Raw genomic sequence first — 65569 nt, forward strand, 5'->3', positions numbered from 1 at the left:
AATGTGGTGTATGGCTATAGAAGTTTAATTAGTGCAATTAATTATGAATTTTAACCCTAACTACGAGTCTGAAGTGAAATCTAGTTGCCCAGATTATGAAAAAGGGGAGAAAAGCTAAAGGAAGTAATTTTGTATCACACGCCATAGCATGTGGTTCATCCATATGAGTGTGAGAACCTGTAAGGGATTTGCCTATTTATGCCATGCGTCACAATGCATGATGCATCCGTTGTAATGTATGGTCAAAATCTTTTAGTATTATAGTTGTGAAACAGATTGAAACTAGAGGAGAGAAAAAAGAAAAAAAATAAAAGGCACAATACTTGCTCTATTAGGGCATGAACTTGAAGACCATTAGAGATATTTTGAAACTTCTTGACACCCAAAGTAACTACATTATGCTTCTCCCTCCCCCTTTCCTTCCATTTTCATAAAAGTTAAAGTTAGGGTTTGAGTTGGGAAAGTGATTTTTGATCTTTATGAGTTATGGGTCTAAACCCATTGGCTAAAATAGATACAATAGGAGTGGCTTAAGTATTTAGACCTCACATTAATGGTTTTATAAGTTGTTAATGGTTGATGACCATTAATACCAAAAATGGCAATAAATAAGGTTGTTAAGAATGTTAATGACCATTAATGGGGGTTTAATGGCTCATTGATGATAGTTGTTGAGACCTAGTAAACCCATTAGACATGATTAGGAGTAAGTTTATGATTTTGATGAAAGGAAGAATGTGAAGTGAAATGTTAGAAATTTCTCATAAAAGGATATTAATAAATGTTCTTCTGATATAATTGTAGATTAATCAATTGACACCATTCAAGTTTGAGAAGAAGCTTTAAAAGTTGGTATTTTAAGGGATAAACCTTTAACCTCTCAAACGTTGGAGATAATCGAGGGAAAATCTAATTTGTATAGTTATTAATTAATTATTTATTTATTGAACTTAATTATTTGAAATTTGTATAGCGTGTTGAAAACCATTAATGCAAATTGGCATTGTTTGAAGTAGCATTGAATTGTTAAAAGCAAAATGTATATTTATACATGTGTGATAAATGATGATAATTAAGAGTAATGTATATGTGATTTTTTGTATGTGGATTGGTAGGGAGAAAAAATTGTATAAGTTAACATGATGTGATAAATTATGTTAAAAATGATATACATGTATCAATATATACATAGCATGATCAATGGTGAAAGTTTTTCCTAAAAAGAAGAGTAGATTGGTAAATCCATATGATAATGGTAGCTTACCATTGGAATCAAAAGATTGCCTTGGCACTGACTATTAAAATTAAAAGGTTGTCATTGTCCTATAATTGATTCAGGACTGTCCCACTTATTCTTAGAGGGACTATAATTTAACTAGTTTTTATCAGTTTATAAGGAGGTTAGGTTAGGGGTACGACATTCCATGGTTGTTAGCATTAGGGAAAACTGTAATATACAAGTGAATGAGTTAACCTTAGCCCGATAACTGCTCACAAGTGGAAGGTTATGTTAGTTTGAGTTACAGACTTAGCCACTGATAGCCACTAGTTTCATGTCAGAGGTATCAAGAGAGTATAAGATTGGTATTGATCATGCATTTATAGTCTCTGCCATATAATTGTTATTATTATGGTCCGTCGTATCTTTTAGGGTGCATGATTGTTATTTTTGTGACCTCAAGATGTATAATTATGTTACATCCAATGATATGTGTTGCATACTCAGTCCTGTGGTTGTTATTATTGTGGTCGAGGCTATATTTGATACATGTACATGTGATATTTGAATTTATTGCCATTTACATCTATACTTAATTGATATGCAACTGTATAAATTAGGCTAACTTTGGTTACTGAGTGGTTATACTCATCCTTTTTTCTTCAATATTTTAGGGCCTAGCTTATCAGATTAGGATCAAGGAAAAATGATCTGAGGCCTAGGATTGTGTGTAAATACTAACAGTAGGCATCTAGATTTATCTTGATGTGTATTTAACATGTTAATTTGCCAACTAAGAGTTCAGATCATTCTTTTGGCTACTTGCATTATAGTTGAGACTATCTGGTGAGCTATTGATACATGGCTATAAAGCTTTAATAGGGCTGAAAATACTAGTGCAAGTAGGATAAAGTGCATTTATGTTGTTTTGGATGATAATGATTTTATACAAATTATTTCCCCCTTCTTGTTGTTGTTAATCAAGGGGTTGAGTAATAAGTTTGTGTAATGTGTGTTTTTGGAATGACTGTGGTGTGTTGCACGAGTTTAAAATGGTTCATTGAGTATGGTCTAAATGTTGTTTTATGCTTTTGGCAATTATGTTATGAGTTTTTATGGAAAAGAAGTAAATTTTAAAAGGATTTTCAACTTTTGATAGAAAAATGAGTTGATTGTGAGACTTATGTCATTAGCTAGAGTTAGGAAAAAGCTTTCTATAGATACTTAGATCACATCAATAGAACGTTAGATAGAAAAATAGGACGCATCGAAAGTTTGTCTCGGGTGTTGTCATATAGCAGTAAAATTTGTTATCAAATTTCATACAATATGCAGTAATGCATGGTGCCTTATACCTCGGCGTGTGGCATAAGGGCATACACATCTTAGAGTACCTACAATAATCTACGGCACATGAGCTGCTTTTTGCACAGTTCACTGTTTTAGTGTTTATAAGCAAATGTATTAAACCTTTCTTCAACTTTCATGCTTCCGCACATGTTTTAAACTCTAATTTGAATATATTGAAAGTGTATGGGAATATTTTGAATTGTGAAACTCAAGTTCCCTATTTTAATATTTTACAAACTTGGTAATTATTTTTGGGGTTAAGCCCTTAATTACCTTAATTTTAAGAGTTAATGGTGTTTTAGTAAGGGCAACCTTACATGCTTCGAGTCGTATAATCGTCTTTTATCCTATTAGAGTTGGAAGAGTTACAGTCTACTTTAATATATGTGCATCTACCATTCATGTCTATGTATAGGAGGCTCAGTTAATATGATCCCTAAACTAGTATTCCACTCAGATCTATATTTTTTGCCGTATCTGCTAATACATATAAGACATCACTATTCCTCCATATTTCTCCCAATTATTATAGACCCCTTTGTGCAAGCTTATTGTGTTTTATCACTTGATTGTCCGTATTATACTTTGTTTACATGCTAAGTATTGGCTTGCATGTTTAGCTCTAGAGCAAATCCTTGTTAAAACTTGTTTCCTTGCTCATCTAGTGCTACTTCATTGTTTAAGGCTATGAAATAACCCGACAGTCTAGTACAACCCAGTTTGACTCAACATGACCTGGTCTAACCCAATCTAAGAAAAATCATCCTAGTAATGTACTTAGATAGACTATGTATTTAATTCCCTAATTAATTAAAACTAATTAGGGTAATTAAGTAAGTTAAAGTGGTATGTAGCTAGAAAGGTCTAATAATCATATTTGGTGGTATTTCAACCCTAGTTATGGGTTCGGTATCAAGGCAGGCTACCTAAGCATCGAAAGGAGAAGAAAAGAGAGAGTTGAAGTTGCTGTGCTATACGCTGCAACGCGTAGATCATTCGCCAAAGCGCACAACCATTTTTGAGCAAGGGAGAACCTCTTTGTGCCATGCACCGCAACGCGTTGTGCGTCCGCCGCGGTGTATGGCCATTTTTTACAGTTTATCATACATGAAATGAGACAGAAATAGAGAGAAGAGGAAAGAAAGAAAGAAAGGACGCACTAATGCTCTATTAGGGTTTACTTGTGAACGACTTTGAGAGTATTTTGAAGGCGACAAATACCCAATATAAGTATCATACTCATTAATCTCCCCATTTTTTTTTTACATTTATGAGTTTATGGTTAGGGCTTGATAATGGAAGTGGGATTTCGGTCCATATAGGTTATGGGTCTAAATTTATTGACTCAAATGGAGTTAATAGGGATAAATTAGAGTATCTAAACTTAAGTATAATAAGTTTTAGTGTTTTGGGTTGTTGGGCACCATTATTATGGGTGGTTGGAAGTTTATGATGTCATTAATGAGAATTTAATGGCTCATTAATGCTATTAGGAGCTAAAGGTAATTATTAAACCCAATAGTTAGGCTCCACCTCTAGTAAAGTGAAGGTTGCCTAATTTAGAAGTAGAGATCGAGGGTTTAAATGTTTAAGTTTATTATGTTGATGGAATTCAACTTGGTTGATTATAGTTTTAGCTCTTGGTCACCTATTGGAGTGGAAATTCAAACTTGAAAGCTAGTTGATTGAGGAGTAAACTTTTGACCTCTCAAAGGTTTGAGGTAATCGAGGAAAAACTCTACTCTGGGTAGTTGTATATTAATTGATGGTTAATTGGTTGATAAATACTAATTGTGAATGTTACATGTACGAAATGGATTGTTAAAGTAAACACTATGTGTATTAGTTTCATTGAGTGCATGAAAAAGCTATTTTTAGCTTGAAAATGCAAAATGCAAAATCAAGAGGATTTTACTATGAAATTGCTTATACTTTTGAAAAAAATGAATGTGATAATGTGTAGAGGTATTTGTGTGTTAGTAATGAAATGAATTTGAGAAAATGATGAGAATACACACTTGGGTAGCGCAAGGTTGTGAGCCTAACATGGTTGTTGTAATGGTGAGTAAATGAAAGCGAAATGTAAACACAAGTGAGTATTGATTATGGCATAATCAGTGGAGAGAGTTCGCCTAAGGATTGAGAGTAGAGAAAAATCCATATAGTGTTTGGGCTGCCCTTCAGTGTACGGTGGCTATAGCCTTGTCTCACTGTGTATCGAGGGATTGTCTCATAATTTGTCGAAGGACTGGAACTATCTCCACTGGTTTAATGAGGAGAATAGTTTAGGATATAAGACACCCCAGGGGTTCGAGAATGGGAGAAGTCGCAGTCTAAGAGTGAGTCTTGTGATCTTTGACTGGGTCACACCTCACAATTGGTGAGCTTAGGTAGTCCAGTCACACGGACGAAGCCCTAATTAGTATTATCACTTATGATTTCAGTCAGAGAAAATAAGAAGGATATAAGGTTGGTTGATCATTGCCTTAATAAATACATGATGTGTTACACGTGCTAAGTAGTGGCAGGTCGTAAGAGTATGGGTTATGTCACATATATGAGAATATGGTGACAATGCACCTAGTTATGTGAGTAAAGAAGCTATAGAGTAATAAATGATAAATTGTGATATATGTGGACTTATTTTACATATTTGATCTCCTTATGCATGTATTTGTTTTGTAATTGTTATATAACTGCATAGGGTAGGTTTAACCTTGATTACTGAGTGGCTAGACTCACCCCTCTTATTTAATACTTTTCAAGCTCTAACTTTGGTGTTGAGAGGGAAAGGATTAAAGAGGTGAGAAATTAGCATATTCCTATTGTATGCATCTAGTTTAGCTTTAATTGTGTAATGGTATATGAATTGTCAATTCTAAGATGCATATTACCACACTTTTACTATTTTGGTTGTTGGAAACGTTAGAATTGTATTTTGAGCTCTTACCCTTTGTGTATGTTGGGGTATGTGTGTGTGTGTATGTGTCTGTGTTTATAGGGTTAAAATACTAGTGCAAGTGTAGAAATGGAGATTTGAGCATGTTTTGAATGATTTTAGTTAAATGCAATGGTAAATTACCTCCCCTTTTATTTTTGGTAAATTGGGGTTGAGGAGTGAATTTTAGTTATACTGATGTTTCGATGCTTGTGACGTGTTATACTAGTAGTCCTAGGTCCATTGGACATGGTTCAGGTGTTAGGAAAAGCTTTTGATATTTGTTGAGGGTTTTAGACACCCATTTTTGTGTAAAAGTGTTGAAAAATGGTTAAAATGTGTTTAAGTATCAAATTTCCTAGTGTGACTTGTTTTGAAAGTGAAACCTATGCCATTAGCTAGCTAATGTAAAGAGCTTTTTGTAGACACTTAAATCATGTCATTCGGACGTCGGATGGAGAATCAGGGCGAGTCAAAAGTTTTCCTAACTAGTGAAAATTTCGTGCAACACGCTGCGGCGCATGGCACCTGAGCCACTACGTGTGGCACAGAGAGCAGCAAGCGGCAGTGTAGCATGCACGAGCCATGGTGCATGGCTCTGAATCACAGCACATGTTTTGTTTTTCAACTGTTTTTGACTTCTTTTACTCCTTTGAGGTATCTCATACTTTTGAAACTTATTTTTACTCTGATATGAAAGATTTTGATTGATTTTAACTTGTTTCTATTTAGAAAACTTGAGATCCCTTACTTTTGGATTAAACTTTGATAATCACTTTCCGAGCTAATCCTCTGATTACTATGAATTTCATTTATTAATTGTGTTTATAGAGTGAGAATGTTTTAGACTAGATTGGTTTGGCTTATTGGGTCAAACCAGGTACGAAGCCAACCCTAAGAACCATTTAGTCTAGTTTAACCTGGTGTTTTATTTTATTTTATTTTTAAGATATGGATAATAGAGCTTTTATTTGTCCTTGAATTAGTAGCTTTATTTTATTTTTAAAAAACTATTTGACTTGTTTTAGGCATGTTTTGATCAAGCTAATGTGTAGGCAGGGTGGGCAATAGGCAAGGAATATTGTGTTGCTTGTTTAGCCCTGCCCAAGAATATATACTTTACATATTATTTTTAAAAAAAATTTTGCCAACTTATTGACTTGATTAAGGGAGGCCGTAAGGGTTAGGTTTTCTTTTATTCCCTATTCCCATTTTTGAATTCATTTCCCTTTCAACCCCACACCATCAGTTACTCTCTACTCTCTCGTCCCCTCTTCGACATGTGATTGTGCCTCATCCTCTCATTTAGAAACTTTGATCTTCCCCTTCCCTCCTATCTCTTAACCCTTATTATTAGCCAAGCAGAGCATGTGACTTCTATTTCTCTAGCCTTTACTCTCTCCCCTCTATTGTTTGCGAGTTTGACTGTATGTGAAGATCAAAGCATTAGCTAAGCTTGGCGAGTAGTGTTGTGCTCTGCAACTTTGACTTGCATCCCCCCTTCTCAATTTGACCTGTGATTGAGCCTATAATTCCATCTCTCTCTTTCTTTCAACTTCTCTTGTTAAAAAATGTTGTTGATAGTAGTTGAATTTGTTGTTTTAGCATGTCTTTAATAAACCTTGTAAGTTTAGGACAGGGCATATGTCTTGAGAAATTTCAAAAGGTTTTTGGTTAACTTGTGAATGAACTAGAAAATATACAATCGAGTTAAAGTCTTTTAATTTTGGGTTGGGCATAAGTCTCTAATAAATGAACTATAAAACATACAATCAAGTTAAAGCCTTTAAGTGAAATGAAATATGAAATACATGCTTTCATTACCAAAATTGTTAAGAAACTTCACTCATTTATTTTGTGTAATATTAATCTTATACGTATTAAATTCTTTAAAATGGGTAGCATCTTTTGTTAGTTATGTTATATAGAAAATAATTACAATAGGCTAGGATTAAACATCATAAGATGATTGGCTCATGGAAATAGTATCTTTCTTTAGATATCCATGTCTACGGAGTTTATAGCTATCTATAAGGTTGTGCAAGATAGCCAATAGCCCATTATGCCTGGCATGACTCGAGGAAAAAATATTTGGCTCGAGCTTAAAAAAAATTGCTCAAGATTGGTTAGACATGGTTGAGCTCAGCCCAATCTTCAAGATGGGTAGGGTTTAAGGTTAGGGCATCCAACCAATTAACCCTGCCCAACTCGAGATATAGTTAATTTTTTTAAAAAAATAATGTACAATGTCATTTTGTAGATTGATAGGGGCATAAATGAAAAATTAAAATATTAAAACCCTAAGAAGACCTACCTAACTCCTATTAAGTATTGATACTTTAAATTATCTCATGTATCTGTATTGATAGCATGTCCAATATCAATATTCATCGATACTTCTTTAATAGATATGTGTAGAGTATTGAATTTTTTTAATTTTCAATATGTATTCAATACCTTTAAATTGCAAGATTGTACTTTAAAGCTAATACTTCAAGACTTTTTTTAAGAGATTAAATTTTGTTAAATATTGTGATAATAATATTTTTTATTCTTAATAGATTTTTATGATTTGCTTTTAAAATCAAAGATTAGATTTTCCTAAAAAAATAAGTTTTAGATATAATAAAAAGATAAAAATTATATTTTTTAATTATAAAAACATAATAATATAATCTTTTGACATTTAAATTGCAATTATTAGTAGAAATTGTACAATAGACAATTAAATATAGATAGAATAAAAGTACAAGCAATAATTATATTTTGCTTGATATCATTTTATAGGGTCATATATGTATGCTATTTTGAATATTTGATAAATTAAAACTATATTTTAATATTTTTTATAAATATATATTCACATGTGAAAAATATATCACATCTTATATTTTTAAAAATAAAAATATTAAAGTATATGCATTGTAGCCTAAGGGTTTGTTTGGCTTGTTAACTTTTTACATTTTAAAAGTATTTTTTCACTTTTGAGATGTAGAAAGTTATTTATTTTTTAAATGTGCTTCCTAAAAGTGGATCAATATGGATTTTGACAATGTGACTTTTGGGAGTTTTTAAAACTTACATTTAAATTTGTATATTAAATAATAGAATTAAATGTATATTTAATTTTTTATTTTATCATACTATTCCTTTTCCTCTATATTTCTCTTCTTCCCTTTTCTTTTTTATTCATCTCTATTCAACCTTTTTTATTCTTCTTATGTCTACAAATAATACTTTTTTTTAAACAAAAATTATATTAATAAGTATTCACATAATTTTTTTGATTTCATGTTGGTCTAATTATATTATACTAGGTTAAAAAAATAAATATAATAAAATATTAAGAAACTCTTAAATTGGCTCTTGATATGTAGAAAATTTTACTGTATCAAATTTTATGTTATTTATCACGTTTTTAAAAACTTTTTAATTTATTACATTTATATAATAAAAATAATAACTCATCACAAATCAATATTTTTTTTATAATTGTATATTTAAAAACATATGTTATTATTATAATTTAAATAATTTTTTTAAAAAAATATATTTAAGTATAAATTTTATTATAATAATTAATTTTTACTTTTATTAAAAGAGTTTTGAGCAAATTATCTTTTGACAACCAAGCACACACTAGCTCGAATCTGAAATTGAAACACCAAAGGGTGACCACCAGACTTGCTCATTCGATCTGCGTCTCGAATCTTTTATTGCCTCAGCGAAAGTGCCTCCGGCGAACTAGCTCGTCGGGCTTGTCCTCCCTCTCTCTCGCTCGACCTCGTCTTGCCTCCAGTGTCTCGCTCTCTGTGATCTGTCGCTCCAGCTCGTCTCCGGTCGTCACTCTTTCCGACGAGGGTTGGTAGCCACTCCTTCTTCAAGCTTCCTCCATCTCCGGTCGCCACTCTCTTTTGCTCCAGTTCGTCTCCAGTCGCCTTAGCTCGTTGGCTCGTCTCTTCGAAGCTTAGGTACGTGGTCTCCATAGTTCATCTTTGCTTGTCGTTGGCTTGCTGCTGCCTGCTGGTTTGTTTCTTTTCTTTGTCAGATCTTTGTTTTTATTTTCTTTTGGTTAAAATCAAAATGATTTGTATTTTACTGCTGTTTTGTTTGAAATTATCCATGGCTATTGATGTTTAAGCCTGGACGGAGGAATGGCATTGGCAATTCACTATTTGTCTCATTTATGTTGGACTTTTTTTTTTTAGGATTAAGTTTCTGTTTGAATTATGGATGACTGGACCTCTGGACGTGTTATTGTTCTATGCCTATCTTGTGTGGGGACTGGGAATTTGCTATTATAGACTTTATAATTTATGTTTAAATTGTTTAGTGTTCATGGACGTATTGTGTTTCAGTTTATTCGCTTGATGGAGGAAATCTCTTTTTATTTTGGTGAATTAGATTTTATTTAGGTCTGTTCTGATGGAGCAATTCACTATTTGTCTCATTTATATTTCTTTTCCAGGTTACTTTGAGCCCATCATTTATTATTGGTTTTATTAGGGGCTACTATGAAGCCAATCTTAATATAGTTTGGTTCAACAAAAAACTTTCAAGTGCCCAAAAAACGGCAGCACCGGACATGCAGCCCAAGGTGCCCGACCCTGCCTGCCTGGCCCCTCCAATTGCATCTTTCGAGTAGAGTCGGGCTGTGGGCATGGCTTTTTTGCCTGAAGATATTTACGGCTTGGCATTGGGTTAGGGGGCTGCCCTACTCGATTCTACCTTTGCACAGCCCTAGCTATCTGCGCAATCTGTTTCTTTAGAAATGGGCTCTTTTAATATTCTGAATTTGAATCATGCTTACTGCCTAATGCCTATTAAAGTTTCTTTCATGGATGACTGATGTTCTTACTACCTTGTGTTGTTTTATTATCTAATTTGTGGTTCTATTATGCTATTATGGTCATTTAGATGCCAATTGATTCAGTCAGGGCAAAGAGAAAGTGTGCAGGATCAAGCTTCCATTTAAAGTTGGTTCTATTATTCTAATTTGTGGTTCTATTATGCTATTAAAGTTGTTGAATTATGGATATTGTTCTGTGCCAAGACTTATGGTAGTTTTTACATTTCGAGTTAGAGATTTGTAATTTTATGATGTGGATTTATGGAGTATGGGTGTTATTTTGGATTGAATTATTAAATATATTTGCTTTTTTAAAATGATGTCTAGTAGGATTGATTTAGTGAAATTTTCTTCACAAATGATAGGCAGGGCAGCTTGAAGGTGCCTAGCCTGGAATGTTAGGGTTTTTTGTGGGTAGGGCTGGGTAGTGGACTGCATTTTGCAGCCTGTTCAACCTTTGGGTTGGGCCCACCCATACCCAACCCTGCCCATATGCAGCCCTAAATTCTCTACATGCTCTTCTTAATCTTCTTGAATGTCACTTAGCATTCAACATCAACAACAATAACAACAAGCCTTTATCCCACTAGGTGGGGTCGGCTACATGGATTGCAAGACGCCATTGTGCTCTATCATTAATAATGTCACTTAGCATTCAGATTTAAAAAAATTATACTTTGGCAGACCAATCTTCAACTCGATAGACTAAGCCCCGTCCAGTCCACCATGGGGTTTATACTAGACTGGACTGCCAATTATAACCCGTGGTGATTTTAGACTGGACCTTAGGTTGAAGCTAAACCTGGACCAACCCTGTATTTGTGTAGCCCTAGCTGCTGCTCCTCATTTCTGATACCTAAAAAAGAATGTCTTCTTTCTCAAACAAACTAGGTTTTATATTATTCAATATGAAACTTAAAGATTCATTGTAGCAAATTCTGATTTTGATTTTGTATTAGGATATTGGACGTACGGTCTGTAAGTGCAACCAATTGTAGGTGTAACTGTGATAAATTTTACACTGATGGCTGGAGAAAAATGATTGACCAGTTCCATTAGGCTTGAGGTTTTTGCTCAAAGTATTCATGTTGGGATCAACTTTGGCGTCTGAAAGTCACTTCTTTGAAAGTGTCCTGGTGTTTCTATTCATCTTGTTGTGTATGAGAGTTTGTGAAAAAGTCTCATTTCTTATGTTACATTATCTTCTGATTGACATCTTTAATGACCTTTTCTTTTCTGTTATGAACTTTGCCCCCAGTGCTGCCATTCGATATTGCTTTCTTACATTTCAGGCAAGATTGGTGTTGGTGAGTCAATAAGTAAATATAATATGATATTTAATTGGGACAATAATCTTTAAATAAAGTCAGATGGGATTTGAACATGAAATTGCCCTTTTGAGCTGGTTCATGATTTTTGTTATATACCTGCTGTGGATACGCTTATAGTCAATCCTTCATCCGTGATGCTGAAGATATAATGTTTGCTCTATTTTATGCTCCCCTGGTACATAAGAATGATAGGAACGTGAACTGCAAATTAAATTATTTTACATGGATGAAGATTCTATATGTTGTTGTTGTTGAAGATTCTATATGTATATATAAACGCTTTTTGTTCTGTTATTATACTTTCTTCAAGTCCTTTTTGTCTAATGTATTGTCCATCTCTGAAGTTAGGGAAGAGAAAGTGACCATTATTGACATTTTCTGGCTGACAACCCTCTCTCCATCCGCTGCCAACATGGATCAGTTTGGATTTCAAGACACAGAAACAGCAGATTCAAAGCCTTCGGCAGTGGAGTCCCCAGTCACCCTTTTAATTAAGCACCTGCCTGAAGCTATACCTCATGAAACCCTTTCTCGACTGTTAGCCCATTTTGGTGCTTCGTCTGTTCGTCCTTGCTGTAGTGGGAGGTATTTAAGTGCTTGGAATTAGAATTTTCTCAAGTTTTTCTGCTTACAATTTAACTAAGATCATAAATGGCTACAGAGTTCCAAGACAGCTTCTTTGATGGTGCAATACCAACATCCAAGATGAAAATTCTATCTTCTAAAACTCTGCATCTTCCTTTTCTAGGCCATTCTTGTTGATATACATTAGTTCTTGTAACTCATGTTATTTTCTTGATGACAACTTCAAGTCACTTGTAAATGTTGTTTGTTGGATTGATAGCACGGGACAGTTAACTGCCCATTGTATAACTATATTTTTTGTCCCAATTTATTTTATGCATTTGTACTGTCGAATCATACATACATCATAGTAGTTGTTTCATTGCTTGGTCCAGTGCAGGTTGAGGAACTGTGCTTTTGTGGATTTTAAAAATGACCTGCTGGCTTCACAAGCACATCATCAACTTAATGGGTACTTTAAATCTTATGTTTTTTCCCTCTAAAGCACTGTCAATTGATAATACCGATGTCATATTTGAAAACGTGGGGTTGGTTTAAAATAAGCATTTAATTGCTATTCTTTTTTTCATTTGCTTCCTGATTTAGTCACACAAAAAGAAAATCTTTATCAGCAAATGGAAATAAGTTTAACTTTTTTATGAATATTTAAAACTAAACCTCTTCTATTAATTTAATGTGTTGTATTCTTGTTTTCTTGTTGGTTGTCAGGTTGAGATTTCTTGGTAAAGTCTTATCAGCAGAGAGAGCTAGTACCTCAATGGAGAACAGTGAAAAAAGCAGAGGATCTCAGCTGGGGAAGGATTCTAAATCATCAGTGGTGAAAAATGCTACTGTTTCCAAGCCTCTTAATGACAGTTATAAATCAGGAGTCCTTCCTTCTGAACCAATTGCTGCAAGACTGGGTGTTGACTACCCATTTCCTCCTCACCTTGAGTATGCTGCTTCTTGTCGCTGCATTCTTAACTTTTTTGTTGACATAGGGATACCCATCCACTGGCCGAGTGTGTAGGGCAATTTGACCATATGACCATATGATTTGTTATATGACTGCATGGAACTATGGCGAGTGAGGGACACAGGGGGGAGCACGAGGATTTGTACAATAAGTTGGTTAGGCTTGTAGAAATATATAGGGAATGAAGGTAGAGTAACATATGCATGGGAAATACACTGGAATTTTGGTGATCATGTGAGAGTTTCTTGGCTCTTGACACGAGGAACATTTTCTTGTTTTCTCCTCTGTTTTTCTTTAATTTTGGTCCTGCTTTAAATTGCAGTTCAAGGGAAATATTGGGCTCCTGACCTCTTTTTTCATGCAATTAATGCCCAATTTAGACGAAGCAAAATGTTGTTGCAGTCTGCATATACTGTCTGATATAGCATTTGTTCTTTTCTTGTATTTACCCACCCCCAGCCCACAAAAAGAAAAAGAAAGGGCAAAAGACTCAGATTTCTCGCAATTATTTTTTTCCCATGAAATGTTATGCCATGTTTGGCTTGTGCAAGAGAAACTGATTTCTTTCCTTTGCATGCAATTGAGTCAAGTAATATAAGTATGCTGTGTTATCATTATTTAACAGCAACTATCTCTTTCTATTACCTGTCATTTGTAACGTGCACAGGAAATATTTCTCATCAATGAAATCTCTTATATCGCTCTATTGTCTTTTCTGTTGAATTTAATTTTGCTTACTAAATGGGCCCCTAGATTTAGGGTGGAAATGTTGGATTAAGTATTTTTTTGCAGTGCACTACTAAGATAAATGAATGGGTTGAAGATGGTTTGATGTGCATGTTATGTAGCGGTGTTATTTATAATTGGAAATATCAATGGAAGTTAACGGGTCTTTGCTATTTGAATTTGAAATTTGAATTCATCATTAAAGATTAGAATATTTTTATCTCATTTCCATGCATTATAGCGTAATGAAATATGTTTCACAGGTATGCTTACCCACCACCTGATGGAAATATACTGACAAACATTGTAAATGCACTCATTGCTGTTCCCCGCTTTTATACTCAGGTTGTTTAAATACTAAATGAGGCTTCTAGAATTTATTGGTTTCTCTTTCTCTGCTTCTGTAGCATTTTTGTGCGCCTAAACTGTACTGATCTAACATTAATGAACTCATTTGTTGTACCTCTCTAATATAGGTGCTGCACCTAATGAACAAAATGAACATTCCAGCTCCATTTCGTATGGCACTGCCCACTCCACCTCTGCCTGCACAAGTACCAGCACCACCGCCACCGCCACCTTCACCTCCTCCTCCCCCCTCTATAATCATGAAACCTCAGACTGCAGATGTCTCTTGCAGTGAATCGGAGATGGATTCTTCAGATGATGTAAGACTACCGATTCTTTTTAAAACATTAGGCTGTGGGGCACATGTCTGTTATTTATTGATCACATGTATAATCGTGATAGTGTATATTGTTCATTATCCCTTTACAAATTGATGCAAAGTGTTAAATTTTTGTTCATTATCCCTTACAAATTTAATTAACATGCTTTTCTTTAATGTATATTGTTCTGACTACTGTGAGACCTTTCCGTCAATACAAATTATACTCAGACACCATGTTTTTGTTGTGCACAAATTGAGAAAATTATTAGCAAATCTTGAATTATTTGTAAATGGGTGTCAGATAACAAATATTTGAAGCTAGTTTGGTATGCTTTTTCATATAATTCTTTTATCATCAAGAAAACTGATATAAATTTTTTAGGAGGTTGATGGGAAACTGGGTTCTACAGCTGTGGCAAGAGTAGCAAAGTCTGGACAAAAACGTGCTAGACATGAAACCATTATTGGCCCTGGCGTTGATAAAGATGTAGCTCATGAAGCTGTTGGATTAAAACCAGCCACGTTGGTTCCTAAAGAAATTCCAATGATTAAAAAGAAGAACCCTGTCTTACAGGTATTTAATTTTCACGTGATAGGTTGCAGGATGAAGTTATCTTTTTGTTTATCTTAACTAGAATGTGGGGCCTATGCCTGCACAGAGTCTTTGGTGAGTCGCATTATTCATAGCTTATGAATAGTGTGATGTTACTTAGATTTGATATTGTACATTGATATTTTTTCTTCTTGATGTTTTCGAAGATTAGAATTGCTCCTAAAGCAATACAGAATGAACATAAAGATGTTGACACAACAGAGGAGCTAATGGAGGCAGAAAAAGAGATTTCAGATCCTAAAAAATTTTTGACTCTGGAAGAATTAGAGAGTGGAAAGTTACCTCCAGAGGAAATTTTGTCTCTTCCAATGTTTAAGGTATGGATTTAGAATATATCGGCTATTACATGAACACAATGGAAACAAGTGATTAATTAATTCAGTATCTGCTATTGGATCAAAAGTGTTTTATTACACTCATAATCATTGTTTGTTGCTATCAATTAATGGATGAGCCTGATACAACTTCTTTTCATGTTCTGCAGTGGTTTAAGATATTTGCCGCATATTTTTACATTTGGACACTGTCCTGAACTCCATTGTGTTCCTTAAATGTTGAAGTAATATTGGAGTAGCCTAGATTTACCATTGTCTTGTAGAGAGGCCCATAATAAGCTTTTCTGTGGCTTCGGTTTTAACTTGAAGTTGATTTCAAGTGAGACGGTCATATTAGGATTTCTGATGATTCAACAATGATATATTATAAAGGATTAGGTGGTGCAAAATGGATTCTTATGGGACTGATGGTTTTGAACTGATGGATTTTGCAGAACTATACAGCTGGGAATCCAGCTCCTGTGTTGTATATAAAAAATTTGGCCAAAGATGTGATTGCTGATGATTTCTATTTCATATTTGGTAAGCTTCCACACTTAATATTTGCTACAATGGATTCAGTTGCTGAAGTGCTAGTTAACGTTATAGTTCCTCTCTTGCAATTCAAAGGCTTGTAGAGCCTGAAGAAAAAATGTTGACAGATTTATTGTACTATCACACAAGATTTCATTTTTGTTTAGACTTTAAGTACATGGTTACCTAATGGGACCCAAGGTATGGTTACTTGATAGGATCCAAGATAGGTAGAGAGAAAAATGAAAGAAATTTTTTTATGCAAATATGAAATCAGAATCTAACTCCATAAATTAACAAAGATGAAGGAAAATCTTTAGTAGCAGATGACCAAGAATCTTAAACTCATACAACTAATAAAGCCAAAGGAGAATCTCCACTTATAAAAAATAATGATTTTATTTTCAGATGCCTTCTACATGATATTTGCTCCAATATTTATAGACAGAAAATAACTAATAATTTTAAAAATACTCCCATTAATCCATAACTAAGATAATGGGGAATAACTACCTAAAATATAAATAAATAAATAAAAATACTAATTTAATATCCAAGTACCATAACCCCCACTACTCCTAAACTTAAGAGCCACTCAAGAAAATAGAAAAATAATCTGAATAATATTATTAAACACAAAATATTTAAAATAATTTGGAATGATATTTGTGCCTAATACTTTTCTAACTTCCCAAATCATCCATTATCCCATAATGATCAAAACTCTTATCATTACCCTATCTTTCTTTTATTTCCTCAGGGTCTTTCTTTGGAAGTGTTGAGGCTGCAAGGTCTGTTCTTCAGGTCAAGCTTATGCAGGTAGGATCTTGGTTGGCTTTTTATCTATGGTGGAGGAAAATTAGTATTTTTCGATGTTAGTATTTTGCAGCTGATGTGCACCAATAGTATAATTCTGAGTCGCTTGAAAGAGAGTTGAATTCTTTTATTCATCCTAATTCTTTAATCTAATTAATGTAAAAATAATAAAAATAGAAATGCAATTCGTCATTAAATTGAACACGCAATCCCTACATCAAATATTCTTTTTTCCGAATAGAACATTACCTTCCTGTTAAATCCAGGAGATCTAATTTTGAGCCAAAATTCATTGATCTTTCTTAATTTCAGGAAGGAAGGATGAGAGGTCAAGCATTTTTAACATTTCCATCTATTGAATTGGCTCATCATGCTTTGGTAAGTACTGCTTAGGTTTGTTCAAACAGTTGTTTTGTAGGCTTTTGCCTTTGCACTTCTTTTGTTTCATTTCTTGTCACCAAATGGTTGCAAAGTTTACACAATGAGAAAATCAGGTTTAGGACTAGTTCTTGTAGATTGTTACAGTCATATTTGTAGTTCTTGTGCATTAGAAATCGTGTTTCTGTTTCAATGAGTCATGCTGATAAATTATAATTTCTTATTTGTTTTGTTCTGTCTTGTTTTGCTCAAGATTAATATTGCACCTTAAAATTGAGTGCAGAATTTAGTGAATGGGTATGTATTCAAAGGCAAGCCAATGATCATTCAGTTTGGTCGCAATACTGCTGCTGTGAAAGGAACATAAATCTGTGGTTTGAGATAATGTGCTTTGAGAGCCGCATGATGATCATCAGTTGCTTAACGCTTGGTTACATGATAGCAGATTGCTAATGCTCCTCAATGATTGGGAGGGGATCAATGTCTTGATCACAGCTGTTCCAACATTCAGGAAGGTAGTTGTGATATATGATTGTGAAGATTATTCTTGATGCTGGCTTCGAGCTTGCTGGAGTGAGATATTGGAAAGAATGACTATTTGCGTGCGTGATGAACCTAGGGATTGCAACCAGTAAGGAGATAGGTTGATGCCACACGGCAAGGCCACCCCTGCTAGTGCATGCAGGTGTGATTGATCAAATAAATTGTACAAAAAAGTCAACAGAGTTGATTATGTTAATCATTAAATGATAACACTATCATTTTCCCTTTTGATATCTTGTCATTTGTGGGTGTTGAGAATGAATGGAAAGTGCAAATTAAGGAGGCAGGGGATGCATTGTACAATTCTGTTTCTGTCGTCGTTACCTGAAAAATGTTAATTATTGAGAAATCTCATCAACAACTCAGTTTCGCGTGCGCGCGCTCGTATTCTGCTGAACATTCTCAACTTTTCTTGCACTTGCATTATGTAATGATAACTTATTTTATTTCCTCCTGGCTCGCAGCAATGCATTATCTTGGGCGGTAACCTTCTGATATTTTATCTACAGAAGTGACAAAAATACAATCCAGAAGATGATACTCTATATGTGAACTATGTAGACACTAAAACTAGTCATCGACAAGATGGACTGAATCTGGTTCTGCCTAATAGGAGTAACACGTAATAGTTAATGGGAGCAAATCAATCCTCATCCTTGATAGCAATAATCTATCTTGTTTTCTCATGCACGCCAAGATCTTAAACTTTAATCTTTTCAGCTTCCAGTACAAGGAGGCATGATAATAGCAAATGCACGATGAATGCCCTTACAGGTGAAGGCCCAGAGGTTAGCAATACATGTTGGAATAAAGCTAAAACTTCAGTCGTTTTATAATGTGGAGATGACATGTATTTCATTTAACTGCATCCTACTTCAATCAAACCTCCTCTGTTTATATACTTTAACAAGATTGTGGAAACAGACGGGGATTCATAAGATTCGGCTACAGACTAATTAAATTTGAAAAACACGTGAGTCCCAATGAGACCTTGAATTTCGGCCATATGACTTCCTTTCGTTGTTGCATTAATCAATGCTTTGGCCCCTTAATAAAGTTGTACCTAATGCCAAATTCCCAAAACGACGGCAATAATGAAAAGCAGAAGCAGGGTCCCATTTCCTCCTGGAAGTGCTGATGACCTGCTGCAAAATCGTAGAATTACTGTTAGTGCAAATGGTCCTGGTAATTTGTTTTTAAAATTGGCAAGCTCTGGCAAATAATAAACAAAATGAATGTTACCGTTTGTTAAACGAAGTTAGAATAATTTCAAAAGAAAAATGGAAGTTTCATGACAAAGACATGAGCTATCATCTGGTTTACTGTAAAGTTGTCAAACAGCCTGTTGGAACTAGAAACTGTTTGAGCTACGAAATATGGATTCAACCATCGGCATATATCCATAGCCCTAGGAAAAAAGAACTATCTGCATGTATCGAAGGTAGAGGGCGTTTCCTAAACAGCGCGATCTGTTTCTTTTAACTTGCACTGCAAATTGAAGTTACAGTAGGAAAATAAAGCTCAATTTGCTTGTTTTCCCTCCATTCAAACCTTAGTTTTATTATAAGGAACAGCCATTGTCTTTCTTTGAACTACTTAGCCATACCTGAGTTTCTTCTTAGATTGGTGTACGTGAGCCATCACAGGAGGAATAATACCGAACAGAAAGCAGTTGGCATAAACCCCAGCAAAATCGAGAGCTCTTGAAAATGTAGAGCGAAAGAACGAAGCTATGAGGATTGCAAAAGCAAGGACGAACACTGTTACAATCACTTTAAACGTCTCAAATGCTTGTTCGGTTGGTCTTGTGTTAGATTCTAACACGGTAAAATCGCCTGAACTTCTGAACGAAACCTTCCCTGGACAACCGATACCTGATCCTCTGGAGTAAAAGGCCAATCCAACTCTTCCGTAGCCATGCCCGTTAGAAGCGGTAGATTTTCCAGATATCAACTCCCACGTGTCAAGAAGTTGTTTAGGCAAGCTTACAGCATATCCTATCAAGCTAGTTGCCATAGCAGAGAAGGCAAAACATTGAACAGCAGATGAAGCAGATGGATTTACTGAAAGTAAAAGAGATATGGCGTCATTAGAGTTGCCCGAATTGGGTGTCGTGGAAACCCCTACAAGTCCCAAAACTATCAAATTCCATGACAAAACCATGAGTAAAGGAACAGTCCCACCAATCAGTATAGCTTTTCTAGCCTCATGTACAGTAGTCCCAACAATCTTACAGATGAATGGAGTGATGACATGAAATCCCAACGTAAGTACAGCCACAGGTATTATCGGAAGTATTGATGAAAGGCTCCAAGAGGCATAAGCAAAGGAGCTTATTATGTTAGTTCTTGCCACATGCATTCCTACACCAACCAATGCAGATATAGAGAAAAGCATGAGGAAGCATAGCATCCGGTTTGCAACATCAATAGCGTTAAATGGGAAAAAGACAATCAATATTCCAACAACTAGTGGAAACAAGGCATGAACAACCGAAGCATTGAGCCATGGGAACCAGGGAGAAAAAATGGTGCCAATGCCGGCAACACAAGCCACCAACAAGGAAAAACTCAAACTGGTGTAAACCAGAGCAACAAATGCACCAAAACGCCTTCCCAATGCCTTTGTTGCTAGGCCTGTAAAGCTCACCTCTTCGATCCCATCTTCTTCCATGGCAGCAAAGCTGAGCTCTGCTACAAGTATGATTGAGGAGATGACATAGACCCAAGAGAGAAGAATGACGATTGTTGAAGGAAATGGACCTGACTTCATAGTCAAAGCCGGCAAGCCCAGCATTCCTGGGCCCACGGCCGTGCCAATGATTAAACTAACCGCACCCCAGAAGCTCTTGCCCTGGGTATCCCCAATCCCATCATGAATTTCAGCTGTTCTCTGATTCTTGCCGGGATTGTCAGCAATTCTTTCATTATCCTCCGCTAAAGTGGTACCGGAAGAAAATGCTGTTCCATCACGAGAAGCAGAACTTGTGAAGAGGGGAAGATTGTGGCCTTTAGCAGCGAAGGAAGGAATTGCCGTGGTCTTGGAATTAAGAATTGGGGTGTGAAGTTGATTTCGATATCCACGAAAATATATAGCGCCATTGATTCCTGAACGTGTAAAGGAATTATTGGGGAAGGGAAGGGAGAGACCATGCTGCTGCATATTAAAGGAATATAGGTATGTAAATGGGAGCTTCCTTTGCTTTTCCACTTCCACAAGTGTTGGGAGAAGAGGACAAGAATGTTGCGCGCTCAATAATGCGTATACATGCTAGTACGTGAGATTAACGAAGTGCTGGAAACCATGAAAATATGGCGAGCGAAAGGAAGTTGAAAGAATGTAAGGAGTGGCAGAAAAAATAAAAAGGAACCAATAGCTTCCGCTCCATATGCGTCGGAGCAGTGAGGCAGGAATATCAAAAGAGCAGAGCAAGATGAATGATCGCTTTAGCACTAGAACTCTAGAAGGCTAAACCTAGGTCTCGTGCCTAATCGATTAGTCTCCAATGCCTTACATTACACCATACGCCATTTCACTTGTCGCTGCGCGCGTAGTTAAAAAAGGCCGCGCAAAATTTTATGATTGTTTATAACATGCTGATACTATGACCGATTTTTATATTTTAAAATTTAAATTGAATAAGTTACTGATAGTTACTTCCTTTGTTTAAAAAAAAATAAAATATTTTTAATTAAATTTTATCTCGTAATAAAGTAATTACTTATTTTTAAATTAATTTTATTTTTTTTTATCCTTATTAAACACCTTATAATAAATATAAAGTTATTATCAATAGGGATACTTTTAAAAAAAGTAATAATTATATTTTAAAAGATTAAAAATGTTTTACATTTTTTAGCATCCAACCTCTTAAAAAATTTCTTACATTTTTGAACGGAGAAAGTATTTTTTTACATTTTTAATATACACTCTTGTTTATTAAAATATTTTTTACTTTCTTTTTCCATACTTAAATTATTCTTGCTAAAGAGAAGATATCTATAATTTTTAATTAATATCTAAATGATCTCATCTTTGTTTAAAAGTAGTTTTATTCTAAGCCATCCAACTATAATTGGTTATGATAAGTTGTTTGGTTTTTCAACTCAGGTGTGATCAATTTTTTTTTTCTTTGCGATAAGGTTTGATAAATTGTTAAACAATTTTTTTTTAAATTGTTAAACAAGTATCTGAAATGGTCAAAAAGGGGCCCTTCACCGCATCATATTTTGGGCTGGTTCACCAAGTGATGGACATGGGCCTAATGGCCTAGGCAAATGATTAATCCAAGAAAAAAGTTGGAAGGACCCACAAAAGGTCAGTGAGGTGGCAAAGAGGCCGTGCTTTTATCCAAAAGCATATCCATTTACAGTTATTATGATGTTTCCTAAATTTAAAGTTAACTGAAAGTATCAAAGATAGGCCACGTATTAGAAACTGCGATGTTCACGTGGCCCCTCATTCACCATAGATGTGCTAGGCTTCTGCGTGACCCCAAGTTTTTTCTTATCCATATCCATATACACATACTTCAGCTCAACCTCTATTTACCTCGCGCCTATCTGATCCGCGCTTTCTCACCGTTTGATCATTTCGATCACAAAACTAATACAGGTCTGTTGTCCGCAACAGGTTGATAAGCGTTTTCGAATTCCTGCGATGCATTGAATTAATCACTGTGTCACCTCTCGCCGAAAGTTCAGCTCAGCCATTTCTTGTGGATAAAGCTACTTTCCCGAAGCTTTCGTTTGGGTTTTCTGCAATTTGCTTCCTCGGTTATCAGAGTCACAGATTAGATTGCTGTTGTATTTGACTGGAACAGAGGAAATTAAATGGCGGAAGTTTTAGGCAAGACCAGTCTGATCTCATCTTGGAATAGCCATAGGCACCATCATTGTCACAGAACCTCTGTAGCTCCGAAGAATTTAAACTGCAAATCTGGGGTTTCTTGTTCTTTGAGGAGGTCCCCTTCTCTGAAACTAAATTCTCAGGTTCTCAGATCCTCATCTTCACCGACGCAGAGTCAATTTTATGGCAGAAAGATTGTCTTTCAGGTCATGAAAAGCATACCTTACAGAGGGATTTCCCTATTTCGAGCTTCAACCGCAACTCAGGTTAGTAATCTTAACTCTAATTGTCGTCCTCAGGCGACGAGTTTTGGAACTTGCTATTTACAAATCCTTCAAATTTTCAGAATCTGTTCTTGAAAACGTAAAAAAAGAAAGAAAGGAAAATAAAAATAGCGAAGGAATTGTCTGGAACATTTCTTGGTAACTTCTTTACTGTTATGGAAAATTATAGATGGGTCGCGTATTCGGGAAAGCTCAAAAATGGTGGGAAAAGGGACTTCAACCCAACATGAGAGAGGTGACTTCGGCACAAGACCTTGTGGACTCCCTATTAAACGCAGGGGACAAGCTGGTCATTGTTGATTTCTACTCTCCTGGTTGTGGTGGTTGCAAAGCCCTCCATCCAAAGGTATTTTCGCTCTCAATCTGTTCTGTTTCAAAGATCTATCCCATGATTTTTCGAGATCTTGCGATTTCCCTTTCCACCCCAAATTCACGAATTTCCTTTTGTATTGTGGCAGATATGTCAATTTGCAGAGATGAACCCTGATGTGCTATTCCTTCAGGTGAATAATGAGGAGCACAGAGCTATGAGTTATAGCCTTGGCGTCCACGTTCTTCCCTTCTTCCGCTTCTACAGAGGCGCTCAAGGTCGTTTATGCAGCTTTAGCTGTACCAATGCGACGGTGCGTGTAGTTCACTCTTACTCCTCTTCATTCCATATTCTTGATTTTGTTCAGTTACCGGCTTCAGTTTTTATTGTTTCACATCATACATGCACCGAGTCTCAAAATCCAGCTATTTGTACCCATGGGTTGAGCTTAACGCAGGGGTTAGTTCCTCATAACCTGATAAATTAAGGTTCAAATTTGTGTCCACAATCATGTCTCAGTTAAAAAAAAAAAAAAAATCTGGCTCTTTGTACCCTCAGTGCCTATTAATTGATAGGCAGTGCTTTTAAATGGCCTTTTGCCAATTTTGGATTGTTTGATTGACGAGAGTTGTCAACCTAATTAGAAGATTCAACATATGCTACAAGATTTTAATCTTGGATGTTTACACGTTTTTCCATATTCTCAACGTAGATTATATATGATTCTTGGTGTCCTGTGCTATGAGCCCAGGGTTCATGTTATTTGTAGGATTTATTTGTTTTCCCTCTGTCCTACCGTTGAACTTAAAAATACTGATAATACTTGATTTTAATTACAGATCAAGAAGTTCAAGGAAGCAGTAGCCAAACACACCCCAGATAGATGCAGCTTAGGCCCGGCCAAAGGGTTGGAGGAGAAAGAGCTCTTAGCTTTGGCCGCCAACAAAGATCTTAACTTTACCTACACACCCAAACCAATTCAACCTGTTCATGAACCTGCTGCTCAAGAGTTCCCGGTGGAGGCCTCAAAACTTATGCATGTCCCCTACACTGGAGGAGTTGGGAGGTGATGATGCACAACCTCTGCATGCCCCTGCACAAGAAGGGTTGGCTGCTGAGGCCGAGGCCGATATGGTGCCGACTTCTTCCCATGTCTCCGAAAAGATAACCCTAACCACTGCTGGGAGATGATGTGGCCGTTTTGTGAGCCCATCTCCTAGGTCCTAACCATATCCCTTGTACAGTTTTTTGTTTTTGTTTTTGTTTTTTTTAATGGCAGAGCCATCTTCATTTAGCATCGGATGTGAGAATGAATATTTAAGGTTGGAGTCAAATAGTTTAGGCTTTGGTCCATTAGTCTGTATTCCCCAGATTGCTTCAGGCCATTGGATTTACTTTTTTTGGGATCCAACCCTGCTGTACTCTAAGAATTCAGAAGCGGTCAGCTGTATCATTCCTTGTTGGTCTTTTTGTGTCATGGCGGAATCCCTCCCAGTCCCTGATGCTGTAAAAATGCATATCTATTATTCAATGGAATATTTAGTTTCTGTTGGTTCTATTTTTGTGGAAATTATTTCTTCTGGTTCTATTTTCCTCCCAGTTCCATGAACAAACTTAGAAATCAAAAGAATTAGATAGATTTGTGGCTTGACAGCGGCCATGCGTCTTTTTGGTTTTTTTTTTTTTTTAACTGAAGCTTGGCCTGTTGCCAACAACACAAGGCCCTTGTCAGCTTTACTTAGCCTGGATGAAATTAGATAATATCTGCGGGAGGGCAAACAAGATTCACATATGAATTCAGTTAAGGAAAGCAGAAGGTTTGTGGATGCGCAGGATTGATGCCTTCTGAACGGATAGAAACAGCAACGTTATTGTTTCTTGCTATTGCATGGTTCTCCTGTACGAATGAAGTCACATCCGTGACACATAATTCGGCTGAGCAGGATGGAAGCTTCATGAAAATCGTGCTCGGCGTTTCCAAGTGTGTGGATTTTGGGAGATATTTGGACAAATGGGGAACAGAATCATGCTGTTGCGAGCACAGAGGAACTGCGGAGAAGACGGAACAAAAACGTGGCCTTTCTTTGCTTTGCAGTGGCACCGGGCGTGCCTCAATTCTACCCACAAAGTTACAAGACGTCAAAACATTTGATCCCTTCCAAGATTTCAAATCTCCGTGGGCGTTCACGGAAAATGTAGATCTCTAGTATTTGACTTCTTGCATTGTGCTCTCGTCCGTGATTTTCTTTTTCTTGTTTTCTAATGGGCTCGAAATCTGTGGTATCAATGCCTCGGAGTCTACAAGGAAGTTCTTCCCGATTTCCTTCGTTGTAATTAGGTGGAATGGTACGGTGACTTGTTTAGTGGAAAAGCCTCATTGGCTTCTTCAAGTTTGTATTTGTTTCAATATGGTGATTTTAATCTAATTGCCCTGAAGTTAACGGCAACGAAATCGTAGTGAAACGAGCTAAAAAATCTTATAGCCGTATTAGGTGACAATTGATTAAGTTCAGCTTGATATATATATATATATATTTTTTTTTAATTCTTGTAGGGTAAAAAGATCAACAAATTTCGCTCTAGATTTTCTTTGTTTGGAAAATAGGTACTTATTATTGGCCAAAAAAGGGAAAAGAAAAAGAGAAAAAGAAAAGAAAACAGGTTCTTATTCTGCATCATCAGATGTAAAAAAATCAAGTACTCAAATTAATACATAGGTAAAAATGTGGCCTCCGCAACAAGTATGGGCGAACCAAAAACTTAATTGAGAAAGACAAGAGAGGAGATTCGACGAGTAAGAAGAAACGGTATAAATTAAGGACAGAAATGAGAGGGGGAAATGAAGATCAGTAGAGAGGACTTCTGGGTTTACGTGAAATATAGAGCAAGGTTCATCCAAGAAAGGCTGGCATGAAGGGCAGAAAGAAGAACATAGCCCAAGATAACTTGCCCGATTCATCCATTGGTGATATAAGAATCCGGCAAGTCATCCTTGGCTGCACCTTTCTTTCTCACCCTTCATGCGAGCTTCTCTGATGATCAAAACTTGCTTCCGAATTATCACGGACACGCAAGCATACTCTGTATATATAGAAGTCTGTTGAACATAATGTCGGTTTGGCTTTTGGATTTGAATCTCTCCATATTTTCTTTCAATACATCTCCTCATACCTAATCTTATTCATTCATTTAATTATTATGTTGGTTTAATGTTATGAGATGGTTAATTATAACATTAAAAAAATATAATAACCGTTTGATAGTTATTTTTAATAAGTATTGTAATCTTATTTTCAAAAGTATTTAAATTATAATGGTGAATAGCAAGATATTTTTAGATAGACTCAATGTATCACGTCATTTATAATACATCAAAAAAAAATATGGCATTTAGACAACATTAATATAAATTGATTATGACATTAATGATAATAGAGGAAGAAAATGTAAAAATTAAATAAATATTTAATTATAAAAATAAAGTCATTAAAAATAATGATACACAAAATTTTTTTTCATTAGATTGTTGTAATTTTATTGAATAGACCATAAATAATATGATGCATTGTATCTATCTAAAAATTTATTAGAGTAAGCAATTTATTTAAGGTCATAATTAATAATATCATACCATTAAACCAAAATAACAAATAAATAAATAAATAAAATTGAATATGAAAAAATGTATCAAGAGAGAGTATGAAAATGACCCAAATCTTTCAGAGCCTTTGTGTATTAGAGAGAATAATTGAAAGAGGAAAATAATGGAAGAGAGAGAGAGAAGTCAGAGAACGGTCACCGCCAATGTTGAAATATCGTGTTGCTTTTTCATCCTTCACGTGACAAATGGTTAAGTTAGATGTGCACATGCATTGCTTTGTTGGGGAGGAAAAAAAGTTAAGTTGCAGTCTGATAGATTCGTGAATCCTTGCCTTTATCGCCTGGTCGTGTATTAATTACGAGAGCAACTAGTATTTCATATTATGAATATGCCAAATACAAAATGAACCTCTTTGTCCATCCAACGGAACGCACTACTGCTAGAAAGAAACAGTTGTTAAAATTTATACAAGCTTTATACAAGCTAAGTCAACGTATTAATAAAAATTACAGTTACAATCATTTCTCTTCTCATGTGTTACCGTTTGTGATCTCTTAATTAATTTATTTATCCTCTTCAAAGTTTTTTTTTAAAATATAATTTTAAATCACTATACTTTACTTAAGTTTTATTATAAATTTTTTATTTTTATACCTTTTTTTAATGTTTTAGATTAAAATATTAAAAAATAAAAATATAAAGACTTATATATAATATCAAAAAAAAAATATAAGGATGAGAAACATATAACAAAATTCAAATAAAGTATAGGAATCAACAGGAGATTATAAAGACACAAAAAACCTCACACAAAACATAGAAAAATTCTAGCAAAAGCAAGCCGCAAATTTATAAATTGAAAATGTAATGATCAATTTCTGTCGGTCATGATCAAATGGATGCCAACAGAAAGTGGTAGTTGGAAGATCCAATCCATCAAGTCGATCCAATCCCTTTAAATAACCGGCCGGACAGCGACATATAGTACGACAATGACATCGCGCACCCTTGTTAGTGATGAATTGGGTCGTGGGTGCCACTTTTTTCAGAGATATTCATATGCTTCCGATTAGGCATATGTAATTCAATTGTAATCATTTTTTTATGAATTCCCTTGTTACTAATCTGTAATACTGAAATTTGTTTATATTTCCGTAACTTTACAAGCTTTTTAACTTATAAAACATTATTCTCGGTTATACTTTCAGAAGATGGTATGATTTTAATTTTTGAAGTTCATATTTCCATGCACACTTCTAATTGAAGTATGGAAGGTTTTTATACCAAGAACCTCTTGGTTTAATGACATCCCACATTTTCTTGAAAGAGGGTAGCTGTAAATTCTATATCGTCAAGTGACCCCTTTTCAAAAATAAATAATAATATTATTAGTTGTGTAGTGTGGTTGTGGGTGTGTGGTTACATATGTGTGGACCCCTTTTCTCATGGGAAAGGGTTAACATTCACTCCTTGTAAGTAAATGAATTAATAAACATATTCATCTCACTATTTGTATATAATTTAAAAAAGAATGAATATACATGAATTATTTTAAAAATTATTTATTGCATAAAGCAATAAGTGAACGCTCTTTCATTAATATTTAAGGGACGTACAAAAATTAAAGATATAAATTGCGAGTACAGTGCAGAGATGAATATGGAGTAGTTTGAAGCATAAGAGAATTGATATGATTCATATATATATATATATATATAAAACCACAAGCTTATGTTCAATGATACCACGTGTTTTATTCTCATATTTTTTTATTTATTCCAAAAATAAATAAAAATGCCCCACTCTCGTATACCTCTTCATTACTCGACACAGTTCTCCGTCATCTTTTCAATTATTTTTAAAAATATTTTAAAAAGATAATAAATACAAGGTTTTTAAAACTAACTGAATCACTTACCTTATCTCTTATCTCTCTCTCCTTCATTTTCGTTATTTCTAATCTTCTCTCCCATTATCCCTCTCATTTTCATAACTTTCACATATCTCTCCATTATCTCTTCAATTATTTTTAAAGAATATTTTTCAAAAGGTCATAACTACAATGTTTTCAAAATTAACCGAAATCACCTTTAAACTTCCCCTCAGCTCTTATTTCTCTGTTCTTTATTTTCATTTATCTCTAATCATTATCATAACTTTCCCATTAACATTGGTTTTTTAAAAAATAATTTTTAAAATGTGTAAAAGTAGAATCATAAGCTTTAATCCGGTGATGCCATGAGTTATGCTTATATGTTTTAAAAGAAAAATTATGTACAAGTCATGTGGAGCAGACTTATTTACAAATAAGTCTCGTGAAATTTAAAAGTCACAGACAAGTCTTTTGGGGCCTTATTTAATTGAAATTAGATTGCAAAAATAATAATACCCATATTAAACATATATTACATCAATCAAATAATTAATTTTTAACTATTTCATTAGCAATTTATAAATATAATTTAACTTTTTATAACTATAATTTCACATATTCAATAGTTAAATAATCATGTATTACTAACAAAGTTTAACATTAATTATTTACAACTACTTTATTAGCAATTTATAATTATAATTTTAATTTTTTATAATTATAACTTCACATATTCAATAGTTAAGCTGATCAATTTAACTATTGAATATATGAAGAATATTTGTAAAAAATTAAAGTTATAGTTATAAATTATTGATAAAGTAATTGTAAATTTTTGACTAATATAATGCATATATGTTTAATAAGGGTATTATTATTTTTTTATTCTAATTTTAAATTATACTCAAGTCACAAAAGATTTAGTTGTAATTTTTAAATTTTATGAAATTTATTTATAAATAAGTTTGCTTCATGGGACTTGTTTATAATTTTTTTATTTTAATATAAAACTATTACGCCCTCAAATATCTCTGCTTTATCCTGACTTCCTACCCCATAAACTTATTCAAAATTTATAATTTCAAATTTAAAATATAAAAATTATAAAACAACCTTGCAAGTTAGGGCTTTTGTGAATGCTTTGAGCACATATCGTAAAGCATTTTCTTGCACAGTTTCCTCAACATTTTCCAAGTGTAGATTAATTGTTATTTTTGAAATCCAAATCCTTCCTTTGAATTTCTTAAGAGTGTATATCAATCTATCGATTGACCTGTAGCCTCATCACTTTCAATGTTTCTTCTTTATTGCATTCAAGCAGCTACAACATCGCCGTAACTCTATCAATAACCGTAGTTATGGTTAGTGTTCTTTGTTGGAGGCAATATTGACTTCAATATTCAGAATAGATCTCTAAAGGTTGGTGAAATTCTTCCGCCATTTTTTTTCTTTGATTTGAGAGGATTTGTCTTCATTTTATCTCTTCTCTTTCACAAATTCCTTTTACTACAAAAGTAAGAGGCCAAGCACAATCAGTGTATCATCAAGAATTAACCTTTTTTTGGTCAATCCTTTTTTCTCATATTTGATAAATTTGGGAGATGTAGATGATAGAAGTAGATCACTATTGCCGACTAAGATATATAGGGAGGAAAGGCATGAATTAGGTATGGGTAGCGAAATCTATAATTATGTATGTAGTTTGCTTCATTTTTTTATCCTTCGTAAGGGGATTTTTTTTCTTTTGGCTTAAAATTTTCTGGTATAGGCACATGGAGAAATCAATCCAAATAAGAAACATATAAGCTAAGCAAATCTCAGGAAAATGCACGCATTAATCCATTCATAAATATATTTAATTTTGTGATTTTATACCATCAGGCTAATTTGTTGTAAAAATTTATAACCTATTGCTTCTCTTGAAGGATTTGCTTAATTCATTGTTACCACTATTGAACCAGACCATGCATTGCTATCAAAATCACCCAAAATATTGGGAGACTTGTTAGAGTGATGCTTATAAGGTCTTGCATTACAAGAATTGAGTATTGTCTTTAAGAGAAATCTCTTGTTTTGGTGAAGCATTTTCTCTTAATGTGATCAAAACTTTGCATGCCTTTTAATTACCCATGTAATTCAAATAATCCTATCTAACCTTGGCTCATTTGATCTCCTTTGTCAGTACAGCGGTGGTGTTACACTTTCCTATGCAACGAAAGACCATTGTTCAAGACTTCTTCCGTTGATGCCTCTTCTGTTCTCAATTTTCGCTTATTAGTGTTCAGTTTTTAGTTCTATACAGAACTAATTTTCTTGATATGATTAATTACAAACTATGATCTTAAGCTATAATCAGAGTTTTTAATATTTAGGAAAGATTTTATTTTAGCTTTATTTCAATTTGCTCTTCTTCTCTCTATCTCTGAATTTTATATATGCTTTAATCATTATTGCTGATTAGAGTAACTTTATTACATAATTTTTGGATTATAAATTTTATTTGAGGTTTTGCTTATTATAATCGACTAATATAGCATCATAAAATTAATTTAACTTAGCTTGAGTGATTACTCATGCTTTATTTTTAGTGTGGCTAACATAAAATAATTATTAGATTGTGGGTTAGGAAAGATTTCAATTAATCTATAACTTAATTTCTTGTTTAATTTTCAAATGATAATTTGATAAATATATAATAAAACAAGAATAATAAATTTAAATAAAATTAATTTATTTTGTGAACGAGGAAGATTAAGTTTAAGTAATTAGGTTATGATTGATTGCGCTGCTTGTGCTTGATAATTTTCTCAATTAAACTTGTTTTGATTATTTAATTTTAATTTAGTTTTTTAAAATTAATTTCATCATAAAAAAGTAATTTTTTTCCATTACAGTCTTGAAAGCAATTTGATGTTAACCAAGCACCTCATGCACCTTCTTGTAACAACAAGGAAAGCATTGCTTTTATGATCCATGGATACTTCAAATTACTTCACATATATGTATCGGTATTGTGTCCGATACCAATAATCGCCGATACTTCTTCAATACATATCCATAAAGTATTAGAATATTATTTTTTTAATTTAAAAATTTTAGTTTCCGATACATAATCGATACTTTAAAAATGCGAGTTGATACTTCTTTTGACTCTATTAAAGATGGGTGAACATTAAATCCTACATCTTGGTGGGTGATGCATGATTCATCAACCTCTCTACTTTAAAAACTTGCTCTTAAGCTTCTTGTGTAGCCTTGCTCTTCATCATATTGTGAAAGAAATTGAAATACCTACTCATTCATTCATTTAATGAAAAGAAACAAGTTGAAGCCTACAAGGGCAGAAGATTTTGTTTATGTTCATACTAATTTGTAACTCTTAGCTAGGAAAAGTGATTAATACAAATAAGGCAAGGCTAAGATATGGGACATTAGTGGAGATGAATTGAATGGCTAATGAATCACATATTTTGCACACATTTCTTTTATATTTGTAATCATATTTTATTCGTTTAGACTTTTATATTCATGGCTTTGGTACTAAATTTGATTATTGGCTCATTTTTCTTTAAGTTTTGACATTAAGGACATTTTGGTCATTTTCTTCATTTTATTAGAATTAATTTTTTTCAATCTAGCATTTCAGTTTCTTGAAAAATTTTATTATTTGAGCAATTTTTATTCTTATTTTTAGGATCTTATTTGATTCAATTTTATTAGATTGATTTAATTTTGTTTGTTTTGCATTTTTACGTATTTAGAAGTTGATTTGGTAATTTTTTTCTTTTTTATTTTAAATCAATTTTTTTTTACTTTTCAGCAAAGAAGAAAACACAAAAATAGAAGCATGCATGTGCATGTGAGTTTTTGGGCTGAACGAGATCATCATCTTCTTCTTCCCTCAGTCGTACAGGTTTAGGTGGAGAATCTGCCACAGCTACTTGAGTTCATTTGCCTTATTTCCTCTTAGTCCGAGTTTGTTCATCGTCACACAAATCTCTCATCTCTCTCTCTCTCGATCATAGTCAGACTGAACACATGAGCCTTGAGTTTCCAAACATCGCACGTTTATCTCTCGCTAGTTCATCACACATCTTCCTCTAGGTTCAAAGGCTCACCACTTACACACAATCAATGAACGCTCATCTCCTTTTGAGTTCTCAGTTTCAATCATCGCACACCATCACTCATCTTCTTCTCAGTTACAGAGTCGGTCACATACTCATTGTACAGCTCAGACGCATGCTCATTCATTCACAGCTTCTTCCAACCTTCATCTATGGCAGCTCTCATGGCCATCTTCCTTAAATCAATCATTGAGAAAATCAAAATAGATAGCTAAATCTTCCCTAGAGTTCTTCAAGGGAGATGAGACTTAAACTTGAGTTTTCTTAGTTTAATTCATTTCGGTTCTGCTATAATTCGAGTATGAATTCTCTGCTTTTCTTATTGCTGTTAACTTGGTGATTTAATTCTAGTTAGATTGAATTCTTTAATTAATTTTATTCTTATAAAGAGACTCAAATGTTTTAATTTGACTCTTAAATTGGATGATGCAGACTATATATTTGAATTTATGCTTCAATGGTTATTATTGTGTAAATGCTATTTTGTCTAATTCTTGTAGTGATGTCTGAATCATTTAGCTTCTATTTAAGTATTAAATTGAAGTTAATTGCATAATTCTTAATTGGTCTAAGTGTTAGAACATGGTTAAGGCAAGTTCTAATTCTAAAGTCAGGTCATTGTTTGGCATAATTTTCAAAGGGATTGTGTCTTGATCTAAGCCATATTCACCTAATCCTAATGGTAATTAGGCATCTTACTTAATGTCAAATGAGTTGCAAGAATCAAATGAATTGAATTTAGAATTCTATAATAGTGAAAGTGAATTCAAACTTGAAAAACTCACTTGTTTGCTTAGTAAAGTTAATTTCACTCTATTTCACATTTTTCCTATAAAAAATCAAAAACCATAAACATCTTAAACCTCAAATTTTCTTTTCAAAATCAACATTGTTTTTACTTGTGAAAAAAATAGTTCATGAATTGTCTTTGGTTGTTTAAGCTTGCTTTCTTAGAATTTTAATGACATATGGTATACTCAACTACATTCTAGTTTCTTTCATGAGCTTAATATGATTTAGGGCTTTTCAATGACTTTGATGGTGCTGAAATTTTAGAAGTGGCAAACTTATCCTTTTATGAACCAGATATAGAAATTATCATTTTTATAGACGATGGTCGAAGGGAAGAAGATATTGATATTATACTTATTAATAAGGACTAGGTGGTAGGCAATTAGGTATAGATTGAATAAAAGTATAATTAATGATTATGTTTTTCTTGGTATCATTACAAAGGACTATATATGCATGCTAATTTGGATATTTTCTGAATTGAAATTATATTTTCAATATTTTTATAATTTTTTATAAATATATGTGCACATATTGGAAACGTATTGTATTTTATATTTTTAAAAACAAAAGTATTGACGTATTGGATACGTATCATATTCGATACCCATATCAACATTTGTGCATGTTAGCTTTTCTATTTTTACTCTTATATCATGAAGTCATTTTTTGGGATCACTGTGTGATGGTATGAGCTTAATTAATCAAATATCAAATGTAAAGCTTTTAAAGCTTATACCAAGTTGCATTATTCTTAAGCTATAAACAATGTGACTAGATGCAGAATTTTATTATATAATTTTTTAAAATATATTATTTCTTCAAATGACATGTTCTCTAACCAAATTGTTTATGTGAAGGAATAAAAATGTTTTATATATGAAAATTTGGTGCCATTTAAGTGTAACAAAAACCCATCAAGCTCCACCATCAGAATCCTACCTTTGTTATCATTGGGCATGACATGATTGATTTGAACAATTTTTTTTTTCATTTCTTTAGTGGGTTTTGCAATGTCTTAGAGTAGTAAATGTCGGATGCAGTATTATAATACATAGTTTGTTTTTATTGGCCACTTGATAGAAATAGTATGTGGTGAATTGGAATTATTCATAAGAAAATTGGATGACTCATAACATCTATTACACTTAGTTTGCCTCAGATTGTGGATGCGAGATTTGGTATGTATCCCACTACAATTGCATTGTAAATTGTTGCAATATGTTAGACCTTAAATTTTCTCATTGTGTAAATTGGCATTTTAATAGCCGCTGGCATTTATGAAAATGAAATTCTCAGAATTTATATGCCTAATGTATGATGATAAAAACTTTGTTCTATGGTATGTATTTTTTTACTATTAGTTCCATGGCATGTATTTAGTTTCTAAGTGCTTCATGAAAACAGCAGTATATTAATATGAGTTTATTGAATGTATAATAGGATTTTTGTTTTATTATTTACATTTGCTTTTGGTAAAATCATAGCCAAGAACTCTTGGAGAAACATATTCACAACTGAGGATCAATTAATTTTAACTTTACAACTAAGTCCTAACTATAATTAATTTTGATTGGAAAAATATGAAAATGCCCCTCTGATGGAAAGGAAATGAAGCATGGAACTCACCATTCAAAAAAAAAAAACAACTCCCCATTCTATTTTAACAAAAAATAATTACATGTGTCGAATTCTGACTCGAGAAAATTTTATGTGTTGAAAGCTGGTGAATAACTCACCATTTAACAAAAAAACAACTCCTTATTTCATTTTAATAAGAAATAATTTCATGTGCTAGAATTATTGATTTAAGAAAATGTCCAAGTGTTCAAAGCTGGTGGACATCTCACCATTAAAAAAAAAACCTCTCTATTCCATTTTAACAAGAAGTAATTCCTTGTGCCAGAATTCTTGATTTGAAATAATTTTCAAGCGTTTCAAAGTTGACGAATAACTCACCATTCGACAAAAAACAACTCCCTATTCCATTTTAACAAGAAATAATTTCATGTGCAAGAATTATTGATTTAAGAAAATGCCTAAGTGTTTAAAGCTAGTGAATAACTCCCATTCAAAAAAAAAACTCTTCATTTCATTTTAACAAGAAATAATTCTATGGGCCAAAATTCCTAACTTGAGAAAATTTTCAAATGTTCAAAGTTGGTGAACAACTCATCATTTGAAAAAAAAAACTCCACATTTCATTTTAACAAGAAATAATTCCATGTACCAAAATTACTGATTTAAAAAAACGTCTAGGTGTTTAAAGCCAGTGGACAACTCACCATTCAAAAAAAAATAACTCCCCATTCCACTTTTACAAGAAAAAATTCCATGTGCTAGAATATATGACTCAAGAAAATTTCTAAGTATTCAAAGCTAGTGACCAACTCACCATTAATTCAACAAAAAAGCTACTCCCATTCCATTTTAACAAGAAATAATTCTCTGTGTCAGAATTTTTTATTTAAGAAAATGTCCAGGTGTTCAAAGCTAGTGGATAACTCACCATTTGAAAAAGAAAAAACAATAAACTATTATATAAATAATAAGTCTCATTCACTAATACATAACTAACACTAATGCAAACAGCATCATCACACTTTAGAGTGTCATAGAATATCATTTCAGTAAACAACTTCCATTACATTAAGAACAAGTTAATATTAGTATATGTACAACATTAATTCCACCAATTTTATAATTTTATAATGGTACTTGTCATGTAGAAACAAATACCATCATAAAATTTTTCATCCATTTACATCATATTGCTACACAGGCATATATAAAAGACAATAACTCATTTAAAAAAAGCTATAATGGGTTATTTGTATATTAAAGCTGCACCCTTATCCACATACTTCACAATGACTTTGTCTCTATGATTCTTCCAGAATTTGTATGCAAACTTATTGGCAAGGTTATATTTGTGTAATGCTTATCTGAAAGTCGTTGCATCAGGGAATGCCTGTCTCATACCAATAAGTAAATTCCTCCATTTTGTTGCATTCAGCTCTGGTATTGAAGCTGGAATACTTTTCGTAGCTAGACTTTGCTCAACAGAGGATGTTGTCAAGGTTTGAAAGGGAGATGATAAGCTTAACATACCAAATTTTCATTCAGTTTCACTAGTAAAGGGTGCTTCATAAATTCCTTAGACATTATCTATGATGCATTCGAAAAATTAAAACTCAATATTAAATGTCAAGAGGTTTAAAACAGTGACGTTGATTTTCAAAATTGACTTTTATTACTTACTCTTGAGGGTAATCATTTAGTGATGAATGTGTAATATCATTTCCCCTTATACTAACATAAACATGACCATTGTTGCCATTGAACTCAATAAGTTGTGCAACTCCAGCATCATTTACAAGGTCCATTATTGTGATTTGGGAAGTTTCAATATTGACTATAAACTTTAGATCTATCTCTTTAATTTCAAGACACACTTCAGCTAATATCAATATTCTAAATTCATCATATGTCATATCTTCTATTATTATTCTAGCAATTACATTCCTTCCATCATATTTAACATTGCTTTCACTTATCCTCTCATAAACTCTCCCATAATGGATGAAATAAAATAATTTCTTTTCACTATTTCTTACCATCTATCATGTTACCCTGTAATCATTTCAAACAAGTTTTACTTTATTTTTAAGTTTATAATTGCAGTTGCAATATCAACAATATATTATTACTATTTTAACAATACAAAGTTCAATAGTTTTAGATTTCAACTAAATTTTATTCTATTTTCTAATACAACTACAATTCTAATATCAACATATATCATTACAATTTTACTAAAAAATAGTTTATTACATCTAGACTTTCCTTCCCAAGCTATCACAACATATTGAAAAGAAAAATATAATTAAATCATAAAATAATAAATACACTCTCCATTTTAACAACAATATATTGTTGTATTGAAGACACAACATTCCACATCAAAATAGAGTGTTGTTGTTACTGCCAAGACAGACCCACATTAAATGAGGCAGGTTAATGCTACTGAACCTATTATTATGCACCTATTATTACTAACTATATATGTCAAACCCCTAACTATTTTGTTCCCACATCAAACATGTTTCTTTAGTGGCATAAAAGTATATAATGCAATCAAGAATGTCAAAGCTAATATTGGTTAAGGCTAGATCATTTACCTTGATAACACCATAGATTTTGGATTTAGTTGCCTATCTCATGAAGTAATTTGATGACAAGCTTATGATACCCAAAAAATAGAACCAAATACAAGTTAGCTAGAAGAAAGAATGCAAAACCAGTTCACTAAGGAAGGTAGGGATGGAGGAAGGAATCTACAATTTTCAGCTTACTAACTCGCACTAGATAAACCTTCGAATGTTTTCGTGCAAACAGTAGCTTATTCTCTTGAGTTCCATGCTTCATTTCATTTCCATTAGAGAGGAATTGTCAAATTTTCCCACTCAAAATTAATTATAATTAGGACCTTGAGACTGCAGTGTAAATTCAAAATCAATTGATTCTCAATTGTGAATATGTTTCTTCAGGGGGTTCTTGGCTATGATTTTCCCATTACTTTTTCCTACCTTTTGTTTATTCTGATTATATTTCCATTTAATTTTTCTTTGACCTTGAAAAGAGGGAGATTTTTCAATTTGTCATATAATGATTTGTTCATGAATTTTATAGCTTCATAGGTATATTTAACTTTCTTGAATTTGCAAGATGAAGATTTTTTTTAGTCTCTTTATCTTACTCATATCAAAGTCAAGGGCTCAAGGCTTCTTCAAATCCATTGAATAATGCCCCCCAATTTGTACATCTAGAACATCTTTTTGTGAAGTTATTTTCAAAACCATTCTAAATTTGCTCTAATAATGATTTATTGTTAAATCTTTTATGACTATGGAGCAGGCAAGATTTGAAAATATTGATATTTCAGTTGGAAATCAAGTTTTCAATACTTAATGTATTAATATCTTTATTTTTTAATGTCATATTTAATAATAAATAAAATATATAATGCTTTGTAAATCCATCCACCCCAAACACGATTTCATAGAAAAAATGGCATCCAATTATAATTTTTATTTTACTGTGTAATGTTAATTTTTCATGGATCGAATGTTATAAAAAAATTATAAACTGTTCATTTATTACATCCCTAAGATGAAGAGAAGATACAAACTATTAATATTCATATATAGAAAGCATGGGATATTTGGATGAAGTGCAAGAAATCACTAAGGTACACCCTTTACACAAATATTAGCTGCGCAATAAAAATAATAAACTATGATTTCAAAGAAACTTCAATAACATTGATTATTAATAATCTTATTAGTTAATATTTCTATTTACTTTATGTAAATATTTTGTTATCCTTATTAGTTAATATTCCAATATTATATTACTTTAATGTACCAAAGTACCCCACCATGGGTACCATGCTAATTATCATATTTTCTCAACTTATTATTCATTACTGCAAATTTTAATATTGAATTTTTTAAAAAAATTACGAGCATCATAACTTTTTCACCATCAAATCCAGTTTATAAAATTAATTTTAATTAATATAATTTAATTGTGCAATGTGGATATATTATTTATAATTTAAATCTATTTTATAAAAATTGATTTAGTTTTTAAATCCACTCCATGGATAGGAAGTTACATGGGAACTTTTAAATCATTATTATATTTAACCTGTCAGTACTATTAAAAAACCAATTACTTTAATTTAGAAATGATTTTTTTAATAATAATGCAAGTTTGTAATTTAACTTATATCTTTAATAATAATGCTGAAATTGTCGAATTATTTTTGGCCCAAGAAACACGGGACACATGCTAGTTTCTATGATAGCCTCCTTGTAGAATTGCCTTTACTGGTTGCTTCTCAATTCTCATTCTGTTTTAATTATTCAATTAGATGGACTCTTTATATAATGTGCATGGAATCTGAACAATTCAATTTGTTATAAATTTTATATTTTAAATTAATGTGGGTTATTTTTAAAATTTTACGTCAAATATATTCCATTGATTTAAACAATTCTTGCTGATAAAAAATTTAAACAAATTATTTTAAAATTTAAATATCCTTAGAAATTTTTATGAATAATATTTTGATATAAGTTTTCAAAACTGAATTGAAATAGATTTGAAAATCATAAAAAATTATTCCCTTTGTTCAAATTTTTTTTAAGAGCTGGATGTTAAAAAATATAAGATATTTTTAATCTTTCCAGATGTAATTCATTACCTTTTTTAAAAAAGTGTCCCTACTGATGAATGACTTCATATTTATATAGGTATTTAATAGAGGTAAATATAAAAAGATAGGATTAGTTTGAAAGTAGGTAATTACTTTATTAGGGTGAGATTCGATTAAAAATGTCTTACATTTTTTTTTAATGGAGGGAGGAAGAATTTAAAACAAAGGTCTACTTTATTTTTTAAAAAACCTTATCCTGATTTGTGGGTGCCAGTGTGGATGTCCTTTTTTATGAAGCATTGATACTTTAAATTATATTAATGCCTATCAATATTTTAGGATATATATATATATATATATATGTATGTATGTATAGTATTGTTTTTAATTAAAAATATTTAATTTTTTAAATGCATCCTATCTAATACTTCTAAATTTTGAGTTCATATTTCAAAATGGTGAGAAATTTTTTTAAAAATAAAATTCTATTAATATTGTGATATTAATCTTTATATTCCTGATATATTTTTATCATTTTATTGACCAAAAAAGATATATTTTTATCATTTTTTTAAATAAAAGACTACATTTTCCTAGAAAGTAAGTTTCTTATTATGTTTCTAAAAGTGTGTCAAAAATAAATATTTTATTATTTATTTTTAGATATTTCATGGTTTTAGCCTTTTAGGTTGTAAACTAATCTGTAGCTTTTTCAATTTGTTTTAGAGCTGTTGATTCTTGGACGTGTAAACCAAACATTCTTCGTCTTTTTAGTGAAATGAGTAACAGGAAGTAGATAACTAGATATCCACATCATTAGATTTTTTAAATAATTTTTAGGTCATAGAAACAATTTTAAAAAGATGAAATCATGAAAATGCTCTTGGAGGTTATTCGAAAATAATTATAAAAAGATAAAACTCAAATTTATTTGAGTTGAATATACATAGTTTATATTTAGATTTATTAAACTTTTTTTTTTAACAACCAACCGGGTTGTTTTTATTGGGGAGAGGATGCCAAAATATTGATATGGCTGAAAAAAGGAATTTAGATTATAAAGAAAATTAAAAAAGACGACCATGAAAATGCTCTTTGGGGAGTAGGATTTGTTGGTTATATAAATATAGAAAAATTTGACCAGTATCCTGTAATAAAAGAAAGAATATGCTATGTTTAAATAATATTTTTGTTTGTTACATTTTATTAAATTATCTATCTTTATATCAAGATAAAGCTTGAGATATGTCACAGTAGTATTTCAAATTTTCAATATATATTTGAATTGAATTTAGATATTCAGAGAATGGTCCAATAAGATAATCCTATCATATCCTTATTAAACTTGGAGCAACAGAGTTATCAATCACTAAGCCGTGTCTATAAATATACCGCAGACTCAATGACAAATGCATAACGCGAATAATATAGTATTCGATCTTCCATCAATTTTGTTTTTCAACTGTGACATCGCTAAAAGAGCCCCTTCTCTGCATCGTAAGTAATTCATCTTTAGATGACACATAGTCATATGCTGATTCTGTATTGTGCTGGCTGAATGCTCTCAGACTTGTAAATTACACGATTCCTTTGTCTGTGGCCCAACGCATTCGCATCGTTCTTTTAGTTAAAGTAAAAGACATTGGTTAGCATTAGCAATACTAGCCAGTAATGTGAGACGCATTGTGCCTTATTCCTGCGCGCGTACCCTTCTTGCTTGGGTCCTAAGCTAATACAAGTCTGAACCCTTTTCTGAACTTATTTATCTATATATTGCTTCAGGGTCCGAAGATCATTATGAGAAAAGACACATATCACATCGAGGGGATGGAGATAGCACTCAAAAGAGGTATGGCGGGAACCACTGTGAGGCCTAAGACCAAGATAGTTTGCACGTTGGGACCATCAAGTCGATCCGTGGACATGTTGGAGAAGCTTCTAAAGGCAGGCATGAACGTGGCTCGCTTCAACTTCTCTCATGGCTCTCACTCTTACCACCAAGAGACCCTTGATCATCTCAGAACAGCCATGAACAACACAGGCATCCTCTGTGCCGTTATGTTGGATACCAAGGTTAATCCTACTTTACACTAGCCGTGTTTTCTTCTTTCGGCTTCTTGTATTGCTTTCTGTTTATCTTATATAGTGGAATTCGATCCATTACAGGGTCCGGAGATTCGAACCGGGTTTCTGAAGGATGGAAAGCCCGTACAGCTGCAAGGAGGGCAAGAGATCACTGTCACGACCGATTATAGCATAAAAGGGGACGAGAATATGATCAGCATGAGCTACAAAAAGTTGGCTCATGATTTGGAACCGGGAAGTACTGTTTTGTGTGCTGACGGGACTATTAGTTTCACCGTGTTGGAATGTGAAATTGAGAATGGTACGATTCGGTGTCGGTGCGAAAACTCTGCAGTCCTGGGTGAGAGGAAGAACGTTAATCTTCCTGGCGTGGTTGTTGATCTTCCAACCTTAACAGACAAGGACAAGGAGGACATTTTGAAGTGGGGGATTCCTAACAACATTGACATTATCGCTCTCTCTTTTGTTCGCAAAGGTTCGGACCTTCTGGAGGTCAGAAATCTACTCGGGGAACATGCTAAAAGAATCCTTCTCATGTCCAAGGTATCATCAGAGTTGTCAAACTTCATCTTTGAGAAAAGTCACCATCCTTTTTGTACTGATTATGTTTTAATTTTCTGCGCTGTGACAGGTTGAAAATCAAGAAGGGATTGTCAATTTCGACGAAATACTTGGGAATTCAGATGCATTCATGGTGGCAAGGGGAGACCTGGGGATGGAAATTCCAACAGAGAAGATATTTCTTGCTCAGAAAGCAATGATCCACAAGGCAAACTTACAAGGAAAGCCAGTAGTGACAGCCACTCAGATGCTAGAGTCCATGGTCAAGTCTCCCAGGCCTACACGCGCTGAAGCAACTGATGTTGCCAATGCAGTTCTAGACGGTACTGACTGCGTGATGCTCAGTGGCGAAACAGCCGCAGGAGCATACCCAGAAATCGCCGTCCAAACCATGGCTAAAATCTGTGTAGAAGCAGAGAATTTCATCAACTATGGAGAACTGTTCAAGAGAAAAATGGAAACCGCCCCAACTCCAATGAGCCCTCTGGAGAGTATGGCTTCTGCTGCGGTAAGAACTGCAAATTGCATAAACGCAGCTCTGATATTAGTTCTGACCAGAGGAGGAACCACAGCTAAGCTAGTATCCAAGTACAGACCAGGCATGCCAATTCTGTCTGCAGTGGTCCCTGAGATAATAGCTACAGATTCTTTTGAATGGTCTTGCAGTGATGAAGCACCGGCAAGACATAGCCTTATTTACCGTGGGTTGGTGCCTGTTTTGAGTACAGGATCTGCAGGAGCTTCACAAACTGAATCAACAGAAGAAACCATTGAATTTGCTCTCGAATATGCCAAGAGACATCATCTGTGCAAGCCTGGAGACTCCGTTGTGGCATTGCATCGAGTTGAATCTGGTACTGTCATTAAGATAGTGGATGTTAACTGAGGGCTTTTCCCTGCGGGAAGTCAGAGATGGGATGCCCTTTTTTGTATGAAAACTGTTTATTTTCATTTTTGAATTAATCAGGTAAAGCCCTGATTTTCTTAGTCTTTTACTTAAAAGCATAAGTTCTAATATTTGTTTATATGATAATCCTGTCATCCAGGAAACTTAAAAAGAAAAAAGAAAAGAAAAAGAAAAATTCCATTAAAAAATAGGTCCTTTTATTGTGGAGTAAGGTATAGACTAAACTTGTAACCAGCCTTCTCAATTTTTAGGATTCAAATTCTCAATTATACATCTTAATAGAATACAAATTTAATTTCAAAAGCTCATACTTAGTTTCAATACTTCAAAATTTCGTTTATATTCTAATAATAAAAAATGAAAAAGTAGAAAAAAAATCAGGTCGTATCCAAATTTTTATTTAATCAACTGCAAAACCTAAAAATTTGAATTCTCCGAAATAAAAAAAAATACAAACATCTAAATGAATTTTGAGTAATACTAGTATTAGATATTAACTACTTTTCATTAGATATATATAATATTTAATATTTTAGGGTCATTCACTTCCTAAATCACAAGCATGTTATAAATAAACCTTTTTCTCCTTTGTAATTTGCGTCGTATTGGCACTGTAGCAATCTGACCCAATTTATTTTTTATTTTCTATCAATTAATTTTTTTAAAAAATAATTTCTAATAACATAAATTATAATTATAATTATATTTTGTGTTTTATCTTTTTATAATTTAAAATATACTTCCCATTTAAAAATATAAGATATTTTTTTAGGGGTTGAATATTGAATGTTTAAAAATGTTAGGTTTTTTTAGTATTTTAATATGTAATTAATGTGTTTTTTTTAAGTTCTTGTAATAAATAAATATTTTATTAAATAAAAATAAATATAAAAAATAATATTATTTTAAAAATAATTTATATTTTTAAAATAAAATTTTAATAATTTTTTTAGTATAAATATTTTCTCTGTTTAAAAATGTAAGATATTTTTAATTAATTGTCACCCTCTAATAAAATAATTATCTATTTTTTAACTAATTCTATTTTTTTATATTTATTTTTATTAAATACTTTATAATAAATATAAAAGTATTATTAATAAAAATAAATAATTATATTTTAAAAATTTTTAAACAGAGAAATATTCACTGTATAATTTAAACTTTAACAAATGGCACGCGCGAGCGCGCGATGCTAGGTGTTAAAAGAAAAACAAGAAACGGTTATATTTCCACGTCACCGGCTTCGCACTTCGTCCTCCCAATTCCCATGATCGTGCCTGCCTCCGTCCCAAAATCTGACTTGAAGGACGAAATGACTGTCCAGAGTCAGTGAAATCTTGCCGAAGTAGTGAAACCCTAGAGCATCAATTATCATCGAGCACTCAGGAATCTTTTTGGCCACCAGAGCACCTTGGAATTGATAAGGCTACGGATAATTGATCCTTCGAATTGAATTAGGCAAATGGGTGCAAGTCGTAAACTTCAGGGTGAGATAGATCGTGTCCTGAAGAAGGTTCAAGAAGGCGTTGAAGTCTTCGATAGTATCTGGATTAAGGTTCTTCATTCTTTTTCTTTCGTTATTGTCTTTCGATTGTCTCGGACTAGAATGTGTAACCTCATTTTGGTTTGGTTTGGTTTTTGGATTTTTTGGTTAGGTTTACGATACTGACAACGCTAACCAGAAGGAGAAATTTGAGGCAGACCTGAAGAAGGAGATTAAGAAGCTTCAGAGGTACAGAGACCAGATTAAGACCTGGATTCAGTCTAGTGAGATCAAGGATAAGAAGGTCAATCAATTTCTTCTCACATAAGCTTATTCTGCATATCAACCAGAGAGCCATTATGTGGAAGGCATAATAGATGAGAAATTCTAGATATCTACCTGCATTAATATATCCTCATCAACGTTTATTCACCATGCACATCGTTGCATTTATAATATTATCAGTCGACACTGTTAAGTTTCCCAGCGATGACTCAGCAATGGACCTAATGTATTTCGCTAAATTTGTAAGTTGAGCTGTAAATTTAGTGGAGTTGGAAATTGGCCTTGGGAATAATAACCAAAAAAAAAAAAAAAGTCATTCTAGGAACGTTGAATTTTAAATCTCTATAATCTGCCAATGTTGAGAATATTGTCTATTGATCTCTTTGGCCTAATGGCACGGAGTTTTTCCACTTGCATGTTTTAAGTTAGCATATATGGATCTGACAGGATAATTATTAACCCCTTTGATTAGGTGATGCCATTTATTGTTTAGCTTTTTGCATCTCTCCCAGTTCCTTTCTTTCTTTCTTTGTTTTTTTTTTGGTACTTTGGAAATGTCATTCTAGAATGCCTCTCAGGCTGACTAGTGTGATGGAGTGGTTTGATATGCTTTTATATTAAACGTTGAATTTTATCTCCTTGATTGTGAATTGACTTTTTCTCTTTGTTTCTTTTGACATTACTTGACATAGGTCAGTGCCTCTTATGAGCAGGCCCTGGTGGATGCTCGCAAACACATTGAGCATGAAATGGAAAGATTTAAGATCTGTGAGAAGGAGACTAAGACCAAAGCTTTCTCCAAAGAAGGCTTGGGCCAACAGCCCAAAACTGTGAGTCTTTGACCTCTGGAAGTACTTCTCCTACCTCCTATTTGGTATACAACTCTTATTTTGTGGCTTTGGGCTGAAAATTGCGTTTCACAATGTTTTCTAACAGGATCCTAAGGAGAAGGCTAAATCGGAGACAAGGGATTGGTTGAACAATGTGGTAAGAATAATCTCAATTATGCCTATTATTTGTTGCATTAGTAGCTTGTATGCTTTAACACACACTAAACAGAGCTCTTTCCAGCAAACAGTCAGCTTTATTTGCCATATATTTTATGGTTATTGCAGTATGAAAAATCATACAGATGGTTGACTGCTGAAACCCTTCAACTAATAGAAAACTGACAGGGGCACAAGGGATTGGCCCAAATATCAAAAGGTTTATTTTAGGAGGGATACTTAACTTCTCATGTGTTTCAGCTGGCTGGGACAGAGCAAGGGCATTGTGGTATTTAAGCTCTGTGTGGGGTCTGACTTTAGGAGGCAAGATTGCATTGTGCGAGGAGAGAGACTTGGTCTCTCAAATGCTAGAGGAGTTTTCTTTATTCTTTATCCTTTGTTTTTTATTGCAATGAACTGGTTTTTTCCTTCTTGTTCTGCAATCTGTTTGAGGAAGAAGTACTAGTACTTATATATAAATAATACCAGTGTTGATGGTTTCATCACAGGCTAACATTGGTTCTTAAGGCTTGCTTCTGTACCAATTCTGTTTATTCAGGTCTAGTGCCTGTTTCCATGGTGATTGATTAGGGTTTCTCTGTAACCATATGTTATTTAAATTAAATGATGTTATATAATATTTATATAAATCATGTAGACATATTCTTATACTTATACCATCCTCTGGAAAACATTTTTTCTATTTTTTTTTTCATATTATCCTTATTATATTTTAATACTTGAGTAGGTTGGGGAATTGGAATCTCAGATTGATAACTTTGAAGCTGAGGTTGAAGGGATTTCTGTCAAAAAAGGGAAGAATAGGCCACCCAGACTGGTATGGAGTAAAGCACATGTTATAGCAGTGATGATTTACCTTCCCTATGGCTATCCACTTATTTTTTGTGTTTACAGACACATCTAGAGACATCAATTACTCGGCACAAGGCTCACATAAAGAAATGTGAATTGCTTTTGAGGCTACTTGATAATGATGAGCTAAGTGCTGAGCAGGTTAATGATGTCAAAGATTTCTTGGAAGACTATGTAGAGCGTAACCAGGTCTGTCTTTTGAACACTAGTTAGACGATGATATCCTCCTCTTATATAATCTTGAGATGGAGAGTTGTTTATGGTTGATAGTATACAAACTTTTTGACGGTTATCGATTCTTTTGTTGCTTGACTCTTTTTTCCCCCTACAGGAGGACTTTGATGAATTCAGTGATGTTGATCAGCTATACAGTTCATTACCTCTGGATAAGGTGGAGTCTCTTGAAGATCTTGTTACAATTGGCCCCCCTGGTATTGCTAAGGTATTTGCTCATGCTTTGATTTGTTGAATATCAAATGTGGGAAATCTTGTGGACATGGAATGGTGTATATTTATATTATGGGATTGGGGTATATGAATATTGCATGTTGCATGCCTTTCTAGCAGCATGGTGAATGCAATGTTGAACTGGCTTTTTTTTTTTTTGGTGTTGATATCTTGGTATTGGTAGGGCACAACTGCTCTTAGCTTAAAGAATTCTGCGGTAGCATCAGCACCAGCGTCAACATCAGCATCTCAGACATCTGTATGTGTTTCTTGCTTTCTGGATCTGAAAATGTATGTTTTGGGGTGAGTTTTGTTGAATATCGAAACCAACATGAAACTTGTGTTTGGATTCACATTTTTAATTGAAGAGAGTCATAGAGGCTGTTTTGCTTTGTCTTGAAGAATGGCATGGACATATTTGAAGTCATAGCAAAACTAATTGAAGTTGAAATGGGAAGTTAATGGTCAGTATTTGTTAACACTCTAAAGGTTTGTTTTGTCTGTTATATGTATCAAGTTATTTTTTTGCTTTGAGATTGATGCTTAAAATGTTATTTTATCGAGGATGTTTAACAAACTTTGTTCACACGTGGGGAACTTCGTGTGTGTTTATGTAACTGATTTTCATATTCTTGACTCTTATTTTTTGAAGCATATAAAATGTTGTTCATGCATTTTACTTTTATTCAATTGGCTCTGAATTGACGCTTTCTACCTGTTATCCAATATGTTTTGATCCAATGTTGCCCTGTCAAGAATAATAGGGGGTGATGGGATCATAATTGTAGAACTGCTGAGTGCATGTGTCTGAATTATCAGGCAACCAGTCAAAAACAACAAAATCAAAGCCACATATTGTTAGATGATTCCTAAAAAGATGAAGATTATTGATGTTTCTTGTCTGAGATAACTTTGACTTCTAATAATCAAGATACTTCTGGTCAGGAGCAAGCTGATGATACAGCTTCCCAGGATAGCAATTCTGATATTGGTGCGAGAACTCCACCTTCTAAAAGTGTCGGAATTAATTCTGCTACTTCAACACCAGCTGGGAACCAAACAGCTCTTATTTCTATGAATATTTCGACTCATAACTTCTCCAGTGTACCACCCATTGCATCAGTTCTTCCTGGTTCAAATTCTGTTCGGAGTACCTTGGAGAATCCTACTGCTTTGAATTCTTCATCTTCTGTAAATCAGTCTAGCTCTGCAAAGGAAGAAGAAATTAGTAGCTTCCCTGGACGGAGACCATCTCCATCTCTTTCTGATGCTGTGCTTGTGAGGGACGTTAGCATAAACAGCCTGGCAAATCAAGCATCCTCCAGTATCCCTCTTGGTTCAGGCAACATTGTTTCCAGCATTGGGTCACTTGGTTCAGTCCCTTCAGCATCTGAAATAACAAAGAGAAACATATTGGGTGCTGATGATAGACTTGGAAGTGCTGCGATGGTGCAACCTCTTACATCTCCCCTTAGTAACAGAACAATCTTACCTCAGGCTGCAAAGGGTAATGATGGAAGTGCCTCATTCGACTCTGTAAATGTTAATGAGACTGTGGCTGTCCCTGGGAGAGTTTTTTCTTCTTCTGTGATGCCTGGCCTGCAATGGAGACCTGGAAGCCCCTTCCAGAACCAGAATGAGATGGTAAATTTTGTATTTTATCAACAGTTGGTAAACTGTGATGCATAATTGATTGAATTTTTTAATTATCCTGTGATACCTTTTCAATGGGGAAACGAGTGAAAAATTGCGTTGATAACCATGGAATAGAATCTGTTGACGTATATACTTACTCTAGAAGACTAGAAACAAGTATACAAATTTAATTTTTTTTTTAATATATGCAAGGATTTATTGGTTTATAATGGGAAGAATTGGAGCACTAACACTGTCATTTGACAATCGTCTTGGATTAAAAGACCATTTCAGAAGTTCTGTGGTGTAATCTTTAAATTTATGTCCTTTTTTATGGTCAATTAGTCAGCTTTGTGACATTTCACTCATAGGTGACCCTTGCTCTTGCTTTGTATACATTCATTTTTTGTATGTTCATAAGATTTTATGATCTGTGCTTGTATTCTCATAGAAAATTGATCCATAGGTGTGGGCATACTTACCTACACTTGTTGGTTATTAAACACATTTTATTATCAGTTGCTCATCCTATTTGAAAACACTTCAAACAATTTCCTCTCCTTTTTGAATTTGATGGGTTTAATGAGTTGTATCTTGCTGGGCATCATTCTGGCTTGTGTATTGGGAATTGAAGCAAGGTATTAGTGCATTCCAAGAAACACGTGACAGTACTGTTCAATATCCTCTGTGGTTGGTTATATTATTTTATTTTTTAATGTTGAACCTATACTACAAGGAGTTGATTGATATTTATTTTCAGGGGCAGCTTCGAGGAAGAACTGAAATAACTCCTGATCAAAGAGAGAAATTTTTGCAGAAGTTTCAGCAAGTTCAGCAACAAGGGCACAATACCCTTCTTGGGATGCCTTCTCTTGGTGGAGGGAATCAAAAGCAATTTCCTGTGCAGCAGCAAAACCCTCTATTGCAGCAGGTACTCATTGTACCTGAAATTTGGGTTGTACTTAATGTTCATTTACTTCTGAAAATTTCACTATAGGTCAGAATGCTTAACATAATATTCTCTTTCTTCCTTGCCGTTTTTCTTATATGTTGTGTTATTCATGATTGCTTACTAGTTTGATAATTGTGGTTTGAAAAATAAATTGTAATTCATGGCACTAATTTGTTGCCAAGTTTGTGCCTATTTTTTTTCAGATCTTGGAGATTTCAGAGTTGTTTGGACAGAGCTTGCTGTCATACTTATTGTTCCCTTGAGTATCTTTTGTAAAATACTTTTTCATATGCCTTTTCACTTGTTACTTTATGCCTTTTTGTTATCACAAGTAAAACTATTATTGAATTTTTTATTTTATTATCCATCTTTGATTCCATTGCAAACAAAACTGGAAGTTTTGGGGAAATGTGGAAAATGGTCCTGAATTTTTTTTAATTAATTTAATTTATATCTTGGTCATATGTTTCTGTGGTTGAATTATTGCATGTATCTAGGAATAGGAAAATATATTGAACTATGAAGGCAACTTCTGCTTAGATTATGATATTAATATCTGTGAGTAAAAGTTCTGTCTAGCCTTATATTACTATAGTAGGATCCATTGCAGCATGTACTATTTGTGGAGTTTTCTATTTGCCCCCTTCTTTGTGTACTCTTTTCTGCAACTTAACATATTCTGCTTAACTGTTAATTCTGTTAAACAGTATATGACATTCTACTACTTGTTCAGTTTAGCTCCCAGGGCTCTTCTATTTCCTCTCAATCTGGTCTTGGACTGGGAACCCAGGCACCAGGTTTCAGTAGCATTCCATCTACCACACTTCAGCTGACACCTAATTCGATAAATTCCCCATCTAACCCGCAGCAGTTGATTGCAGGTGTTTCTAAAGATGCTGGTAAGGTTCATGGTGCTCATAATTGCCATTAGTTTTTTTGTTGAATATTTCTGCCCCTTTCATTTGGATTAAATGATTAGTTGTTGCGCTTCTTCTCTAGTCTCAATATGTAATTCTTTTCTTGGGTGGGATGGTGGTGAGAGTATTATTTTTCTCCTCGGAGAGTTTATATTGGGTATATAATGATATTTGCTTCTGCAGACATTGGAAATTCTGTGGTTGAAGATCAACAGCAACAACTGAATTTTCCTGATGAGGGAGTAACTGAATCTACTGCTAATGCTGGGCTTGGCAAGAATCTTATAAATGAAGATGATTTGAAATCCACATATGCTGCTGATTCTCCGGTATGTTGACTAACTCCTACCCATTATATTCTTGAAGAAACATTCTCTTATCGTTTTCCATTATAAAATGCAGAAATATGCTTTTTTGTTCGTTTTGTTCTCTTAGTGTGTGTTCTAAAAAAATGCCTTTTGCTTGCCTTATTCTTCTATTGCATCAGAGCTTGTATTGACCGGTTCTGGATGTTTTACCCAAGAATGACTAAGGTCATGTTTGCTTACTAAAATAAAATGGAATAGAATGGATTGAAAAACTAAAGGTAAAAATGAGATGACCAAAAGGGATAGGTGAATACATTCATAAGGGGAAGGGACAATTTAGTTTATGAAGTTGGAAATCATAATTTATGAGATTTTTAAAGGATGTGATGATTCCCACATTTATAGTATATGTTAATGAGTTTTATTATGTTTATTATGAGGGGAAGTGTGATTTAGTTCATTTTTATCTTAATTTTTTTCAATCCATTTCATTCTTTTCTAGTAACCAAATGGGACCTAATATTTAAAGGTTTTAACATTTTGACCAGGAAGACATTGAAAATTGACTAAACTATGGGATCTTAATTAATGTCTACCTTATGACATGTATGTCTTGTTATGCAAAATATGTAAATATAGTTGAAATTAACTGACAGACCGCATGAAAATCTGGCCAATTTCTATCATCCACTTTTTCCCATTTCATGGTTAAGAGGTGAACAAATTATTATAGATGCAATCTGCTTGGCAATGTATGATCTTATGAGTTGAATAGACTTAAACTTGATTGTGCTTTATTTTCTGAAATATTTATATTTTTTATCTGTGTATGTTTGTATGTGTTGTGTGGACAGTGGAACATGACCCCAAAGAATGAAATAATGTGAAAATTTATATCTAGTGATGAATTATGTGAGTTGGAAATTATTCTTTAATGGACGTGCAGGCAGGATTATATGGCTCTCTCCCAACAGAGCCTGCTCATACCTCCAGAGATACTGACTTGTCTCCTGGCCAGCCTTTACAATCCAATCAACTTACTGGTAACCTTGGTGTCATTGGAAGGAGAATTGGTGCTGACCTTGGAGCCATTGGTGATAACTTTAGTGGATCAAGTGTTAATTCTGGTGGAATGCGTGATCAGTTACATGATTTACAGATGCTTGGGGCCGCTTACTACAAACTTCCGCAACCTAAAGATTCAGAACGCCCAAGGACTTATACTCCTGTATGCTTTGGCATACATATCGTCTTGTTGGTTCTATGTTCTATGTTATGTTTACGTGATCACTTTTCCTTTTCTCATTCTGCAGAGGCATCCAACAATAACACCTCCCAGTTATCCTCAAGTACAAGCGCCCATTGTCAATAATCCTGCTTTTTGGGAGAGAGTAGGGCTTGAACCATATGGAACTGATACCTTGTTTTTTGCATTCTATTATCAGCAGGTAACTTTACCTCTTGTGTGCTTACTGATAAGTATTATATCTTCAGTCAGTCATTTGAGCTAACATCTTTACTTGCTGCAGGATACATATCAACAATATTTGGCTGCAAAAGAGCTAAAGAAGCAGTCTTGGAGGTATCACAGAAAATATAATACTTGGTTTCAGCGACATGAAGAGCCAAAAGTTGCTACAGATGAATATGAGAAAGGAACATATGTATACTTTGATTTCTATGTTGCAAACGATGACCTACAACATGGGTGGTACGTTGAGTAGATCTTCATTTTCTTTTGTTTGCAGTCATAATTATTTTCCCTTATTATGTAGATTGGTGTCTGCAGTGAAAGTAGGCGAGGCAGCCTATCAGGGGCTTACAGCCTGGCCCGACCTATTTACTAAATAGGTTAACCCAAGTTCAAGCCTTTGATTTAAGTAAATAGGCTAGGCCCACAAACTTTATAAACTAGCCTATGTATGTATATATTATTATATAATATATTACATATATATAATATGTAATATAATATGTATATGATATTTAATTTAGGAATTATGAAATAATTGACTCCACCCCTTTTTTTCTCGTTCTTTCTTCAAATTGAAACTTGAAAGAACTAGACAAGCTCTTCCTTGCCTATGTTCTTGGTTATATTTTCAATTAGATTGGACTTATATATTGATTTCAATGTTTTTACTATATTGTTGTATTTTATTGTAGTTGGTAAGTCTTGCTTATTATATATTGTGGTTGGTATATTTGGTTGTGCATATGTGGACTTTAAATAGTCCTAAAATCTATTGGAGACCTATTTAAATAGGCTTTTGAATAGGCTTTCAAACCAAACTAAGCTTTGGGTAAGCTTAGGCTTTAGCTGTAAAAGGAAGCCTTACACAGGCTTCAAGCCAGGTTGAGGCTTCTAATCTACCACACAAGTTAAGCCTATTTGGCCAAAGCCTAGCTTAACCTAACTTATTTCCACCCCTACTAGCTACTAGTGTCACTTTTTAGAAAGATCAAAGATTACTACAATTTTTTAAGGATAACTAGTATGGGTTGCATTTGTTGCATGATGTCTGAAAAATGAACCATAATTTATGGCTCATGAATAGTGTGGCTTGTTAAAAATTTTAGACTACTTATAAATTGAGTGTGATCGAAATAACAAGTTCACAAAATTAATAGATTTTAGATTTGAGTTTGGGGGACCTATATCTATTTGGCAAATGGTGTGAAAGACCTATGAGAAGAGAAATGCTGAAGACCTGTAACTATTGATTCTTTATCAGCAGCCAAAAAAATGCTGCATTGTTAACCTGTAGTGAGGTTTTTTAGTCTTTTAAACTGGTGGCATCCTATGCTTGCTGGTAGGTACTGTCAGTGGAAAAAAATCTTGTGCTTTTTTAATATATAATATTAGAAGTTATTCACAGACCGAGTAAGTCTTTGTAAAGAAATGCATACATTATTAATGGTATCAGATATCTGGCTAGTATTGATAACTACTACTTGTAGAGGATTTAGTACGTTCAAAAGACTCCACCATTACCCATTGATGAAATGTGAGTCTTATTTGCCAGTCACCACAGTTGAAATTCTATTATACATTAGCATGCCAAACTCTCCGAGGGATATTCAATTGCCTTACTGCTTTATCGTTTGATGTTTGGGCTTTACTTAGCTGGGGCAGATATATGAGACCTGATTTCAAAGAGTTCCCTAAACTTGATTATTTTATATAAACTAATTTTTCCCCTTGCTGATTCTATGTAAGATCTCGATCACAATGACGTTGGTGCATTCTGTCTTGTGACTTTTCTCTGTTTTGGTGTGTCAGGTGTCAAAGAATTAAGACCGAGTTCACTTTTGAGTATAATTATCTTGAAGATGAGCTTATCATATAGAAGGTTCACAGAAGACTGGTAATCATGTGTCTTAGTTCCATTGCCTTTTTGCTTGTTTTTTTTTTCTGGGTATAATTAGATAGATAAAGCTAATTTACCTTCTGAATTTAATTAAATGAAATGTGATCTTCAAAGAAAGGAAGTTATGCAACGAAGACCAACATGATGATAGCCATTTTTGCAACTTACCTATCATGTTTCTTTGATGTTTAATTTGACATAGAGCAAATTTGCACTAGCTCTTCAACTAGTTTTGGCTTGTGCATGCATTGGAATGACCAACCACAGCTACGCGGCTTTTTAAAGGATTGGAATGAGTTTCGAATCTGGGATGGTACCCACAACCCAGTGCGTGAGGGAGAAGAGGCATTAGCCGTTATGCATGCGTATTAAACATACTTCTCATGTACTTGTGCAATATTAATGTATTAATTGGGCTTTCTTGTATTATATGGAAAAATGCAATTCATAGATGACAATAATAAATGGATCTCTATGTGTTGTGACTTGTAAGTTGTTAAGTTCAGATAATATATTTTTGAGATAATGTAGAGAATACTAATAAAGTAATATTAGCTTTTGTTCAAAGATGTAATAAATAACTTGTAGTTATAAGGAAACTTCTCGTTAATTAGTTATTTAATAAAGTAAGTTTTGACTTTATATTCAGAATTTTTTTTGAATAAATTAATTATCATATAGAATGCTTAAAATCAAATATTAGTTCATTTAATCTTCTATTATATGCACTGGTATTAGTTGTTATACTTTTATATCTAGCCAGGAAAAATAAAACAAAATAGAGGGTGATTATTTTTTGTTCTTGTTTAACGGCTGGGCTCTTTTGCCGTGGTCTTACTCAGTGATACTTTGATGAAAGTGTCATTTTGGACCGATAATTGTAAAATATCATAACATTATATTCTTCAATGTAGTGCAAGGCATGATTGGTTGAGGTGGACGGGTTGAGTGCAAGCATAGAGGTTTTCTTCATTAGACTAGATGTGTCTGCAGAACGTGTATTATTACTCTGAGGTGAAGGCATGCATCATTAAAAGAAATGTCATGCCATGCATACTAAAACGTGATCAAATTGGCTTTTCCTATTGAGGTTGGCATTTGCTAGAACAGTGAGATGCTTTTGGAAGCTTAAACCCGTGATTTCAAGTGATTGGTTTAATAGGAGCATGCTTTTACTTAGATACTAGATCAACGCTTTTGGATTATAGCGCGATAGCACCCTTTAATGGCATAACATGTTGGTGACAATGTAACATGCATGTTATTGCTTAAGTCGTGCATTTTCGTTGGCTCAGAAATCTTAGCATTCTCCTTACTTTCAATTACTGCGCATTTTCAAATGACTTACCATGTTGGTTTCTAATTACATCTGACCCATGTCAGTGCAGGTATTTGCAATTTTTGTTTGGAGCTGTTGATTGGAAAAGTTAATTGGTTGGCGGTTTTCCTTAAACAGTCAGTTATATTTTTTACGTTTGCCGTGCCAAAGCGCTTTCCTTTAAGTTGTAGCTAATCGTCCTAGCCTGATTTCACTTGTGAGATTCTGTTTCCCAAGGATATCATTGAACTCCCGTTTTTGTACGGTAACTTTTGACCTGGCTTCGGCCTTTTCAGTTTTCAAATGCCCAAAGCATATGAATTTGCTTCGGCCTTGTTAAAAACACGCATTCCATTGTACCCAGAGCAAGCCCTACAGTAGGGAAGCAGATATGCAGATATACAAGTTGTATAGTTTTGGGCTTGTATTTTGTAGCGTTTCAGCATTAGGGGCATTCCTCAATACGAGACTCCCACGCGGATTCTCGAGCAACGATATTTTAAATCTTGAATTTTAAAATTGTCCAGCAGGAGAAGGATTCAGTAATTTTAAACTAGTCGTGGGCTCACCTCTGGCCCATATTAAGCTAGGATTAGTTTCATTGCATCATGGATTATTGTTTAGCTCGTCTCTAACTAGAGCGTTCGCATTTGGTGCACGAGTGCTCACCAAGACGTGGCCAAATTATGACCTTTTATTTTATTTTAAAATAAACTTTTCTGTTCATTTTAAATTAATTTTAAAATATTTTAAATATTATTTTTATTAATACAAAAATTATAAAAAAAAATTAATATTAAATTTGGACTGTCTTTTGTGCTCATCGAATAATGAACACTATGGTACTTATCATCTCCGATGAGATTTAGACTATTTAAATTTAATTTTTTTTCTTTAATTACAATTATCAAGATAAATTTTTTTAATCAATTTGTTTATTACCAAGCTGGCCAATGCAGATTTAATCTTAAATGTTTAATTTAATATTAAAATTTTTTATAATTTTTATAACTTGACTATCTAAATATGTTCTAGATGGTTCAAGTGTAAATTGGATGACTTAGTTTAATATTAAAATTTTTATATTTTTTACATACCATCTAGATGTGCTCTAAATACTTTAAATTTAACATCAATTTTTTTTTATAATTTTTATATGAATAAATATAATATTTAAAAATTAATTTAAAATGAATGGCATGGATCATTTTAGAGTAAAATAAAAGGGCACAATTTGGCCACACGTGATGAGCGCTTAATTATGAATACTGAATGTGGACACTTGACTAAAAAGGGTCGAACTAACATTTCAATTGATGATCAATTTCACATCCTAAATTGTAAGACAATCTTAGATAAAATTATGTATGCTAATAAAATATAATAATAACATTTTACAAATTTTTTCAAAACAAAATTATAAACTTTCAAAAGTATTCATGCGCATTTAATTATTACATTACAATATCATTTTAATTCTCTCTTTACTTGAAGAATAATATTAAAAAAATATTATTAATAAAATCTTATTCTTCTCAGATAATCTTAATATATTGGGATAAAAATTTTGTTAAGTAATCTTATAATTTGGAACGGATTTTCAAAGACACTATTATGAGTTGCTGGAAGTAGCTAGCAATTGATAACTATAATGAACTGGTTTAATATTAATTTGGTGCTTTCATTGAATCTCCCGCCCAATGGCGAACGAATTTGATGATGTTGAACTTGATGAGCTAGAAGCTGCGATCCAACAATTGGCTGATAAGATGAAAGGACAAGATGCTATCATCCATGCTCGTTTGGACGTTTGGAGCCGTCTCTTCAGACTATTACGAAACAAATTGAAGATGTGAGTTCGGATATTGCCGTAGTTACTACATTACCAGTGAGCTCACAGATTCACAGCCCGGACTCACTTGTTCCTCCACCACTAGTGAACCTTTCCTTCCCAGGGCAACGAGTCAATCTTGAATACCTTTCCTTTAATGGGAATATTGAAGTCCAAGCCAAGAAAGCCCAATTCGGGTCTACCAAAATTCCCTATCCCACCAGCCAACTCTTCATTATTATGAAGGCCTCCATCGACCAATATTTTCCAAGGTTATTGGTATTCGATACAACCATCGATGATCTCACATAGGATGCCTTGTTCAACAGTTTCATCTGTTCCTGTCGTCAAATGAAATCACTCATAGTTTATCCATCTTTTTATGCCACTTCTACTGGTGAGCCTCCTCCTCTCCATCCTTTTTATTGTTTAGTGACTCTAGCCCCCATCGAGACAACACTACGTGCATTCAGAGAAGCCAATGGCTTAATCGAGTTTCCTTTTATTTCTACTTCTGTAGTTAGAGCTTTCAATTGTTCTAACATTTTTGGCTCCATTCCTTTCTCTTTATCCTTTCATTTTGGGGTTTATGTCAGAAACAGTAACTTGGAATCTACAATTGCGCAATCTTCCTATCATGGCTTCCTTCTTGACACGCATCCTAAGTGTTTGATCAATTGGTTCAGTCCATTTTATGCCCCAATTATTCGCTTTCCATCCTTGCTTCCCTTTTTTATTTTTGTTTTTGACCAGGGAGTTGCTAAGGGTATTTGGCGTTTTATTTGAAGCCACCACTTTGCACTGCTTTGGTCTTCTTACCTTACTTAATTCCTTACAATCTAGACCGGTCTTGGTGGATTCTGTGAATATGCATTAAGTTTACATCGGTTTGAAGGTCTTCATGATTGCAGGCACTATACATGGTGGCCACATGAAAAAAAATTGCTTCTGAATCTGCATTCTTGGGTTCATGTATTTCTGTTACTATTATATGGTGCAAATGGATGAGTTCCACTGTTGCCAACCAACACTTTCTTCAATTTGTCAAGGAGAAATTATAATTAGGAACTCTAAATTATTAAAATTTCAAAAATGGATCAACGTACTTATTTGAAATTAAAAATATATGAGTTTAAATTAAGAAAAGATATTATTAAAATTATTATTATGGGTTGAGAGTATTGTTAATATCAGTTGAAAAAACTAAGATCCACATTTGAAAATGGGATTCATAATAGTCCCAATCTATAATAATAATTTAAATAATCCTAATCCATGACATTTGGGATTTTAGGTTTTTCAACTAAAATTAACAATGGTTTTAATTTATAATAATAATAATAATTTCAATAACATCTTTTCTTAATTTTTCAAGTGATTTACCTATATATTGACAAGTATAAAAATTTATAAATAGTTAACTTTATATTCAGAAATAATTTTGATAATTTTTAAATGATTATTGTATGTTCACAAGTGCCTTTTGAAAATTCTACAAATAAATTTTAATTTCATATTAAAAAACAACCCATTTTCAAGTGTGATTTCTAATTTTCTCAATTACAATTTACAATAGTCCTAATTCATAATAGTAATTCTAATAGCATATTTTCTTAATTTTAAATTGTTATATTTTTAATTCTAAATAAGGATTATAGTCTATTATTGATATTTTAATAATTCATAATCCCTAATTACAATTAATGGTACTATGGAATCCTTAATTATCATTTTCCCATTTGTCAATTGTTAGCATGATCCATCTCGCCAAATTATTGTGAAGGTGCCAGTCAACATCCCTGCTGAATTTTTACCCTATGTTTTGGATCTTTATCATGCCTTACATGCACACCATTATTTTTGCTCTTATTATTATTATTATTTTTAACCACGATGGGCACTTCGGTACTTGTCATCTGTCAGCACTGATGATGTTATAGTTCAACTCAACTTAATTTTAACGCTACAAGTTACATATGGGCTCTTGAAACTTTTATTGCATTATTTGTCATATTCTTGGAGTTGACCACAATGGCAATGGTAACTAACATCATATTGAAGATGACTAAGCCACTAGCCTCGTTTTCCCACAAGCTAGTAAAATTCTATGGTGCATTGGAAGCCCAAGATCACATCTATGTTGTTATGTTCTTATATGTAAGGACCAGTGTATGCAAGTCACCCCTTTCCATGTCCACAGTGCTGCGGGATTCTGCAACCAATTTCACCAACCTCCTTCATTTTGATCGGAAGCACATTTTAATTCTTTTGATAGTCCAGATTGAGCAGTGTGATATTATTGTTGAAGAAAACCATAGAGGCCTAGCTATATAAGCTCTCGATTTGATGGCTGTAAGGTCTACAGGACTAGTTAAAGGTGCAAAATGCTTATGCATTCAACACCAAGTTTTGTGGGTCTCTTATATTTCTATTGCTTGGAATGGTTTGGATACACCTACCGAGCACATTTTGATTGCTTTTAATGCTGCTTTTCTATATTTTAACCTTGAAGGCAAGGTCAATGTCTCAAGAGAAAGTAATACAATGAACCGGTTTGATATTAATTTGGGCTTGGATTGTGGAGGGGAAGAGAGCACTGATAAGCCAGTTACTTTTGATTTAACAAGGACGGGTAAGACAAAAGTAAAGTATGTACTCCCCCTCATCCTTACTCATCCTTATATATGCAAGATATTTTTAATTAAATTACATAAATTAATAAAATTAATTATTTACTTAAAAATATAGCAACATATCAACTTTACTTCTGGTTATTGCAAATAAAAAATGAGTTTTTTTAAATAAATTAATAAGAATACTTATTTTTTTTCTTTTAATATAATAAGGATAAAATGATTTATTTATTAAATAATATATTGATAACTTCTCATATTATATTTATAGAAAAAAAATTTAAAAATCTCTTATATATAAAGAGATGGAGGAAGTAGATAAAGAAAATGCTAATCAAGGGAGCAGAATTTTGGTTGCCGTCTCTGGTTTTCCTCCTCGGTGCGTTTCTCTTTCTTCTTCTTGAAAATCTTCCCCTTCTCTGATTCTCTGTTTAATTTTCCTTAGTAAATCAGTATATTTGTTTTTTGTAATGGAGTTGTGGCTCTTTTTGCGACTGTAATCTTGTTGAAACATTTCTTCAATAGAATTTATGGCCGAGCATTTGATAGTAATTTCAGAGAATATTCTGTTGCTATTTTTTGAGCTGCAGCACACCCACAAAGATGACTTCCGTCAAATCAACAGGGGAAAGTATGCTTGTCTGGTAAACTGTTGTTATCTGATGTCACTCTTCCCAGAGGTTAATTACATTATGGATTCTGCAAACATAATCTGATAATCTCAGCCATTTATTCCCTGCCGACAAGTCATTTACTAGATTAGTATGAATTTTAGTTATTCTTTCTCCTTGCTTTCGGGATTACATGCTTTTTATGAGATGTAAACAATCACATGATTTAAAACTGGCAAAAAAAAATATAATTTTATATTAGAAGTAAATTATCATTTGAAAAAATGTCCATATGTTTTTTGCCGATCCCAAGGCCTTGTTTAAACATATTGACTCGTTGTTTGAACAAGCATGGCACCAATGAGATCCATCAAACATTATTTATATTCCACGCAACAATAATAAATAGCGTATGTCAATTTTTTTTAGTGTTGGCTATTATTAACATTTGCAAAGTGCAAATTTGATTTCAAATTAAAATTATAAATATTAGAATAGTTTTTTTTAAGACTATTAAATAAAATAATTTGTGATGCACATGGTATATTGGTAACAACTCATCTACTAAACATAATTAACAATTTAAATTTATGGTAATCAAAAGATTAACTCCTAAAAAAATTATCAAGTTATAGCCTTCAAAATAAAGGGATCTCAAGTTTTTATAAATTGAAATGAGTTTAAATCATTTATTAACTCTTCAATCAAAGCAAAATTAAATTACAAAAGTATGAGATACTTCAAAAAAATAATTAAAATTGAAAGTAGTTAAAAAATATTAAGTTTGCTTAAAAACATAAGAATGCGCCGCGGCTTGTGCACTTTGCGTCATAGCTTGTTGCCCTCTGTGCCATGCGACGCACCTCAGGTGCCATCTTCAAATACAAGTTATATATACAAATATCATATCAAATATCATCATGATAAAAAAAATTAACGATTGGATTTCATCATCTTCAAATATAAATTATATATAAATTAAAATTTTATAATTCAGTTAATTTGTCTTATGTTTACGTTTCAAATAAAAATTAAACAAGGATCATTAAAACATTATTCAAAATTAAGAAATATTGATCATGCATCATATATGATACGAGTAAAAGATTACGAGCATGCATTTCAAAACAAAATTTTACAAAAAGCAATGCCCAAGATATGCATGGAGTGAAAGAAAAAGTACTCTCTGATGATTTGAAGAATAATATCAATATATATTTTATTCTTCATCCAAATTTAACATACCTGCCAAGTTGTATAATGACTAACAGATCATTATACAATAAGTTGCAATGATTGTTCCAAAAGCAATCAAATCCTTTTAAACCATACACTTAGCTTCACATATTTCAAAGGAAAAAAAAAACCAAGAGACCTTACTAATAGATGAACTTGCAACCCAACACAATTGCAATTGAGCAAAATGAATTTATAATGTAGGAATAATTTAAAAATATTACTTGTGAAAGAGAGATTTTGAATGATGGAGATGAATTCAATAGAAAATTATAAAATGCATGATTACATGCAATTATCTTGTATCTAACATGAATGTGAGATTTACCAGAAATTGAACTACTTTTTCAACACCTACAAGCACTTGACAAACTTCATTGAAAAGCCCATTAGGAACAAGAAATCTTCATGAAGGATGACATAAAAGGGAGGCGAGAGGAGACTGGTGAACAAGGGAGGAGCTCGAGAGGAGGAGGGTTCAGTGGTGTTGTTTTTTATTGATAAGGAAATGGAATGTCTAAATAATATTAGAATAGAACGAAAACCTTGTATTCTTTATAACTGTTCCATTTGATCATGGGTTTGTGCATTTAAAATAAAAAAAGATTATGAAAAATTATGATCTCATAGGAGAGTGAGAGAGATAATGGGAGAAAAATTAGAAAAAATAGGAATTAAGATAATTTATCTTAAATGTAATAATGTTTCATATTTGAAATTTTTTATAAAAAATCTAACGTGGTACCTCGAAATTGTATACATTTTAAAGGGTAGAAAAGTTGGAAAGTTATGATAATTGATGAGATTGTTGGAGAGAACATCTAAGGATAAGAGAGTGGTTTCTAACCGTTTTAAAGATAATAATAATATAGACATGATTTTCAAAAATTGTTGCGTTGATTCTATTATCAGAAATGAAGTGAGTATAACTCAGGAGCTTATCTACAGGGATTGGGAGGTTACTGTCAAACAAACCTCCAAAGATAACTTGAGATATACTGACTACATAGCAAGAATTGTCCATGGAGTAAGGATTAATACGAAATTACTTTGGCCTTATCCTGTTAGATGTCTAGACTTAATATTATTTGATATATGTGCCTCTTAGTTGTACTCCTTATTTTAAGCTTTGTCTTGCCTTTGTATTTTTAAAAAAAATTATAATAATAATATTATTAGTAAAAAAATATTTATAAAAATTAATATTGATGTGAATAGTCTATCATTACAACATTTTTAAAAGTACATGCATGTTGAGCTTAGAAGGCAGCTTGCAATTATATCTTTATATATATAGACATAAAAAAATATATGAGACAGGTACTTGAAAATAAGAAAATAAATTTGTTAATTAGACGACAATTAAATATAAATACTGCGATCCCCTCCTATAAATATTGTGGGTTAATTAATAAAACTATTAATTTTGTGATTTAATTATTACTTAACATTTATTAAACTGAAATATCATTTTGTAGTTAATGTGAATTTGAAGTTAAAAATGCAACGATTTATTTAAACTTTTAACATTGATTGACTTCGTTTCTAGAAAAATAAACATTTATCAAAAAATCATATCTGAAATTGAACATTGATATGACACGTCGAGAATCTTGCTCTGAGCCCTGTATGTATAAGGATAAGCGATTTATCGATCATCGTTAACCCAATATTATATAAAACTAAAACCAATAAATATTATATCATATTTTTTTTATAAAAAAGATCAATATATTAAAAAGAAAAAAAGTTAAAAGTACAACAGTACAAAAGTAAAAAGGCAGGAAAGTAAAAGTTGATTTAATATTTACAACTGAAAACTAATCAAAAAGAAAAAGATGACTTTTTTATCAAAATACTGCGCACAGTAACAAAATTTTCAAAGTGCTGCAGCGTAAAAAATATTTTTTAAAATGCTATACCAAAAATTCTTTATAAGAATAATGAGTTTGAGTTTCTAAAAAAATCTTTTTTATGTATAATGATTTTAGAATTAAAAATTATTTTTTTTATTTCATTAAAAATAAAATTATTTATGAATGATTTCAACTTATTATTATTGATTTGATTTATTCTTACTCCTTATATTCTTTTATCTCGTGGTTATTTTGTCAAAATTTTAAGAACCTCCCAAGCCTAGCTTTTGCTTTTCAGATGAGAATAAAAAATTCATATGCAATGGCCATATAAAAAGTTAAAAACATGAAGACATGATGGCAAAGTTAAACCCAAATAGTGTAAAGCCAATTTTTTTACCTATATACTATGCAGTATAAAAGAAAATACTAAAATGTTACACAAAATACTACATTTAAAATCACGCAAGGGGAGAATAATTTTTTAAAATTCATCACACCAAGAACGATTTTTTCAATGTATCAATTTAGTTCTTTCAAAACTCATTCTTGGCAAAAACAATTTAGAAAAAATTAATTTTTTAATCCTTCAACTTTTAACTCACTTGTAACTTAGTCCTTCAACTATGACTCATTGTGACTCAGTCCCTCAACTTTTGATTCACCTATAATTCGGTTCTTTTTTAATTTTTTTAAAAAAATTTCTTATCAAATAAGAGAGATAAAAAAAATGCTCATATATTGTTCTAAAATACCTTCCTCTTGCTCATTGATGTGAGATATAAGCTAACATAAAAAAAATTAACAAAAGTTCAGGGACTAATTTGTAAGTGATTCAAAAATTAAGAAACTAAGTCATAGGAGAGTCATAGTTGAGGGACTGAGTCACAACGAATCATACTTCAAGGATTGAGTTACAAATGAATTAAAAGTTGGAGGATTAAAAGATTAATTTTCTCAATAATTTATAAACTTCAGCTGCACTTTACAATTACAATAATAATTTAGTAATCATTTAAATGAAAATGATGAATAGTAATCGTTACTAATATGATTGAGGAATTGTTATGAGGTGTACTAAATTAAAAATTATAATAAATAAATAAATATTAGGTTTTATGAAAATTAATAGTGAATGGTTAAGTTATATAAATGAGAAGTGAAAATTAATTTACCTCACAAATAGTGACTTCTGGTGCCGTATCTTGTTCTCCTTCTCGTATGTTGTGGCCGTTGTTCTTGTTATATGTTCCCCTCTTCTTGAGATTCAAGTATTTCATTTATCTGTGTAATCGGCAAATTTAAATCAAACTAAGGTGATTCAACTAAAGAAATCGATTGTCGATGGGTGGCATATGCTTCATTTGATGGTCCACCATGTTCAAAAGTCAA

The 65569-nt window shown here is 33.0% G+C and overlaps 5 protein-coding genes across 25 annotated transcripts; 4 read left to right on the top strand and 1 right to left on the bottom strand.

The window, feature by feature from the left end:
* The first annotated feature begins 9159 nt into the window (after positions 1-9159).
* Positions 9160-18218, top strand: LOC129307317 (U11/U12 small nuclear ribonucleoprotein 65 kDa protein). Of its 13 annotated transcripts, none has more exons than XM_054948245.1 (14): positions 9160-9478; positions 9976-10483; positions 11615-11663; positions 12036-12272; positions 12652-12723; positions 12981-13205; positions 14217-14298; positions 14430-14621; positions 15006-15197; positions 15383-15553; positions 16006-16093; positions 16845-16903; positions 17213-17278; positions 17562-18218. In XM_054948245.1, coding segments are annotated over exons 2-14 (1518 nt in total). In that variant the 5' UTR covers positions 9160-9478; positions 9976-10482; the 3' UTR covers positions 17646-18218. The 13 variants fall into 13 exon arrangements, with proteins under 13 accessions (XP_054804220.1, XP_054804219.1, XP_054804215.1 ...); XM_054948244.1 differs by lacking the exon at positions 11615-11663 and having other exon boundaries at positions 9976-10207; positions 10425-10483; XM_054948240.1 differs by having other exon boundaries at positions 9976-10207.
* A 52-nt stretch (positions 18219-18270) lies between these two features.
* On the bottom strand, positions 18271-21320 carry LOC129307319 (uncharacterized). 2 transcript variants are annotated; one of them, XM_054948254.1, is made up of 2 exons: positions 19428-21320; positions 18271-18963 (listed from the first exon to the last, which is right to left on the bottom strand). In XM_054948254.1, exons 1-2 carry the CDS (start codon positions 20981-20983, stop codon positions 18885-18887), a joined length of 1635 nt encoding a protein of 544 aa, XP_054804229.1. In that variant the 5' UTR covers positions 20984-21320; the 3' UTR covers positions 18271-18884. The 2 variants fall into 2 exon arrangements, with proteins under 2 accessions (XP_054804229.1, XP_054804228.1); XM_054948253.1 differs by having other exon boundaries at positions 18271-18966.
* Positions 21321-22356: 1036 nt separating this feature from the next.
* On the top strand, positions 22357-24821 carry LOC129304530 (thioredoxin-like 1-1, chloroplastic). Of its 2 annotated transcripts, none has more exons than XM_054944215.1 (4): positions 22357-22935; positions 23123-23299; positions 23412-23576; positions 24103-24821. In XM_054944215.1, the coding sequence occupies exons 1-4, from the start codon at positions 22654-22656 to the stop codon at positions 24331-24333; spliced, it is 855 nt and encodes a 284-aa protein (XP_054800190.1). In that variant the 5' UTR covers positions 22357-22653; the 3' UTR covers positions 24334-24821. The 2 variants fall into 2 exon arrangements, with proteins under 2 accessions (XP_054800190.1, XP_054800191.1); XM_054944216.1 differs by having other exon boundaries at positions 22826-22935; positions 23016-23299.
* A 16790-nt stretch (positions 24822-41611) lies between these two features.
* LOC129307089 (pyruvate kinase, cytosolic isozyme-like) lies at positions 41612-43512 on the top strand. Its single transcript, XM_054947954.1, has 3 exons — positions 41612-41952; positions 42046-42507; positions 42596-43512. Exons 1-3 carry the CDS (start codon positions 41677-41679, stop codon positions 43409-43411), a joined length of 1554 nt encoding a protein of 517 aa, XP_054803929.1. The 5' UTR covers positions 41612-41676; the 3' UTR covers positions 43412-43512.
* Positions 43513-44671: 1159 nt separating this feature from the next.
* Positions 44672-56446, top strand: LOC129305815 (general negative regulator of transcription subunit 3-like). 7 transcript variants are annotated; one of them, XR_008592047.1, is made up of 18 exons: positions 44672-44990; positions 45091-45222; positions 45896-46033; positions 46140-46190; positions 46938-47027; positions 47105-47251; positions 47394-47504; positions 47694-47768; positions 48455-49153; positions 49905-50075; positions 50830-50995; positions 51197-51342; positions 52268-52549; positions 52635-52769; positions 52851-53032; positions 54605-54689; positions 55607-55706; positions 56081-56446. XR_008592047.1 is itself a non-coding variant. In XM_054945932.1 (17 exons), the coding sequence occupies exons 1-16, from the start codon at positions 44898-44900 to the stop codon at positions 54669-54671; spliced, it is 2685 nt and encodes an 894-aa protein (XP_054801907.1). In that variant the 5' UTR covers positions 44672-44897; the 3' UTR covers positions 54672-54689; positions 56076-56446. The 7 variants fall into 7 exon arrangements, 6 of the variants coding, with proteins under 6 accessions (XP_054801907.1, XP_054801905.1, XP_054801904.1 ...); XM_054945932.1 differs by lacking the exon at positions 55607-55706 and having other exon boundaries at positions 56076-56446; XM_054945930.1 differs by lacking the exon at positions 55607-55706.
* The last annotated feature ends 9123 nt before the right edge of the window (positions 56447-65569 follow it).

Source organism: Prosopis cineraria, unplaced genomic scaffold (genome assembly GCF_029017545.1).
Source record: "Prosopis cineraria cultivar Desert tree isolate PC_DT_omini unplaced genomic scaffold, ASM2901754v1 PC3, whole genome shotgun sequence".
In the NCBI taxonomy this organism is placed as follows: Eukaryota; Viridiplantae; Streptophyta; class Magnoliopsida; order Fabales; family Fabaceae; genus Prosopis; species Prosopis cineraria.

What these genes read in the sequence shown, in the direction of transcription:
- LOC129307317 (XM_054948239.1), top strand. Translation starts at nt 11,836, where the DNA reads ATGTTTGCTCTATTTTATGCTCCCCTGGTACATAAGAATGATAGGAAC. An exon ending in CGTCCTTGCTGTAGTGGGAG is followed by an intron (nt 12,273 to 12,651) that starts GTATTTAAGTGC and finishes GGTCCAGTGCAG; the next exon opens with GTTGAGGAACTGTGCTTTTG. An exon ending in TTCCCCGCTTTTATACTCAG is followed by an intron (nt 14,299 to 14,429) that starts GTTGTTTAAATA and finishes TCTCTAATATAG; the next exon opens with GTGCTGCACCTAATGAACAA.
- LOC129307319 (XM_054948253.1), bottom strand. Translation starts at nt 20,983, where the DNA reads ATGCAGCAGCATGGTCTCTCCCTTCCCTTCCCCAATAATTCCTTTACA. An exon ending in CAATCTAAGAAGAAACTCAG is followed by an intron (nt 18,967 to 19,427) that starts GTATGGCTAAGT and finishes ACGATTTTGCAG; the next exon opens with CAGGTCATCAGCACTTCCAG.
- LOC129304530 (XM_054944215.1), top strand. Translation starts at nt 22,654, where the DNA reads ATGGCGGAAGTTTTAGGCAAGACCAGTCTGATCTCATCTTGGAATAGC. An exon ending in GCAAAGCCCTCCATCCAAAG is followed by an intron (nt 23,300 to 23,411) that starts GTATTTTCGCTC and finishes GTATTGTGGCAG; the next exon opens with ATATGTCAATTTGCAGAGAT. An exon ending in TTAGCTGTACCAATGCGACG is followed by an intron (nt 23,577 to 24,102) that starts GTGCGTGTAGTT and finishes TTTTAATTACAG; the next exon opens with ATCAAGAAGTTCAAGGAAGC.
- LOC129307089 (XM_054947954.1), top strand. Translation starts at nt 41,677, where the DNA reads ATGAGAAAAGACACATATCACATCGAGGGGATGGAGATAGCACTCAAA. An exon ending in CCGTTATGTTGGATACCAAG is followed by an intron (nt 41,953 to 42,045) that starts GTTAATCCTACT and finishes GATCCATTACAG; the next exon opens with GGTCCGGAGATTCGAACCGG. An exon ending in GAATCCTTCTCATGTCCAAG is followed by an intron (nt 42,508 to 42,595) that starts GTATCATCAGAG and finishes GCGCTGTGACAG; the next exon opens with GTTGAAAATCAAGAAGGGAT.
- LOC129305815 (XM_054945932.1), top strand. Translation starts at nt 44,898, where the DNA reads ATGGGTGCAAGTCGTAAACTTCAGGGTGAGATAGATCGTGTCCTGAAG. An exon ending in ACTATGTAGAGCGTAACCAG is followed by an intron (nt 47,252 to 47,393) that starts GTCTGTCTTTTG and finishes TTCCCCCTACAG; the next exon opens with GAGGACTTTGATGAATTCAG. An exon ending in AAAACCCTCTATTGCAGCAG is followed by an intron (nt 50,076 to 50,829) that starts GTACTCATTGTA and finishes CTACTTGTTCAG; the next exon opens with TTTAGCTCCCAGGGCTCTTC.